The following is a 72,089-nucleotide window of genomic DNA, read 5'->3' as shown; positions in this document are numbered from 1 at the left end:
ATTATGATTCCAAATGATCTCAACTAGCTGAAAGGCTAATCCAGCTCTAAGATAATGAAATTGAATTCTATACCCCATTCCACTTCAGGCAGCCTGCTGATGTTAGCGTGCATACAATGGCTACAAAGCTGTCCTTTCTCTCAAAGAATTCAGCGTCTAGTCAGAGTGAGACACATGCACCGAAAAGGAGACTGTCTCCATAGAAGCAGGGCCATGTTCATCAGGAGGAATGTGAACTCTTCCATAGAATGGGACTGTGGAAAGAGCTGAGGGAGTGTAGTCCCTGCTGAACTGAAGGACAAGACACTGTAGTGATATTTTATTTATGTTTTAACAAATAAAGCTTGTCTGAAAATCAGAAGGCAAAACTAAGCCCCTAATGGCCAGACAGTGATGGCACACACCTTTAATCCCAGGATTTGGGAAACAGAGGCAGCCGGATCTCTGTGAGTTCAGGCTACCGTGGGCTATGTAAGATCAATGCAAAAACAGATCCAGGTAGTGGTGGCTCACACCTTTAATTAATCCCAGCACTATAGGGGAATGTAAGACTGGTGGAGACAGAGGCTTGGGGCTCAGTTTTCAGTCACCTAGCCTTGGTAGATGTAAGACTTCTCTAGCGATTGGCCATTTTACTTTTCTGATCTTCAGCTTGAACCCCAATTTTTGTCTCTGGGTTTTTATTCCTCACACTACAAGGCACAAAGGAGTAAAACATTCACAAACATGATGTTCAGTAGAAGGAGAAAATTGATGAGTGGAAGGGAAAGGGATGGGGAATGCCAAGCTGACCAAGATGTGGGGAATAAATGCTGCCAGAGTTCGCTTTTGCCTGAATCACACAAGGCTGCTGGGATGCCCCTCCTTACTATTCTCTTCCTTTGGCTAAGGACCACCAGTTATTCTTCCTAACAAACTGCACTGCAGGGCTTCGAGACTTCTGCTGGCTTCTGAAACCACTGCAGGTATCAAGGAAATGAAGAACATTCTGCTTGTGGGACTCCCCTTACTCACGGGGCAATTAATCAATCAACACCCATGATCTATGGACCCTGCTGTCTGTTGAGGGAGTGACTTATCCTGTGTCTAACTGCACTTATTTATCTTCTGTTTGATTTTAACTAGGACTTCCTTTGTTCCCTCCTATATCCCAGACCCTGTATTTTTAAGACTATTATCTTGATTAGCTTCAATTCTCCCTATGCTTTACTATAGCCTGAATTTAACACAACGTGGAAAGATAATAGCTCGCCATAGTATAAGAGCCTACGAGAAGAGCCAACACAACAGAGTCCAATTGAGCCGTATAAGTAGCAGCTGCCGTGGTATTTACTGCTCTTTCAAGAGCCTCAGCCTGTGCAAGCATGCCTGTCCTGGAAGCTACTTTCTCTTGGGCAAGGCAGTTGTATTTGTTCTGTCATTGGCCACATTTGTCTAGCAGCAAAGACAATTCTCTTCATTCCACCTCTGTCCAGCAAAAGCACACGCAGCATAAAGTTGAGTTCCTCGTGGAAGCAGAGTCTAAAAGAGCCATACTGAAAGAAGTTCATCAGGAAACTCACATTAGTCGTACCTTGAAGTCTGTGGGTTTTTCAGAGTAAAATTCAGATTACCTTATACATTTGTATTCTACCAACTTTATGATTCTTAATGTCTTCTAGCTGGGTGTCCATCTATACTGCCTCTCTGATACTTGGGAAATGGTTTCAGGAAGCCCCCTGTTCCAGCTACCTGGAACACTCAACACTCCTGACCTTACTCACACAAAGAAATGGCCATTTTATTATGCTCATGAATCATGTAGTATAGGAATTTAGATACAACAACAGAGAAGGTTTGTCTCTGTCATTCAGTGCCTGGGGTCTCTGTGCAGAAGACATACACAGGCAAGGGTGGTTGAATTATCTGTTTGAAAGTCTGGTTTTCCTATGTGTACTGGGAATCCAAACTAGGTCCCCATGCACGGTAGGCACTTTACCAATTAGCCACTTCCCCGTCTCCCACACTGTCTTTTGCGACCTAGATTCAGAGGCCATGTTGTATCATATTTTTGTTATTGGAATCTGTCCTATGACTGACTGTCTATATTTAAGTAAAATGTAAGCCCCCGCGCCAGCTCTGAATGGGAAAAATGCCAAAGAATTTGCAGCTGCTTTCTAAAGTTGCCACATCCCCTGTGGAATTTATGTTAAAATTTGCATAAGAATAAGCGAGGTGCTAGAGGGGTCTTCCTTTTGAATTTTCTGGCTCTGAAGTGTGTATCCATGGAGCTTACAAATTGGCACGGGAGCATCAACAGGGAGTGGGAAGACAAAATCAAAGCTTTCAGGAGGAATGTTGTGAAGCCAAAAGCACAAATGTCTTTGGAGTCCAACAAAGGCAGACTTCCTAGATACATGCCGTTTCCTCTACGTAACCTCGGGACTCCAAGACTGTACTCCACAAGACTCCAGTCCCTCGAGAAAAATCCTTGATCAGACTCGATTTATTGGGCACGGAGCTCTAATCCAGTGAACTCTGAATGCGTTCTGAGAGTCTCAGGGTGATCTGTGTTGCTAATTAGTTATCCAGAGCTCGCCTCCTCCTCACCTGGGAACTGTAACCGGCCTGAACCTGGGCAGGGAGACACAGGAAACAGGGGCTGTGCTTCCCACAGAGACCTATCAAGTTCAACAACTGAGCAGCATGGGAAGGGAAGGCATCTGACCTCAGCAAGGGAAGTGGGATTATAAAGGAAGTGTCCCCTCTTGACTGAGTAGAGAGTAATTCTCCACGTCTACCACCCATGCTTTATTCCTCACTGTACATCAGCAAGGGCCAAGGTGATTACAATTGTAACTCAGCCCTATGTTTCTATGGGAAGGGTTTGGTGGCAGGCCTGTGTGTTATGATGTACCATAGAATCCAAAATGAGGATGTTGGTCAAGCTGCGGACCATTCTTGTGTCTAGCTCAAGATGCTATGATTCTGAGTTCAGAAATGTTGACACTTTCATTGAAAAGTTGAAGGCTGAGTTCACATTTGCATCCCTGCATTTCCAACATGTCCACAACCCTGAACAAGGGAAAGACAAGGATTGGTACATGATGGCTGGTTAGTCCTCAGATTAGTAGTCAAATAATGGATAATTAGGTGAACGGCATGAAGCAGCAAGGATGAAGTAAGCATCATCTCATCTCATCTCACCTTTGTAGTGGGATCATTTATACAGAGAGGAACTAATACAGAGAAGTGAAGTAATCTACCTCAAATTCAAGTGTTTGGATATAACGGAGCCAGGATTTGAGTCTATATAGTAATGTGTTCAGCCTTACAATTTTTGAAATTTAATATTTAATGAAGTCTTTGAGAATTACTTACAATGTATATTGCTCATATTCATTCTTTTCTCCTCCTCTTAACTCCTCCTAGATCCTTGCTCTAATCCCCCACCCCTCCCAACTTCTTATCTTTGTTTTTTTCTCTTAACAATCCATTTAATCAAATGTATGATGTTTATGCACTCACAGGTACGGGTCCATTCAACAGAGCATGGTTGGCCACACCCTTAAGGAATACTGACTGTACATCACCGAGCGGTCACCAACTGTCAGTAGTTCCTTAGACTCCACCCTATTCCATGCTAAAATATTGACCGGCTTGATCTTGTTGTAGGCCTTATGTAGGCATCTAGGACTATGGTGGGTTCATGAGTACAATAGTTCTATATGTTATGAAGACACTGCTTCACACTGGTCTTCACAACCTCTGCCTCTTACAATCTTCTTACCACATCTTCTGAGACAAGGACCTACAATTTCATCTACTAGTTGATGCTGTCTCTCCTCATGAGCATACATGAAAGAATCAGAAACAGCAGGGCAGTCATTAGGGTAAGGGTAAGGCTAAGGAAAGGGGAAGAGGTACTACACACACATACACACAGAAGGAGAAGGATAATACATGGAACACACAGGGTCCGAGGAGCAGTGAAATTGTGCAGTCTAAATACATACCACTAGATGTTTGTCAAATCCTGTCAAGTGTTCAATACCAACAATAGACCCTTAGTTAAACTATGGAGTTTGAGTGATTATGATGTATTAATGTGAAGTCTTCAACCGTAAAATAAGATCTACCACACTAATGGAAGATGATAGTCAATACAAGAAGGAGGAGAAGAAGGAAATGGAGAATAACATATGTGGTATAGGGAAGGACCTCTAAGGGAGTTCTCTATATCTGTAGTTCAACTTCACCATTGCTGCGGGTCAATGGTTTTACCCTGTAAAGATTTGTTCTTATACTTGCTTAATAAAATGCTGATTGGCCAGTAGTCAGACAGGAAGTATAGATGGGGCAACCAGGCAGGAAGTAGAGGTGGGGCGACAAGAACAGGAGAATTAATTCTGGGAAGAGAAAAACTCAGTCTGCAGTTGTCATCCAGACACAGAGGAATCCAGATATAGAGTAAGCAAGATGTAACTGCCTCGCCGATAAAAGTACCAAGCCATGTGGCTAACACAGACAAGTATTGTGGGCTAATATAAGTTACAAGAGTTAATAAGAAGCCTAAGCTAATAGGCCAATCAGTTTATGATTAATGTAGAGCTCTGTGTGTTTATTTGGTACTAAATGGCTATGGGACCTGGTGGGACAGAAACATCGATCAACACCATGAAGACAAAGCCACTATAAAAGTGAAGTTTATTAATAAAGAAGGAATAGAGCAGGGTTAAAGCTTTTTAAAATTAGAATCATAGGGTATTTTTCTGTTTGGTTTTGAGGTTTATTTGTTTGTTCGGGTCTTTTTTCTTTTGGCTCACCATGGAAGCTCTTGGTACCTAACATGTAACAGGTGCAGAGGTAAGAAAGAACAGGGACTACTGTCAGGTCAGGGCTGTGCTCTGTGATGTGATAATTCCCAACTTTACTTCTCTGTCCTCCTTCTGTCCAAAAGGTTCAGGGAGGGTCAGCAGAACGACACATGGGGCAGAAGATATCTCAACCACAGACATTGAGAGAGAAACAAGAGCTACGAAATTAAACTGATGATCAGACAGACACATACCTTCACCTCAACTCACATGATCCCAATGGGAACAGTGAAGAGAAGAAGGTGCCATCACCATATACACTGCAACTTTCTCTTTGCAACACACACCCAACGTCATCTTTCCCCAACCTTCCAGCAAATACATGACAAATACACAACAAAAACAACTTGTCCCCATTTTGTACAAATCTACTGAGGGCTAAAGAGTATAAGTACTTGCTAAAAATCAATAGACTGCAAACAACAGAAAACCTGAACTCAATTATTCTAGCTACTAGCTCTCTGTGCCTTTACAAAGATTGCAACACTAGAGTAGAGACTCTTTGGGAATTCCTTCAATACCAGAGAATCAAACTGGCAGCCTTACTGGCTAGTCACAAAGGCTGTCTCTTTTCCCTTCAAAACCATGCCTTTGTTGCATTTCCTCTACTAAATTCAGAGTATTTTTATGTTGTCTCCAAAATATTTATATCAGCTTAACTGACAACTTCCTGAAGCACTTCAACTTATTATAATTACCATGCTCCTTCCTTGAAAAACATCTGCTCAAAAGTCCTAATTCCTTGAGGTTAGAAATTTCAACTTTTAAAAAATGAATCTCTTAAAATAAATTAAAATGTTTTGACTTACTAAAAAGTGATCACCTCTGTTTTCTGTACGCTGGTAAATATAAATGGACTCATGTGTGCATTTTCTCCACCTCGATGACTCCTGTCGTGGCTGTGGTCATGTGACTGGGCTCCAGTCAGAGGGTGTGGGCAAAAGCATTTGTGAGACTTCCAGCTTGGCCTGAGGGGACAGTCTTCTGTTTCCCTGTGCAAAGATGACAACGGACTACTACAAGGTGGAACGAACCTGGATCCCTAAATCCCAGCTTCTGACAAATCTGCCAAATGAGAGCCAAGGAATTAGATGGCCCAGACATGTAGTGCTCTTGTGCTAAGCCACTGAGGCTTACCTATTTCAGCAGCGTGCACTACAGTAACACCTTAATACTAAGGAAAGCCAGGCTATCAGTCAAACTACCTCCACATTCCACAGCAGCCCATGCTGTAAAGTAAACCTCTTTACTGCCATCCCATTCAGTGACAATACCAACAAAGCACAACACAATACAATGTACTCTTCCACCAGGGATATATGTGCATCTGTGTGATACAGAAATGGTAGATAATCATCCTAACATCTAACCATAACAGGAGATGGCAGGAGAAAGGGTCTGGATGACTTAGCTTCTCAAATGGAAACAGGCAATTTCCTCCAGGGACCATCGTAAAGGAATGGATAGTTAAGGTGATAAACAATTTTATTTGACTCTTTATATGTCTGATGCAGCCCTAGGACACAAAATTGCACACAAAAACTAAAACTGATAAGACCTACTTTTATTGTTTTCTACACTGCAGTGAAATCTGCATACATGTTTGAATTCTTCAATCGATGCCTAGGCCACTATCAGTCAGACACTCAGCCCCCTCTGCCCTTGGTTCAGATGAAACTAGTGAGACCATCCTAGGTTAGCAAAGCCATATGAAAGACCTACTATGATAAGGGTTCATTCTCTTGAAGCATGAGCCTGTCTACTCTGAAGACTTGGATAATTCACCAGCTAAAAAGTTGGAGGATAAACTAGCCAGACCCTTGCTCCAGAAGTAAGCTATGCAGCACCAAAATCCCTAACAACAAACAGCAGTATGAAAATACTCCTCTGATCAGGTCATTGCTACGATTGAGGGCATCCATCTATTCAGTTCCTGGGCTCCTGTGTCAAAAGAATTAATCAAATAACTTGGTGGCAAAAGCACCAATGGTGGCAGATGTGCCATCCAACTGACCAGGTTAAGAAAAATAAAGGCAGATGGTTTTAGATTAAAATCTGGATGGCAATGCTGTCATTAGAGAATTGACTTTCTGTCTCCAGGCCAACATTCTCCTACTCTATTTACTTCACTCTCTAAATTATCTGCCACCTGGTGGTCCAGGGAATAATTTCGCAGGTTAGTCATGGGCTGCTGAGAAAAACTCATTAATTTGGAGTCAGTGATTCATTTGAGAAAATGCTGTTGAATTCCTACTATGTGTGCAGCAACATTCTAGATACCTAGAAATACCTCAATAACCATGACAGCGAGCAAAGAAAGTGACCCTGGACTCTGTGAAACACTAACAAGCGAATAAATTAGGGTAAATGGAACAGGAGACCACAAAATCTTAAAGGGTTCAGAATGGTGTCTCTAAGGAAGTGACACTTGAGTAGAGACAGGAAAAATGTGGTACTAGTTTTCTGCCGCTGTGTAACAAGGCAGCACTTTGTAAAACTCAACCTTTCACTCCCTTAGAGCTTCTGTGAGTCCTCAGAAGTCTCATCTTTTCCAGTCAGTTCTTGCTACCTCTCTATGCTTTCAAGACTCCCTGGGCTTCAATCTCTTTCCATTTGTTATCATACATTGAGTCACCTGTTCAAATATTTACCTTCCTTTGCATCTAGGTCTGCATAGTCTGTAGGCACAGGGACTTTACAGGGTGAGTGTTCTAGACATTGGTACATTCCCAAGTGCTACTCATGCCTAGTGCACAATACGTTTGTGAGAAGCCATTAGTGAATTAACCCGGTCGCATCCTAACACAGAGAAAACACGAGAAGGGATATGTTTACAGCTAAACAGGATAATACTTGTTCCTCTTTTGCAGGAAGAATCTTGGAGTCCCTGCCAGGAAATCTCTGTGTTTATAAGATTTGCATACACATCGTTTACACAACTGGAATTATCTGACAGGGCATTAAATTTGGTCCATAGGATTCAAGCAATAATAAATCAATATACTTGGGGACTTTAGAGGGAATGTTCATTAGGTTCCTTGATGCTAGATGGGGGGGGAGAACAAAGGAGGGAGGCAAGGAAGGAGGGAGGGAACAAGGGAAGGAGCAAAGGAGCAACAGGGTACACACCATTGTCCCACAGCAATAAACTAGATGTATGCACTAGAGGTATCCCCTCAATGACCTACTTCCTTCAGTGAAGCCCAGCTTCCTAATGGTCCACTCAGCTATAAACTCACCAATGGGTTAATCCACTGAGGAGAGGAAACTGGCAGTACAATCAGCTCTACATTCCAGTACAACTTGGGCTCACAGCCTGCAACACATGAGCCTATAGGACATTACATACTCGATACGTAACAGGAGCAAAGGTTGGTGTACTGAGTGCTACGGAGGAGGGAAACGGAGGGGCAGAATGAGGTAGAAGGCATTAACAGATGTCCGTTTACCTAGAGTCTTGGGGGCCATGATAATGATCTTGGATTTCACTGTAGGTGCGGATGGAAGTCATTAACGTTGACTGTGTTCTGCATTCAGTGTAAGATGAGGGATGTTGATTTGAGATCAAGGAAGATGTCAGACACTGATGTGTTAGCATTACTTCTCTTTGTGAAATGGAGGCCTATGCTAAATAGTCTTTGCTCAGTTAGCATTCTATGCTTTTCTAAATCCTTTCAAGAAAGTATTCAGGTAAAAGAAAATATGAATGTAATCACTTTCCAGTCTTGGCTGACCTAATTAGGAGGGAATCTCATTTTCTGCTTTTTAAATGTATGTTCTATAGCTTGTGAATGAACCCTTGAGTCATCTTATAAATTCTATAAATAACAATGATACCATTAACAATACAAAGACATTTCTAGGAGTAAATTATAATTTGTCCTTTGGTCATGGGAGAGTCATAATTGGTGTTTCTAGAAACTTCTATCAATGCAGATTTTCAAAATAATACTGAGACAAGAGTTTCAAAATACTGGCTCATCAAGACAATGGACTTGGTTTGGTTTTGCTGTGGGCTTTCTTTCCCCTTTTTCTTAAGCTGAACTTGAAAGGCAGAGTTGTTTAAATTAAACTAGATAACTACCACTCTGCCCCAAACCACTGCAACTCAGAGGGATAACTGCTTCCTCGGTATCTTCAATTCACGCTCCAGTAAGATTTATTTGTGGCGTCCTGTTCAGCATCTCATTAGCAGAAAGAAAAAATAAACAATTAAAAAAAATGATAGCATGTAGGTCTAAAACTTCAAAGACCTATTCAGAGCTATTTGATGACTCATACTTGCTTGTTTGTTTGTTTGTTTGTTTGTTTGTTTGAGGAGTACCCACCTACTCATTAATATAACTTTCCCATCTTATGTGGTCTAGACTTTAGGCTATCATTAACATAAGGCAATATGATGTCCTCCTAGCTCAGCCTCGCTTTCTTGTTTCAATAGCTGGGCCTCAAACTGTAAGGATGATATTACATTATTTTCCTCTCAGAAAGTAAAAGAAATTTATTCAGTGAAGCAATCTAAAAATAACTTATTTGAGAACCAGCGGCTTCCATGGTTACAGAAATACCCTGTTGATTCTTTGCTTGAACAGACAACAGCAATTGGGGAATCATTTGGATAGAGAATAACACACATCCAAAATAGCATGAGGGACCCCAGAATGGGGCTGTGCGTACTTCTATTTATGAACTGCAGTCTTCTTCTACCTAGCCCTAGGAAAACCACATAGAGAAGAAAGGAGCAAAGTTCTAAAAGGCCTTGAACCTTTGCCCCTACTCAGTCTCTTGACTCTGAGCATCATGGAATAGTCTATTGCCCCAGTACAATACACCCCAACATTCTTTAGAGCTTTCATTTCAGAAGCTGTAATTCAAAATAATAATTGATTATATATTTTTTTTCTATTTCCTTAATTGAGTTAGATCTCACTATGAATCCTCAGCCAGTCTCTAATTCCTGATAATCACGCCTCTGCCTCTCCAAGCCTGAGATTAGAGGCCTCTACCACCACACCCAGCTCTATCCAGTGTAGTTTCTATTCAAAGTAATTAAGAGGCAGGCAGTGGTGGCACACACCTGGAATACCAGCACTCAGGGAGCACAGGCAAGCAGATCTCTGAGTTGGAGACCACCAGCCTGGTCTATAGAGCAAATTTCAGGATAGTCAGCATTACACAGAGAAACCCTATCTCAAAAAACCAAAGAAAACAGTAATCACAAGAAGCTAAGAGATGTTTTTCTTTAGTTAAAATTACAACATGTAATATTAAATGGGAGCTACTTGTGACCCCAAGGGTGAGTAGAAATAAGGCAGTATGTGTCAGTTTGTGTTTGCAGATAAAGTGGAAACATTTACACATTCTTGCATGCATTCAAGGTCTAAGATTCTAATGCACCATCCCAATCTTTTTCTAGGAGGAGGATTCCAAACATGGCCAGCTTTTCAAGGTAGAGTTTCATTGCAGAACTCTAAGATCTGTCAAATATTAAAAAAGTGTATGCCAGCCAGGCAGCGGTGGTGCACACCTTTAATCCCAGTCTTCGAGAAACAGAGGCAGGCGGATCTCTGTTGAGTTTAAGGCCAACCTGGTCTACAGAGTAAATTCCAGGACAGGCTTCAAAGCTACAGAGAAACCCTGTCTCAAAAAAAAAAAAAAAAAAAAACCCAACAAGTATATGCCAGCTGGACATGGTAGTGAACACCTTTAATCACAGCACTCGGGTAACAAGCATATGGATTTCTGTGAATTTGAAGCCAGTCTGGTCTACATAGTGAGTTCCAGAATAGCAAAGGCATTTAGTGTGTATGTGTGTGTGTGCGTGTATGTGTGTGTGTGTAAATATAATTTCATAACATATTATGTTATAAAATATAATATGATATAATATAAATCAGCAAGGGCATTCAGTGTATATTTAATAGTATGTTATATATTAGATAGATAGATGCTACATGTTAACTAAGAAAAACATCAAAGAATGCCAAATACATTACTTCAATACACTTGTGTGCTAGAAATCTATGAAAGAGGCCTAAGGATTAAGTTTTGTTAAAAATTGCTCGAGAATTATTTACTTCAATTACTGAGCTTAAATTTTGCACCAGAAGTAACCTTAGCACGCATTCTTCATCTCAGCATTATCTAACAAGTGGCCTCCATATGCCAAGGACTATTCTAGTCCAGGGGTACCACTATGAATTAGAGACAAGGCATTCATACTCATGGAATTCCTGTTCTAAGGGGAAAGACAGACAAATGAAGAGAACGTCACTGAGGAAACTATTATAACAAACCATTTGATAGCAAAAAAAAAAAAGCTACATAAGATAACGTAGGAAGGAAGGGCTTCTTTAAGTTTCTCAACTTAGACTTCAAGGAAGAAGAGCCAGCCATGAAAAACAAACAAACAAACAAACCAAACGAACAATAGCACCCCACACACAAACACCTAAAAAAAAATTGGTCATGAAGAGCAAGCAGGAAGCAAAAGGAAAACAAGAATAACAGTTACAAAGACCAGCAGATAAGAAAGTCCTAGACTTGCTAGAGAAAGAGGAAGTACACTGGTGTTCTCTGGGCAGGGGATGTGGGCAATTCTAGATGGGTGGAAAGGAAGCCAGGAGCCAGGAGAGGCCGTGGGAAGGAGTTAAGGTTTCATTGTAAGTGCTTTGGGAAACCATTAGAAGAATTCAATCAGGGAAGTAATAGGATCAGAAAAGCAAGCTTTTAAAAAATGATTCCAGCTGCTGATATGGACAAAAACCAGCAGTTCGCCAGGAGTCCACACACGGGGATCACTCTGGGAATCACAAGCAAGGGAGGATGTTGGCTCGGAGAGAGTGCTGTCAGAGAGATAAGGAATTAACAGTGGTGCCCCTTTAACCATTCATATGGAATAGATTGAAAAATGCTAAGAATACCCAAAGTAGTCAAACCCTTCAAGGCATGAATGTAAGAAAATAAGGTGTCAACTCACAAAGAATAATAAGTCAGTTTAATGTTCAAATTCATGATGGGCTGAGAACCCCTGGTTTCATCCTTCCATGTTATCTGACCTAACGACAATATGGAACAGATTCGTTGCACACACACTTGCGTTGTGGATTGTTGATGCTCTTTTGTATATTCTGTACCTTTGTCTAATTGCTGTATCCTGTAACTTCTATCCCTCCCTCTTTTCCGCCACAAAACAATCCCCATCATACATAATAGCAAGCTATCTCTACTCTCTGGAGAAGAATAATGAGCCTGTCAATCACTGCTCTCATAAATCCTGGCCTATGAAGGATACATCATGCAGAGTTATAGATGTCATCAGAAGCTTCTTTAATAGGGCAAGTATCTGAGACAAAACCGAGGAAAACTTACACTTGGCTCCCCAAAATCTTAGAGAATAACTCCATGCCAGAATAGCTTAAATAAAGCTATACATCAAGACATTAGTGAACTCTTATAAACAGTCTCTCCAAAGCTTAAATGTGAAGGATCTTTGGCTTTGAGCCATGATGGAATACAGGGACTAGATTCTCACTCATGCCTTAAACAGCAGTATTCAGATTGGAATAAGACTCAGAAAAAGACATCATCCCCCACAGGAAGGAAAACATATTGGGTGAGTGCCATGATGCTCTGGCAACTACTTGCGAAAAATTTCAAGGTCATGTGGAATGAACACATAGCTCATGGTCCCTGGGTTGAAAAAAACAGAAATGAAAATCTGAGAGGCCATGATGGCTGGAATTTGCTGAGGAGTTCTGAGATGAGGTGGCAGGAGAGGCCTATAAGAGTCAAATATTCCACTGACTAATGATGAATTTACCATGTGGGTTAGAAAACAAAAAACATCTTAATAAAAGAAATGCAATAAGTCATGGGGCTCACCCAGACTTATGATAGTGTGTGTTTCCAATAGTCAAAGTAGGGGACAGAGCACCCTCATAATACACAAGGTATCATACAGGATTTCCTGAAGTGTAGCACCTTAAAGCAACAGTTCTCGACCTGTGGGTCTTGTCCTCTTTGGGGGGGGGGGATCAAACAACCCTTTTATAGAGGTCACCTATCAGACATTTTGCATATCAGATATTTATATTATAATTCATAACAGTAGCAAAATTACAGTTATGAAGTAGCAACAAAATAATTTTATGGTTGGGGGTCATCACAACAAGAGGAACTAAATTAAATGGTCATAGCATTAGGAAGGTTGGGAACCCCTGCCTTGAAGGATGTAAATTAGAATCAGCCCTCGATCAAAGGCTGCTCTGGTCCCAGTATCAGACTTTAAGAACAAGCCATTGTGAAGTGAGAGAGTAGAGAGACAGCTCAGCAGTTAGCAGCCCTTGCCACTTTTCTGGATGACCAAGTTTGGTTCTCATAACACACATGGGGCAGATCACAACCACCTATAGCTCCAGTTCCAGGAGATTCAATGCCATTTTCTCATCTCCCTGGGTATTCATAGATATACAACACACACACACACACACACACACACACACACACACACACACACACAAATATAATTTTTAAAATAGTAAGTCATTGGCAAGATCAAAATGTTTCTAAATCTTTTCTACCCCTTGATCTCCATGTTCCTAAATCTTATGTCTCAAAAAAGTGTATAAATTTTTAAAGTAACACAAGAAATTAATCAAAAAAGTAAAATATATAATGCCTTCAATTGAAATGGGAAAAAAAGCAAGAAAATGGACTTTGTAACTGAGGGGGCAGTCACGGAAATAGACTCAGAAATGACACAGGAGCTAGAAGGCCATTAGCTACATTCTGAACACAGTGATTCTTTCCTTTACCATTTTAACGTACTAAGCTGAACTTTGTGAAAAGAAAAATAGAGTGATTCAGGCTCACAACACACTAGACTCGACTTCGAGTGGCTGAGAGACTGTTGAAGGACGCATTCGGGAGCTTAAAACAGAAGTGAGACATCTGAAAAGACAGAAGAGAAGGTCCCGGGGGGAAAAGGAAGCTCGTTTCAGTGATGTGGACGAATTTCCTTACACTGCACAAAATGTGTCTAGTCATAATTCTTAAATGACATGAAGGAAAAAAGAAAAAAGATTGTAAGAAATATATAAAAGGGCAAGAGAAAATAATGAAGTTTTTATAAATGTGTTGATCAATGAGTTCACTTAATTCCGTGTGTATGTCTGTCTGTCTGCTATGTGGATAGATAGATAGATAGATAGATAGATAGATAGATAGATAGATAGATAGATAATAGATAGATAGATAGATAGATAGATAGATAGATAGATAGATAGATAGAACAGATCCCTCCAAGCTTCATTATAATTAAACCCTTCAGAAAAACAATAAAACACTTTAAGCCGTAAAACTTTAATGTGAACATTAATTAATTTTGCATTTCTTACAACATAGGCTCTGATTGAACAGCTTCTCAATTAAACCTGATATTCTTCATCTCTAACAACTCTACAGGTAAACCAAATGCTTATAAGCTAAAGATACTTTTAAGATACAAACTCCCATAATTTGGGGACCAAACTCTTGCTTTTCATGATTAACTCAACATTGAATATCTCTTCAATTCATCTGGGAATGAGGCCAAGTGTGCTTTGTGATTGGGGATTTCCCACAGCTGTTCCTTTATATTTGTTGATTTTATTCTAATTTCATTCGGAAACTCTTATATATTTCCACATTATTCACATTGAGTGAGTATCCTAAATAGCTGTAACTGTCAACTTGACACAGTCTAGAGTCACTTAAGAAGGTATCACTTGAGGGGCTGTCCATCTTAGACTGGCCTATGAGCTTGTCTATAGAAGGTTGCCTTGGAATTGCAGACCCACCCCACGATGGGCAGCACCATTTCTAGGCAGGTAGTCCTGGACTGTATAAGAAAGCCAGCTAATCCTGGATCTGAGAGCAAGTCAACAGCAGCTTTTTCAAGGTTTCTACTGTATTTCCTTGGCTGTGAGTTCCCCAGTTAGATAATTCTGCATGAAATAACAAGCTATCCTGTCTTCTAGTTCCTGTTAGAGTTCATGTCCCTATTTCCCACGATGACTGACTGTGACCTGAAAGCCTAAGCCAAATAAACTCTTCTCCGGAGGTGCTGTTGAACACGGTGCCTAACACGGTAGCAGAGATGAAGCTAGCACTGTAGCTTTTCTCCAGACTCAAAACGTGGGACCCAGATAGTCAGATCTCTCTGTTTGACTAGGCACAATGATTGTGTCCAAGAAGGAGTGTGTGGGCCAAATTTGTACAATTGACATGTGTTTGAACTTAAGGTAGAGATTGTTCTTCCATCTGAATCTGGAAGCACAGAAGCTGGATCTGCTGTGATCAGCTTGCCTCCTTCGGGATTGAAAGGGAATAGGAATAGAATGTAGACAAAAGAATCAGGTTATTTTCAAGTTCTGGCTATGACAAACAAGGCTGCTATGAACGTAATTGAGCACACGTTCTTATGGCACGACTGAAGATCCTTTGGGTATATACCCAAAAGGGGTATTGCTGGGTCTCCAGGAAGGTTGTTTCCTAATTGTCTCAGAAATCGCCATACTGATATCCAAAAGGGCTGTACCAGCTTGCACTCCCACCAGCAATTCAGGAGTGTTCTCTACCCGATAACCTCTCCAACATAAGTTGTCATCAGTGATTTTAATTTTGGCCATTCTTACAGGTATAAGATAGACTCTCAGAGTTGTTTTGATTTGCATTACTCTGATGGCTAAGGATGTTCATAGCAGCATTGTTTGTCATAGCCAGAACCTGGAAACAATCTAAGTGCCCTTAGACCAAAGAATGAATAAGGAAAATGTGGTACATTTACACAATGGAGTACTACACAGCAGAAAAAAATGATATCTTGAAATCTGCAGGCAAATGGATGAAGCTAACAAATATCATATTGAGTGAGGTAACCCAGACCCAGAAAGACAATTATTATATGTACTCACTCATAAGTAGTTTTTAAACATAAAGCAAAGAAAACCAACCTACAAATCACAATCCCAGAGAACCTAGACAATAATAAGAACCCTAAGAGAAATATGCATGGATCTAATATACATGGGAAGTAAAATAAGGCAAGATTTCCTGAGTAAATAGGGAGCATGGAGACCATGGGAGAGGGTTGGAGGGGAGGGGACAGGCAAGGAGGGGAGCAGAGAAAAATGTAGAGCTCAATAAAATCAATTTAAAAAAAAAAGAATCAAGGTTAAGAAAACAGGAGACATAAAACTAGGTTTTGGCATCTCACATCAACCCCTAGGCTACACTCAGCTCAGTCCTATCTGTAGGCCATTTAGGAACATTCGGTGAGTAAATATTGCTTTTTAACCTTCTTTAAATTAAGAGAGTTCAGTATTTTATTTTTATTGTACATGAAGAACTGCAACAGACATAAAAATTGTGAAGTAAGTAAGTTTTGGTGGCATAGTGTGGGAATCAAATGAGAATTTATAACACAGCTCTGTTAAATGATCCTGAGTTTCAAATACGGTCTCAGATTCTTACGGGTATTTCTCTTCCCTACTTGCAATTGATATATTTTGGGATAGAGGAAAGTTTGGACTCTGCCTGTCTGGGCCAAGCTGGATTTTCACAGTCTCTTAAGATTCTGAGCCTCACCTAATGCTCAGTGACACACCTCAGAACATTCCCAAACACAGATGACCATAGAGAGCTGACAAATAAAGTGGGAAAGGAGCAGCCATGTACTGCGTCTTACAGCAAGACTAATCTTGACTTTGAAAGAAGAAAGTTATTTATGGGCTGAAAATTCTCTGGTCTGTATTTGGCTTCTTTTTTAATAAACCAAATTACATTGTAGTGAAATCAGAGTCCTAGATAATCCTAAGACAGAAGCTCTAGAATTAAACTTTATGATCCCCCTGCCCAAAACCAGGAAGCATCCAAGGAAGACATGGAGAGATTGCAAAAACTGGAGGGTGGGGACAGGCAGTCCTATAAAAGTCTTTCTTCTGGATTTGATATGTTCGATGTTTTCACAAACACACAGCAATTCAAGCTTCCTGAAGAAGTTGTGCACACACAAAACCTGACATGGAGGTAAAGGGGGGGGGGTAGCTGAGAAGGAGGGTGTGTATAGGACAGGGAGGAGATAAAAGAGGGTAACCGATGAACATGTTCACAATATACTCATACATGTATGAAATTGACAATAATTAAATAGAAAACATCACACGGTTGCCAAAAATAAAACCATGGGAAATATACAATGGAATAAGGGATCAAGTCACAGAATTGGATAGGCAATCTCACATTTAAATTATAAGTTTTAGTCAATCTGCTAAGAAAGAGTATTTCACTAAGGTTTAGTGAAGCCTAGTATTAACCATAAAAAACAACTGAGGGCTAGTAATAATCATAATGGAAAACAATTCAAAGCAAGAAATATTTTAAACTTTCCACAATATTTTGCTCTGGACGTCCACCAATGCCAGAAGGTACCTAGTTCATATGTAGCTTTCTTACTACTCTTGATCCATTAAAACCCTTCTTTATAAAGCACATGCCTCTATCCCTGAATTCTCTTATAGACACGTGTAAAGTCTTCCTTAAGAAAACTCCAAGGATGTGGGTCTATGGCTGACACAAAAGACAAAGATGAGACTTCTGATGAAGACAGCACTCCCCACCTGCTTCGTTTATAATCTCCGATACCATGGAGACGGGAGGGGCAGTCTTAAAGGAGAATAGAAAAAAATAACATAAAGCTGTGATTTGAAAATTTTTCCAAAGACTCTCTTTCTGAGTCCGGGTCACTGCTGAGTGTTGCAGAATCCATGTCCCAAAGAGTACCAGGCTATTCGGTGATAAAATAGGAGAAGTCATTGCTGGTTTCTTTTAAATAACTCAGGGCCACAGAGGGCACAAATTACCTGTGCTCTGTTTCTCAGTCATTGTAGTAATACAACTTCTTGTACATTGACTCAAATCAGTTGTCTTTACGAACACAATAGATTGTGAGTTCTGAGTCACCCAAGTCCATCCTGGAGCCTAGCAGTTTTCTGTGGCACTCCCTGCCGAAAAGAATTTATGTCTCTCTATTATTCCAAAAGTAAATAATTGTTCTCCCTGAGAAATTGAATCCATTGTGAAGATTTCAAAGAGTCATTGTTGTCTCTTATTCACCTTAGATTCTCCTCTGGGTTTCTGGAGTCAGGCTGTGGCCTGTCCCCATTTCTGTCAGATGCAAAGAAAGGAAAGGGAACAGGACTGGTACAATCAGCCTCTGATAACTCAAAGGGTAGACAGCCATGCCTTCTAGAACATAAAAATATTTTTCCCCTCAAAAGAGTAGTGAAGCCGTCATCGTTTCCCAAACTCAATCAGTAGTATGCCTTGGGAGATGAATTAGTGGAGCAACACCTATCTATAACCTTAAGCCTTTCTGGAACCATAAGGAATTACTAGAGAAGTTACATGCTCCTGGGTCAAAGAAACCCAGCCCCCATGGACATGCCAAGGGACCATCTTCCAGAAGAGAATCAAAAAAAAAAAAAAGAAAAAAGAAAAAGAAAGAAAGAAATTCAATCTTGCCTCATCTAGGATCAAATAGTCTAATAAGTATCTGCCACTGAGCTTCAAAGTACATCAACTTTTCAATGCTTGAGTCCTGTGGGCCAAAGTTAAATCCCCTGTCAGATAATCCCTGTTTCAAAAAATGATGTGGATACATTTCTTCTAAGTTCAGAGAGTAACTGGAAGTGGCTCCAAGATTTTTCATGTTAAGGAGGACCAAAGCTATCCTGTTTAGTCCTTGTGATGGTTGACGTAAATGGTTGACTTGACACAACCTACAGTCTCCTGGGAAGAGAGACTCAATGTGGGACTACCCACACAATACTAGCCTGTAGACATGTTTTCTCAGAATCATCCTAATTAATTGATAAGGGAAGACCAAGCCCACTCTAGGTGGCACCATTTCCTAGGTGGTGGATGCCCTAAATTGCATAAGAATAGAGAATTGGAAATGAACAGAAGGTAGCCAGAAGTGAACAAGAGCACCCATTCCTCTCTGGTCTTGACTGTGGACATGATGTGCCTAGCTAGTTGAAGTTCCTGCCGTCCTCCCTTTCCTGTTGTAATAGATTGTGACCCAAAACTTTCAGCTGAAGCAAAGTCCTTTCTCTCCCACACTGCTTTTTTCAGGGTGTTGGATCACATCAACAGAGGTGAAACTAAAACAGATCTAAAAATGCTCCCCGCTCCTTTACATTGTGTCTGCATGTGACAGTGTGGAGCTGAATTATGTCCCTAATCTACTTATTCATTTCACAAATAGATACTTAGAGTTTGCCAGGTATAAGTAGCATCTTGCTATGTACCAGTGACTACAACAGTCATCAGCTAATGTCCATGTGCCCATGGAGCAGACAGACTTACAGGAAGAGGCGGGTAAATATCTGAGCAGGTACTCAACGAGCAAGAACAAATGGAGTAAGACCAAAGCCTGGGGAGCATTGAAAGCCCAGAGTTATAGCTTTAACTCAGATTTATAAAAGTAGGCAAGACCTCCAAAAGAAAAACCTGGGCACACAGCAGAAAGGGGAAGTAGCTGAGCAGTAAGTATTGGCAGAGACGAGCTTTACCAGTGGGAGTTTTGGTGTTGGGGCAATGTGAAGAAGCACATGAGAGGGCCAACAGGGAGAGATAGCAAAATACACACGCACTCTTGTGGGAAGGGATATGAAGCTGAGGCTTACAGAGGACTTAAGAAATAAGAAGACTTAGATCACGAGTCTGTGGACCACATTAAGATAGTAACCTTTGTCCTCAAGAAAAACCACTTCTAAGTCCCACTTAAGAATAACCAGAGAGAGGATGGAGAGATGGCTCAGTGGGCAAAAACATTTACTGTGTAAACGTGAGGACTTACTCCCAGCATTCATGCAAAATTCCTGGAATGACTATAGGCATGCTTGTAACATAGCATTGGGGGCAAGAAATAGAAGGACAGAGATAGGGAGATTTCTGGGATTTAGTGGGTGCATGTCTGGTTGAAGGTTCAATGAGTATCCCGATACCAAACAAATAAGGGGAAAAAATGATAAAAACAGAATGCCAGATGTCCTTGGCCTCCACATGCACACAGGCACTGTGTACCTGTACATGTACACATGTATAGACACCACACATCTACACTCATGAACAACAATGAAGAAAAAGAAGTAGAGGAAGAAGAAGAAAACTTGGCAGCTGCAGCTTGCTTGTACATGCTCTCATGAGGATGCTTTTGTGAGTCACCTCTAATATGGCTGCAAGGTTCTAGGAAAATATCATCTACGATGCACCCTAATGTGTAGGGGAACGTGTTAGACGGGCCAGTCTCGAAGGGACACGTCTTGATTCAACCACTGATTTCTTAACTGTATAACTTAGTGAGTTAACTCCTTTCTCTGAACCCAGGTTTTCTCCTCGGGAAAACTGATACAATGAGATGACCCGTGCTAGGCTCACTCATTAATCCCCATGGGCTTTCCAGTGTGAAAAAGCAGACAGCAGAGGCGAAAATAGACAGGAACGTCTGTGTATATGCATTAAGGGAGATGATTAGAGAAGAACACGGGTTAATTGTCTAGCCCGGTCTACTAATTGTCTCATTCTTCTTCTGCTGTGGTTCCCTGCATCTCTTTCCATATTCTCTCAGAAAGCCTTCCTCAGTGTAAAAATGGCCAGGGTCTATACTGCTAGGGGGTTCGTTCCTGATGGTTTCAGTTAGACGTGTTTCTCCTCAGTGTAATGTGGGAGAAGAGGAGAAGGCGGGTTCGTTCTGGAAGACCTGATGTTGGAGTTTCTGTGATAGCTCTGTTGCCCATCGGGTCTGCAGGAATCAAGTCATAGGATCCCTAGATTCTTAGGTGAAAGTAGGCTACTCGCTGCTGGCAACCCTCAAAACAGAGCCTTCTTTATGCTAGGTGTGACGCAGTACAAGTCTACCACAGGCTGCCTCTTCCTTCTACTACCAGAAATAAAGTCTCCCATCATGGCCTACTATAACACAGGACCCCATATCATTCTTCACCTCCATGGCCGGCTCTTTTCCCAGCTAACATTTTTCATCACGGTTTTGTGAATGGAAGACACTGCCTTTGTTAAAGCCGCGCTCTCCATAGGTCTTACTCTATCCCCTCTCTCCAGGTTTGGAAAACAATGCATCTCCTAAAAAGTCTTTAATTGTAGCTCAATCCTAGTGGTCCAGACCCCCAGTCTTCACCTATCCTCTATTGTTCATTCCCTCATTTGTACATCCCAATGTACATCCCAAGGACATAGTTCTGTAAAATATAATTGCATTTTTCTTAATTCCCATATGGGACTGGAGAATAGTTCACAGAGGAGCAGCTTCGTGTCTTCCTATTAATACATAGAACAGTATTTGGAGCCTACTAGAAAATAGTAAGTACAGGCTCAATTGAAAGGATTTGTTGTGGCCATTTTTTTGTTTTGTTTTTAATCCTCACGGCTTTGTGCATCTCTTATTCAATTGTAAAATCCATTGTTTAAATTTACCCAGGCTTCTCTGATCCCGGGAACAGTCAGCTCCTCTAGACGTCTTTCCACTGCAAACCCTGGATGGCATTGACCAGGTAGCTAGGACTGAGTCAGCAAACACTACCCACATTCCAAACCTTTATCTTAGGGCTGCAGGAAGAGAGACATTCACAGTCCTATCCGGGCTTCCATGTGTGGATAAACAAGTCTTTCTAACCTCAGGGAAACAATGTTCCCTCACCTGCTGTCTGGATTGGCTACAGATAACCCTGTGAAAGAAACTGACTCTGGTCCCTGAAGTCCCCCACCCCAAACACTCCATCTGTGTGCAGTGAAGAATGATTGAAAGGAAACAGTCCTTTGTCAAGATGACAATTGATTCGCTCATAGAAATAAACGCAGCATTGGCCAAAAGCCTGCTCCAGTTGTTTTGAAAGGGATCTTTAACAATTCTTTTAATTAGGAGCCAGAATTTCTTAGGGTGACTGAGAGAAATTGGTGAGAAATGGTAGAAAGTTTCAACGTAGATTTCAGTCACTTCAAGAAGGACGCTCTAAGTATCATTTTGGGGGCTGGGGAGATGGTTCAGGAGGTAGAGTGCCTGCTGTGTAAACATAGGAACCCGAGTTTGCAGCCCCAACACCCATGTAAAACAGCTTGGTGTGGTCATATGTATCAGTAACATTCACACAGGGGATGGCGGGGACAGACAGACCCCCCCAGAGATGGCTGGCCATCCAGTCAAATCAGTAAGCGAACGCAGGATTCAGTGAGAGATCTCAAAAGACAAGGTAGGGAGTCATAGAGGAAAACACCCTGACCCTGACTTTCATCCACGTGGGCATTCAGCCCCTCATCCCAATTTATGTATGCGTGTGCACTGCACACACAGTATATGATACAGCATAATAAAATGCTTATCTTCGAAATTTGCTGTCACCATAGGATTAGGTAAGTCCCTCGAAATATGATGGCATTCAGGCTTAGGCCACCCACATGACAAGCCCATTGCCACCACTGCATACACTGATGGAACCAGGATCTGAAAAACTGGGGTACTCAAGAAAAGCACTAGAATCTCAACCATGAGCCCCAAGTGCAGAATCTGGAACTCACATGGCCAATCTCTGCGACTCATGATGGCTAATTTCAGCTGTCAGTCACCTTGACACACCAAGCAAGAACCCCAACTGAGGAACTGCTTCCATCAGATTGGCCTGCAGGACTGACTGTGGGCATTTTCTTAATTGCTGATCGATGCTGGTGGGCCCAGCCGACTGTGGATGATGCCATGTGGGCCCCAGTTACTCAAGGAAGGTAGCAGAGCATACTAGTGAGCTGGATTATTACTCTGTGATCCCTACTTCAGGTTCCAGCCAGAGGTTCCTGCCTTGAGTTCCCTCCCTGTCTTCCCTTGATGCACTCTAACCTATAAGCTGAAATAAACCATTTCCTTCCCAAGTTGTTTTTGGTCAATGTTCTATGATAATAACAGAAAGAAAACTACAACATTCTAAGACACACGGCCAGGGACATAGTCTCTTACAAGCAGAGACTGTACTTCTGCCATCCCTGCAGCTATCTCTTAGGAGGTAGTCTTGGGAACTAGACTTTCAAGCTACTGATATGGGCCCACCCCCTCCCACATGCTAGACACTGGAAGCATGAGGGAGCGGGTTATGGTGTGGGACATGAAAGGCCGAGGACACAAAGATACACAGAACAGAGCTGGCTTTGTTCCTATGCAAAGGCATTTTCTGTGTTTTGAAAATGGGCGGCCAAAATTCCATGCAAAGTGCATTTGTAAAAGAACAGACAACAACGACGACACACTCTACAGAGCATAGGCCAGGAGAGCAGAGGCCTCCCGGGCTCCCTTTGATCCGGCTAAATGGGACATATGACAGAGAACAGAGGAAAGCCACCCCACGCCCCACTGAGAGCAGGTTAGCAGGCTCTCATCTGAAAGGCCTTAGAAACCTCTGCTCCGGTCACAGTTATAAATAGCATTAGTACTGTCGTGCAGCATCAAGACAGGCTCAGACAACCTGTTTTCTCTTCAGTGTGCAACACTGTTCTCAAGTGAGATGAGGACTCCTGCCCAGCGAGTTAGTTCCATGCTTCTTCGAGATAGTTTACCTGCACTGAGGCAAATATGAAATAAATGGTAGGTGCTAATTTGAAATCCCAAAATGGGACACATGTGGCTTTTTAAAATCCTGGCATTATTCGGGGATCAGAAAATTCCACACTTCAGCTCTAGGGGCAGGTCAGTCAAATGTGGGTGCACTAAAAATTATTGCATGATGTACCATTGGGTTATGTGTAGTACGAATTCCATATGGAGGCCTTGGCCTTAGTCATAACATATATTATTTTATATGTGCAAATACTTCAATTTTTTTAAAATCTGAAATATGAAGCACTTCTCATCCCAAGCATTTCAAATAACAGACATGCGAACAGTATTGTTGCCCCTGACTGGGTTTCTTTAGACACATTTGCAAACAAGGTCTCTATTAAGAAAGAATACTCTCCTCATTCAAGCCTGTGAGAGAGAAGTGACAGAAGCAGAACTGCTCAGAGGGCCTTGAGTTGTGACAAGTCCCAGCAAAAGCCCCCATTGGTCTCATGCACACTCAAGCGCTTGAGCGGGCCCTTCAAAACTGTCAGAGGCTATGGGACACAGGTTGGGCCTTGACACAGCACCCTGAAGACATGTTTTCAGGACGCCCAAGAGGATTCAGACTGTGGTCAGAGCAGCTTCATTAACTCTGGACAATCACAAAGAGAGTGCCACACCGGACACCATCTTTCCGGGGACTTCTAGAAGCCACAAGGGAAAACCAAACATGGCTCCTGAAAATTGACTGGGTACAACCATCACAGAGCCTACCCCAGGCAGTAAACAACAGTGCTCAGAGAGATTGTTTGACCTATCCAAGGCCACAACAAGCAAACAGCATACTGGAACAGATGTGAAGTCTTCTGACTTCTAACCTGGTCCTTCTCAAAGGCCAGGGATCTTCCTGATCATCATTTTTTTCCTTTTTATTGTGTCAACAATCATTCCTCTATCTGGTTAATGCATGTCTTTTCCTATGGATCAGAGGAATGTGTTTACTCAAGAAAAAAATTTAAAAAGACAATATGAAAAGAAGAGTTCTTTCAAATTATCCTTACCTTTATTAAGGTTCTCACGTGTTTGTCGTGACATTCTTCACTTGAACAGAATGTTGCATGCACACACTTGAGTGTATGCACGAATGCACGCGCGTGCGCGCACACACACACACACACACACACACACTCTCCACAGATTCCTAAAAGGTGTTAATAAATGAACATTTTAGCTAAAGCCCTTCCAAATAAAATTTCCAGGGACAAAGGCAAAGTCCTGCCTTTTCTTTCAAGACCAAAGCCTCAAGAGGTTAAGCACTTTAAAGCCCGGGAGCCATCACTCCAAATTAGCCATTGCCTGGTCCAAAGCTGTGATCACATTTCTTTGTGGCTGTAAGATGACTTCAAAAGCAATTTGTAGAATCAAAAATGTCTTAAGTTAAAAGGATTTCCAGAGATCAAGTCTTCAGTTTTGAAAAGAAAAACAGAATCAATGCCAGAGAGGAAGAATTGCCTATCCAGGGGGCAAGACACCAGGGCCACAACAATTAGAACCAGGTTCCTAATGAATTAAGACTTATTGGTCCAGCAATCTTACTCCCAAAAACAGGTTCTAAATGCCCATCTATAAACAAAGACAAGAACTTACACAAGTATTCAAGAATCAGTCACAAAGCCTTGACATTTGGGATGATATGAGTATATTATTGATACCCTTTAGCATTATCTATAAACCCTTCCAATTCTTGTTTCTTATTACCAGAGATGCTTTAACTTATTTATTTGAAAATTGTTTCCAAAAAAAGGAAGAGAAAACTTGAAATCTATCCAAGCCCAAACAAATTGGTACTTCCTTATACAGTCTATGAGATACAGGTAACTTCCTTTTGCTTTGCTAGCTGGCCATGCCTTCACATTGCCCTCTAAGCATTTATCTTTACACCCGTATCTCTGTGTTGCTCTCAACTTTGGCAAAAAAAAAAGCTCCTTTTTGCAGTGGGTCATGGTTAACATAGAGACTTTCAACATGTTAAAGTGCCAGCTACAAGAAACTGTGTGCACAGCAGTAGATGAATCATCAGTAGCAACCCACCCCACCCTCAAAGGTGTGAGGACCATCACAGAAGAGGGGGTGGAGAAGAGAGCTGTGAAATTCTGACTTAGGGACATGGTCACAAGCACTATCTCATAGCTGCTGTGGCTCCCTGCACAAGACAGCCAGTCAAAATGCCAGCATGGGAGGAGGAACGACCTCCAGACCTCACGGTTGGAGGATAAGCTATGGGCGAGTGATGACTCCTGAAACAGGAAGAGTCGGTCTCCTTTGGGAATGTGGCTATCTCTAGGTTTCTCCACATCCCTGTGGACATCCTCACACCCATGTGTATAACTAGATTTGAGGTGTTATCAATAACCTAAAAAGTGGCATGAAGTAGGAGAGGACGGGAGGGGGAGCACTAGAGAAAGTTAGAGGAAGCACTCAGTAATGGTAGATGGATAGTGACTAAAACACATGGTGTAAATATATGAAAATTTCAAAGAACAAATGAAATATTTACTGTGTACAATACGTATTTATAATGTATAGAAATTTCAAAGACTACGTATAAACTTGATTTTATTCTGAGGTGAGCTTAGATTTTCAAATCTGTTTCCTGAATAAAAAGAGGAAGAGGGCTGCTCCGGGGGCATGATCACATGTGAAATCTCTCTCAGTCTTTGGCTAATGCAACTGCAATAACAGTGATGACATCATGATAATTGTGGTGGTGGTGGTGACAGAAAATGAACTTTACTCTTTAGTCCCCATACTCAGTGATTCAAGTGTAAACTATGACGGATGTGGCTCTCGGCATCTGTGGCTCTCCAGGTCCCCAAATTGTCTGTTGTTAATTGCATCTATAGCAAATTGAGGAAATAAAAACTCAATTTGGCACCCATAAAAATATGACAGACTGGCATCAGTACAGCCAGAAATCTGTCTTATCTGGTGATCTTCCCCATTAATTCCCTTAAAAGCAGCTGAACTCAAAGCTTAGCTCAAAGAGAGACACAAAGATCTTCAGATACGTTTAGGAATGGATGGTATAGGCAGCTGGGTAACGACAGCCAGGAAGTAAGCTGGCTAGAACTCCATCCCTAGCTTCAGCCAGCTCATGGCGAATATTTAGAAAACACATTATCTCCTCTTCCGGTGACTTAAGCACTGTGTGTATTTCTGGGTGATTTCCATACCTCAAATGTGCTACCCAAAGCTGTATCCAACACCCATGGATCGATGAATTTCATGAGGTCTCATGGACTATTCTGTTTGCCAGCTAATGTGACTTCTCATTATCTCAGGGAAGAAGAAGGAGACACTTCTTTGTTTTGTCTTATTTTTAATTGTAAAAGAAAGTCAATAGACATAGTCTTAGCAATGTTGTTACCACTGATGGTTTCAGAATACAGAGATCAGAAAAGAAGACTTAAGAACCAGTAGTTAACATGAGTCCTTGACCTCCCAGAAACACTTCAGATAAAGTAGGTTGACTATTCCAACCTAACAGCAAGCTTCTAGATAACTACCCTAAGCAGAAATGGCTTCTCTCACAATGCCAGAACCTCCATTTTTAGATATTCATGGGGTTCAACACAGATATTTCTGTGAGAAGGGAATCTCACAAACCACTGGTATTTTTCTTTGTAACAGAAATGAGAAATGCAAGGTCATGAAACAACTATGAGAAACAATTAAAAAGTTTCTAAAAGAGCTAGAAACAAACTAAATAATATACTGATATCAATTCCTAGGTATATAAATATCCAATGGAACTGGAATGTGCATTTCAGAGACTCCTGCACTCACACACGTACTATGGAGATGTTCACAATAGCCAAGACACAAAACATACCTAGTGCCCATCCATGGATGAATGGACTTTTAATGTCCTTACACATAATTATGGCATCATAATAGAGTGAAGTTTCATCTTTTGCAGTAGTATGGATAGAAGTGGAGGATACTGTTTTAAGTAAAATAAATTAGACATATAAAGGCGAGTACCACATGATATTATTTATACCTGGATGCCAAAGTTGACCTAGAAGAGGCACCAATACAAAAGTGAGCCCCGGGGCCTTGGAAGAGTGTGGAGGAGGAAAAGGTGGGGGAAGGAGAAGTAATGAAAACAACTATCTTATTGGGTGAGAAATAACCAGTAATGTTCTGGAACACAGCGGGATAAATATGATAGAAAGTTCAGGCAGTGGTGGCACACACCTTTAATTCCAGCACTCGGGAAGCACAGGCAGGAGGACCTCTGTGAGTTTGAGGCCAGCCTGATCTACAGAGTAAGGTCCAGGATAGCTGGTTCTACACAGAGAAACCATGTCTTGAATATATATATATATATATATGTGTGTGTGTGTGTGTGTGTGTGTGTGTGTGTGTGTGTGTGTATGTGTGTGTGTGTATTTGTGTGTGTGTATATGTATGATATATATATACATATACATACAATTTAGTTTTTCCATCTATATTCAGTTTAACTTTCCATCACATATGTGATAGAAAAGCTAAATCAAATATTTCAAAATAGCTTTTAGGATTTTCAATGCTCCCTGACAAAGAAATAATAAATGTCTGAGGGAATAGTTCTGTCAATCATTCAACTCTGACCATCACCCACTGTTTACCTGTATTGAAATGCCACTCTCCAATATACCATAAACATGTGTAATTCCTATGTGCCAATTAAAGCACACTGATAATCAGATGCTTATGGGGAAAGAAGGAATGACTAGCACTCATTTGCACTAGAGTTCAAGGTTGAGTATCACCTGCATTAATTAGAGATCTTTGCTTGCAATAAGTAAGAATTATTGATGACTTTAAGGAGAAACCAAAATTTGTTTTGAAAATCTGAGATAATTCATAGAATTGATTGAAAAGCCAAATAACAATGAGTTGAGGAGCATTAACTAAGGGTTGTTCCAAGATTCCAAACCCTAGTAGATAGAATCTGATTGGTCAGTATTGATATATTGTCTTCCCCTGTACACTGTCTACACTGGCCCTGGATCAGGGGTAGGAATGTAAGAAAGACAAGACAGGAAAAAGAGAGACAGAAACAACGTGATCTGCTCTCTTGTTAAGAATCAACAGACATAAAATGCACGGATTTTTCTTACTACAGAAACCATGTATTTTGTTACATAAAGCACAATTCGAGAACTTAATATGAGTCAGGAGATATGGGACTCATCTCCCTTTGCGGAAGGAAGAAGGAAATGAGATTCAGTCAACACATCCTGCAAGCCAAGCATCCCTGAAATAAACAATGCATTTAGACCTCTAGGAAAGGAATCGGATGTCCAACTGAGCGACTTATAAATGTCTTCACCTCTTCCTACAATTACTGTGTGACCTGTTTAGACAATGACATCAATGCTCTTAACTGCACTGCTTCTTGCTAGATGATATGCCACTAATCAAATCAGACATTAAATTCGTGAAAAAATGCATGACTTACAAATCAAGGCAAAGAAAAAAAGTTCCAAGAATTCTTGAAAAAAGATTTATTGTTTATTATAGATTATAGCTTAATACATTGTAGCTTAAGTGCTACAAATAGATCTTATAATTTGAGAGGTCCTTTTATTTTATATTGTTGTGAAAGATATTATGTGAGGTAACACAGGAAAGGAGAAGGGAGTGGCTAAGAGAAGTCATAGCGCCTGTAGCTCTCCTCTGCTGACTGGCTACCATGTACAGAAGACACGCGAAAAGACAGGAGATCAATGTACTCTACAACTATGAGAATTTTCACAGACACTTCTAGAATATACCAGATCATTAATACAACCCCTAAAACAAAGAAATGGAGTACATTGCAATTACCAATTCCAGGACAAGGAATAACTATCGCTTTGTGTCGAGGTCCTTGAAAATAACCAGGACATAATCACGCAATGTGGTCCACGACTGTAGGGAATTTTAATGCTTGGAGTTAATCATGAATTCACTCGTTAGGGCAAGACAGTGAAGACATCAGTAGCTAGAAGAAAATCTGATCTTGATCCTGTTCCTTCATAGAGTTTATAGAGCACTGTGAGGATGACGGTAAAAGTGTCATCCTGAGACACTCACAGAAAAGAATTGGGGAAGGAGTCATCAGAAAACTGTAATTGATGTCAAAGACAGATAGTTATTAAGGACAGCACATTTGAGACTCTTGCTACAATTCTGCATTGATACTGGTTTTCTTGTCTAGGAGAGAAGCGTAGACAAAGATTTGTTCATGTTCATGAAATTTTTTAAATGCCAAGAAGGGCACTGTGACTTAAATCTTGTTAAAACAGTATTCTGGAGATAAAAGGAAGAGGATAGGATGTAGGACCCTGTCAGACCAAAAGGAAGCTCTCAAATTTTACGTGTCTGTTACCTACCTAATGCACCCAGCAGTATTGCTCCGCCATCACAGCATGGGTAAATGAGTACTGGGACAGTTTTCTTTCACCATGTAGAGAAACAGAATTGTGAGAGGCAATTTGTCTGGGGTCCAGCGGCAGCTAACTGGGGGAGTTGTGATCTGAATCCAGTTCTGCTCTCCTCCAAGCCCGGTGCTCTGAAGCATGGCAAACATACTGCAATGGGTTTCATTTATCATATATGACCTGGAAGAAAATCCAAGGACAGCTGTTGTTGGAACTCAGGACATTGTGGAGTAAGTAGAGTCAGAGAGATAGCCTTCCCCAGGGAAGAGCACATCAATTGGTTGTTTAATACTAAATGGTGAATCCTGAAAATATACATACAAATAAACATATGAACTGATCAGGTTGTATTGAAACATTTAGGAATGTGTGTGTGATATACATATATATGTATGATATATATATGTGTGTGTGTTTGTATATATATATGATATATACATGTGTGTGTGATATATACATATGTATATATTGTTGATATATATACATATATCTATTGCTGTGGGAGCACATTATGCTCCTTCAGTCAACAGCCTTTAAGATACCAGCCCACTTGGGCATGGTCTTTTATAGTTTTAAAAGCAGCAGGAATTGTGTGCCCACTCTCTTACTTCTGGCTCCTGTTCTGGCTACTGAACTCTGTTCCTGTTTGTGCTCAGAGGACTGTTGTTTAGGATGGTGATCTCTAAGTTTTCCCCTTAAATAAATAACCCTTTTATTATCCTAATTCTGAACTGCTGTGGGATTGTTTTACAGAATCAATGTATCAACAATTAAAGAAAAAAGGCAATAAAACATGCAGTGATCCCTGTCTGGAATTACTCTGAGTGCTGGCCTCTCCCCCACTGAATCTGGGGTAGGGAATTTCAGATGTGCCTGATAGTCAGTTGACTACATAAAGAGTACTGTCAGATATTGAAAACCCATGCACCAACAGCCAAGCAACTAGCCGTGTCCTAGGTACAGGAAGAGGATTTCCCACCTGATCTTGTACCCCAGCCATGGTGACCAGTTGGTTCCATGAATTTGTGGGAAACAGACTGGCTTCCAAGATCTAGTTTCCACAAACATGTTATCACCAGGGGAAAACCTGGTGTGAGATTAGACATGATGTGCTCGGGGAACAGGAACGTGTAATCCAGCACTCGTGGATGGTTTACTTACTTTCAAGCAGCCATCAGCCTTGTGGAGTTGTGTGAGTTAATAAAGGCCTATTAACAACAACCACAGTAACAAAAACAGAAGTCCTACCTTTTTCAGTTGCCCAACCACAACTGTCCTAAACTCCTAAGCAGAAATGCAATTGACAAGAAGAGTGAGGATCTTTTCCTAAGGTCATGAGGTCATTTAACAGATGGATGCTTCCTTGAGTTGCAGGTACTCTGGTATACCAATGCAGCAGACTTTTTGGTATCAACAAACCTACTTTCCTCCCTTTCAAACAGAAGTCTAAATACTTTGTGACCTAGAATCGCCCAGGCAGTGGCCCGGACCTTGGTGTACTGCACTCTCATCTGATCCAGACGAGGAGGCCACTGGCATGGCTTGCAAATGTACAGAGTCACAGTCTCTTTAATTATGTTGCTGATCTGCAAGAACGGCCCTCGGAGTGGGAGCCGCACAACCGATTGGCCCCTTCTGTGTGGTGTCTGTGGCCCAGTCACAGAGAGCTTCTAAATTTAAGCTTGAACTGTCTTTTAATTGGGTGGTTAAGTATTGCCTCCCGCCCACACTTGCTACTAGCTTAGCCTCAGGCTACTAATTACCAGCAAGACAGGTCAGTTGTTGAGTGTGCACCAGCTCCATCATTTCTGACATCCCACACAACGACAGGCCTGCCCTTTCCCTCTCTGCAAATCTGGGTTAGCCAGGGCTTGGCTTCATTTCCATGAATACAGAATCCTCGGCACTGTCATCAGTGACTTAAATTATTTACCTAGATGTCCTGCAGGTAAAATGTGTCTGTCCATTCAACACACATTTATTCAGGCTCCTTCTGCACTCACCCTTATCTTAGGTTCTGGTATAAAGAGGAGAGTTAATGTGTAAGTTCTTGTTCCCATGGAAGCTACTACTGCCCAGTGTCCCAATAAAGCAACAAATGAAACAGAAATAAATACAAAATGTACTCAGAACCCCAGGAAAGAAGGAAAACAGGAGAATCCATTTCAGGTGTAGAAGAGAGGACAAGCAAGGGGTTTGTGAAGACGAAGCAGAACAGGCCTGTAGCTCAGCACTGGCGAGGCCCTGAGTTTGATCCCCAGCGTGGATGGGGGTGCCCATTATAATCAGCTGAGACCTAAATTGGGAGAAGGTGACTTGGGGCTCGTAGGTTGTAGAGAAAAGTAGGAATGTCCACATAACGATAGCAGACAAGTCCACAGTGGGAAGGTTACCGGAGTCAGGGTTGAACAAGAGAACATGAGGAATAAGGGAAAGGAAGATGAAGGGGAAGAGGAGAAAAGGAAACTTGGATTTTGTTTAAGCCATGACAGGTTAGTTCATATGTTGATCCATCAGTCAATAGCGGTTGTGTGTCAGGCACCACCCTAAGACCCAAGAATATGCCAATATGGGTAAACAACAAACTCTGCCTTGCTTGAGCTTATATTTTAGATGGAGAACTTATCACACATGGGTCTGATCTTTCCACCTGTCTTGTGGGATATTTTGATAGCACTCTGACACTCTGAGACTGTCAATAAAGTTTGGCTTTAAATCAGAGGGCAGAGCTAGCTACTAGCTGACTAAAATTAGCCACAGAGGTTTTGAAGGACTGAGGACATATAGAGAGACAAAGGAAGTAGTAGGGAGGGGCTTAGAAAGATTCTCAGCCCTTTTGGATCAAGGAAGGAGAGGGAGGGGTGTTCCCTGGATGCCTCTCTGCAGCTTCTATGATCATTCAGGTTCTTACCCCGATATCTGTCTCCCAAACTTTTATTGATAAAGGATAATTAGACAAATGCTGTGAAAATATCACTCTGGTTTTTCATGGAGGATAAAAAAGGAGAGGCCCAGAAGCAGTTGTATAGTAGCTGCAAGGAGAGGTGGAGAAAAATGGAGACCACTGGGCTTGGCAGTGGAGAGCAACTCTGCTGGTTTCTCCTCAGAAAGGTATGTGTGCTGTTGTTTCCATTTGGTTTTTATTTACCTTTCCTTCTTGCTAGAGTGGTAATGGCTGTGCATGGCTCTGCATTTCTTCTCCCCAGTGGGCCAAAGAAATCCTGGCTGAAGCTGAGCTGCGGCTGGCGGCCCAGAAATGAATGGTGCAGTGCCTTAGAGACTCCTTGTATATCCAGGTTGCATGTGGGCACAGCATCAGGCTGAAAGAAAGCTATCTCCTCAGACCTCAGTAATACACCCTTCCCCTTCCTAACATGCCTCTCCATGGTCTTCCTTCTTTGTGCACTCCTTCACACACTACCTATGTACATACACACACATGCACCACGGGCACACATACACATTAGTTTTCAAGGCCAAACTAATACAAATTGTATCTCAGGGAAATAAACTCAGGATCATTGCAGCAAAGCCCAGCTTTTCTTTCTCTGAGTGTGATCCCAGGCTCACCTGTTGAAGTGTCCCAAGGAGTAGATAATGCCCACATTTCTTTAAAGCCCCACTCTGGACTTTCAGAGCAAGGCCTAAAAATTCTCATTTAAATGATCACCTAAAGTTGTGTCAGGCATTTATGTTTTTGTTTCTTTTCTTTCCTCTTCAAAAGAAAGGACTCAAAAGTATATCATTCAACTTAAGTGCCTGCTCATTTCCCTATGAATGGGGGTCAGTGTCAACCAAGGATCACAGCATAATCTCTAAAGTCCTTTTGTTCATGGGACCCAGGAGAGGCAGGATGTCTTTTTGGTGGAGAAGCACTGGAAAGAGACAGACATGAGTCAAATGCAGTTACTAATCAAGTAACCCTGACAAGTTAACCTCTCTGCCTCTTACTGGCTCTCATCTTGAGAATGGAGACAATACCACTTCCTGATTCTTGCGAGATCGATTGCCTTGATGATAAAGATAGTAGTTATTCTATGATTTTTCTCTCGTCTCATCCTGTTAGTACCTGGAGACTGGAGAAACAGAAAATGGAAGAATATTCTAGACTGAGAGATCGTGTCTACTTTCCTCTCCAAAAGCGACTTTTTATTCCACATAACTCCCACCCGAGAAACAATTCTTTAGCTGAGGATGCATGGAATGTGAGCCAGTGTCTTATATAAGTGAAGACATAGTTATCACCACAAGCAACAGAAGCAGGGCTCCCACTATCTTCCTCCTATACTCACCCTAGGCCGCCAGAACCAGGCTGTCAGAAAAAAACGCTTCCTTGATGTGCCTCTAGAGAGCTTTGTGGCCCAAATTTAACTCCTTCCACTATGGGAGAGGGCAAGAAGAAGGGGAGAGAACTGGAACCTCTTAAGATACAATTTACAGTATATTTTGCAATATAGATATATAAATAATAAATATTAAATATGCCTGCATTTATTCATTTGTTTTCCATATGGCAGAAGGGAAACCTAAGACTTAGGGGAAGCAAAATACATTCTTCAGGATTAGCTGTCAACATAAGCCAAAATCCAGGCCTGTCCTGTGTCTCACTTAATAACGTAACCTCTTCCTGTAATACATCATCTTTCCTTAGGATGTCATCCTCCCAGAATCATATATAGATGTCAGTCTGGAAGCCAAGGATGGAAAACAAAATATAGAGAGAGACAAAATGGAAAGGAGAGAGACAGAAATGAAGAAAGGATTCCAAACAGACCTCCTTCTATCCACATGAGGGGAAATGACACCCCTACCCCATACAGTAAGGCTGTCAGAGTGAACACCTGTTAATAATGCAGGCCACCACTACCAGGACAACATTACAAGGCACGGCTGGGCTTCTAATTGAGGTTACCCTGGAGGTTCTGAGGCTGACTACGATGGCTGCCTTCTTGGCCAAGTTCCTCCATTCCAATTGCTCTCACCACCTTGTTCTAGCAAGGGATCAGAACAATAGACTATAATCCTTATAAACTCAATGCTGCCCCATCCACATGGTTTTATTCAGAGTCAAATCTTTGGCACTGTCTAACCAGAGCATTTCCCAGGAATCTTCCAAAGCTCAGAACACAAGATTCTCTCGTTGCAGGTGTCTTTCCATAAAGACAAAACCCAGATGGGCGTGGTTCTACTTTCTTCAGTATGGAAGATCGTGGGAGACACGAAGCTGGTGTCTAACAGAAATCTGGAGGCCCATGGGGGAAACAAATATAAATGCCACCATAGCTTCATATCCAGGGCTACAGACATTTCACTGATTTGGTGAGATATCAGTGTCCTCAGACTAAAGGCACTTGGGTCTCTGTCACTGGAATTCCACAAACATTGGGGGCGATGATCACACAACCCACAGAATAGGTTCTATAACAAGTAACTCTCGAAGGGCATAGGAAAGGATGTATATTCTTGAAAACTCTGCTCCATAAAAAGAGTGTGGTTTTCAGCCACAGAAGAGATCCCAGATTGCTTAGGGATCCACAGGATGAAGATGTAGGAGGCCTGAAAACCAAAAAGCTACAAAGCATTTGTTTCTATGAGAAATGAAGAAAACCTGATTATATGGAGAGCTGCTCAGTGTTGTACATCGCCAGAATATTAATTATTAAGCTCGTATAAAGATATACCTAGTGCAAAGAAAATCTCAGAAGATGTTTGGAGGAATTGACGGTGTGACTGTGAACACTGAGAAAATATAAAAGTTTCAGAATCCAAACCAACTTAGAAAAATAAGAACAAATTTTGAAGTCTTAACACACCTAGTTTCCAGAAGCATATAAAGTTACAAATAATTTTTCAACCTCAGCCCTACTGACATTTGGGGATGAGTGATTCTTTATCTTATGAAAACTGGCCTGAGCATCGTATAAAAAGTAAGTCTCAAGGGTCATAAGATGAAAGCAAAGAATAGATAGAAGATCTGGATAGATACTACTTTATCGAGGAGGTTATGGGAATTCCAAATAAGCACTTGAAAGGGTGTCACCAATTATCGGAGAAACAGAAAATAAAACTACGATGACATTCCAGTGGCTAAAATTAGGATTGGTTCACAGACTGGGGAACTTAGAAGTGTATTGTCTCCGTGTAAGGTACAGAAGTCCAGGTGGGTCCCTTTCATGGGCAGTGAGACGAGTGTGATCTGTACCACTCCTGCTTTCTGGAAGTTGACAGGAAAATCTTTCTTTGGTGGTATTGACTTGTAGATGCAAAGTCTCCATGTCTAACTTTATCTTCACATGACATCCTTCCGTGTGCATGTCTGTGTCTTGATCACCCTTTAGTAGCATTAATGCAGACATCACTAAGCAGATGAATAGTGCCTGGTGATAGGGGATGCTTTGGGAGAACAGAAATAGCTTTTGTAGAGGGGAGCCAGGAACCTTTAGGGGCTAACTGGCCTGTTCTCTATCAACTGTAATGGTAAGTTCATGGGTTTATACATAGGTCAAAAGTAATCAATGTGTAGAGATTACATTTTAATTATATCTCTCCAAAACTGCTTTTTAAATAACTTGTACATAATTCCACTCATAAAGGCTTAGAATCCTTTCTAATGACCTTGCTTTAACTTGATTATGTCTGTAAATACCCTACTTCCAAGTGATCGCATTCTGAGACCACATGAGCCAGAGTTCTATTTTCAGAGAATATAATACCTACTACATAGATGAGGCATTCTATTCCCGAGAATTTATCCAATACAAATTTAAAAACTTAATCCACACATTTATAGATGCTTTATCCAGTATAGCCACAAGCTAGAATCTAATCAAATATCCATCGAGATCAGCAAATTGTGGTATATCTATACAATAGAAGAGCACTTGGCAATAAGAATGGATTAACTTACTGATCCTAAGATGATAAAGATGTCAAAATAAATTGTACTGAATAATAAAAAGCCAGACAAAGAGGAATAAATGTTTCCCAACACTAGTTCTATACAACTCAAGAAAATGTAAAAACAATTTATTGTGACAGAAAAACAGATGAATAGATGCCTGGTGATGGGGGAGCTTGGAGCACAGGGGGAAATTGTTATAACGAAAAACAAGGAAGCTTTGGGGACTGGCTGGCTTGTTCGCTAAATTGATTATAGTGACATCAGTCTGTGATTTTACACATATGTCACACCTTATCACTGAGTATGGTTTATATTTCAATCTTTCCAAAGCTGTTTTTAAATGACTTGAACCTAAAGTGGGGTGCCTGGTAATAAAACAGCTAGGGGCTGTCTTGCTGATTTGGATGATTTGATAAGGTCAGGCCAGCTTAAAGAAAGAATGCTACCCCACTACATTTAAAGGCATGAAAGTCATGTTTCTGTGCCAGTTGCCGCCTGGAAACACATCACGAAATCATAGAGAACTGTGATGCCATGGATGAGATCCTCCTATCTGGAGGAGGTATGCCGCTTCCGAGTGGAGAAATAACATTGGACAACAGTATCTACTCCTTAGAACTGAGTAAGAGAGGGAAATGTGGTCCAAAAAAATGAAGTTTCCAGGCTTAAATGTTCTGCCAACGCCACATCAGCTGTGTTCAATGCGATATACTGGGCTCAGATAGTGCCTTGAGGTCTGGGTGCATTGATGAATGAGATGTGCTCCTGAACTACAAGGATCTTCTAATGTTATTGTGGAAGGATAGAGGCTAGATGCTCTCACACTGCCAGAATGCTATTTGATCGGGGTTCTGTGTGTAGAGGTTCCAAGTGCCTGGAAACAAAGAAAAAAGTGGGTGGGGTTGTCACTTCCAACCACTTCTGTCTGGAGCTTAAAAAAATAAAAACCTATCATAAATACATCAATTGTCAGGTATGCTGATTGTATACTTGAAATCCCAACACTTAGGAAGTGATAGCAAAAGGATCCGGAATTAAATGGCATCCTCAGCTACAGAGTGAGTTGGAGGCCAACCTGAACTACATGAGACCCAGTGTCACAATAATAACAACAAGGAAAAGTATGTAAATTGACTGACTGTGCAGATCAACATCTCATATTTGATTTTAATATGTACCGTAGGGCATGAAGTAGAAATAGTTCTCTTCCTTGGTGCTAGGATGAGTGGTTAAGTTCCTACAAATTCTAGAATTCTTATTTGTTATATCTTAACTATAGTTAAGTATAAATAGAGTTTGGTTTGTTAGAGTCTATGATACAAGGGAACAAAGAATATAAAGAGTCTGTAGTTTGGATAAGATTAATTTAAACTTGACATTTGAATCAATCCAGTCAAGGTACTTGTAGTAATACTGGCAGTGTCATTTATAGTCTAGACCTGGGATGTGGGAGTTCCCTCTGTATGCTATGAATATGTTTTTTATTACCATTGGTTATTAAAGAAGCTATTTTGGCCAATGGCTTAGTAGAGTAAAGGCATGCAGGAAATCCAAACAGAGACATAGAGAGGAAGTAGGAGGAGTCAGAGAGATGTCATATAGCTGCTGAAGTAAACAAATGCCCCAGAACTTTTACTGATCGGTCACAGCCTCGTGGTGATACACGGATTAACAGGAATAAGTTAATTTAAGATGTGAGAGCTAGTTAATGAGAAACCTGAACTAATAGGCCAGGCGGTGTTATACTTACTATAGTTTCTGTGTAATTACTCGGGTCTTGGGCAGCTGAGAACAAATGAGCAGTCTCCAGCTACAGACCTGTAACCTGTTTTCTGTGTATATCTCCATGGTTGGAACAATTCAACCTTTTCCTGCATTGACAAAGTTCATTTGTCAGTAAGATGACAAGAATAAGAACCTCCCCTACTGAACAATAAAAAAATCAATTCAGGAAACAGTTATATTTGATAGATCTATGTCTGGACCAAGAGCTCTTGAGGTGGTAAGATATGGTCCCTGGCTTCACAATGATGTTTCAGTTTAATGAGAAAGATGCTTAACCACTGAAAATGGGGATGAAGGTTATGTTGAACATGGCACACACCAGAAGGACACTATTAGAAGGCAACAACTACAAATGGGGCCTTCACAGGGGAATTGGAAAACTGAAGGAGAAAATGAAAGATCACTTTTAATTTTACAAACAATGGGAGTCCAGTCTGCTAGCAAACTGAGTTCTAGTGAGGGAAAAATGAAAGATGTGTAAGATGAGGAAATAAAAGGCAGATCAGAGCAAATGGCTTCCCAAACCACACAAGAAGTGTGTGAATTACTCTGAAGAATTACAAATACAGCACTGCTACTAGAAAAAAGTACATGTAAGTGAAGATATCTTTATTTGTGGTGTTCAGTTTAAATGTTGCTTGCATCATCAGATACACAGGGATGTTTGGGGCTGTTGTCCCCAGGCTCTCCATTCAACTAACTCTAGGACACAAACACACATAACCTGTCAATGATGGGTTATAAGCTTGAGGGTGAAGCTTCATGCTAGCTCACCTTCTACAAGAAGCTCAGCAGTTAGAAACTTAACCACCACCTCTGTGACAGTAACTGTTGTCCATCCCTCTACTTTTATTCATTATTAGCTCATAAAGTTCAGGAAGTTCCAAAGAAGTCCAAGAAGAAGGCCACTTCTTTTTGAAGGAAAACAAATGTGTCCAGAATGTTATTATGTTTTGAGGAAATCATGCCCTACTGAATATTTATTCTCTCTCTCTCTCTCTCTCTCTCTCTCTCTCTCTCTCTCTCTCTCTCTCTCTGTCACATACACACGCACACATCATGATCATCATCAAGGTTCAAATTCCTTAAGGAGCTACAAGGAAGTACAACCTCAGAAGTTCCTCCACGAGAAGTAGTGCCAATTAATATTATATTTATTTTATACATTTATATGTATCTATGTATGTATGTACTGATAAAAAATATTATTGTTAACTTATCCATGAATTCCCCTGCCACATGAGCATATGCCTTGAAGCCTTAGAGAGCTGTTACATGATTTTCTTTATATTGTCACTAATGTACTACAAAATGCTTAAACATTCGGTCTAAAAATCAAAACGAGCCATTTGTAGAGGTGCCAGTTATGTAAATTAGAATTCCATGGTAGAAAAGGGGGTCTTTTGATGAATAATGGGGGTGAAATGTTATACCATTTTTAAGAGATTGATTTTGCTTTTATTTATGTGTATGTGTGTATGAGCACGTGGTAAGTGCCTGTGGAAGCCAGACTAGGCATCACATTCCCTGGAGTTTGATATGAGTGTTGGGAAAAAACGCCAGTCCTCTAAAAGGGCAGTTGAGTACTCTTTACCACTAAACCATCTCTCTATTCAACATTCACCATCTCTAATCTTCCCATAGGGCAGAAATTGAGATCACAGCAGCTGAGGCCCTCAAAAGAATTGTATACATTATGGCAAAAAGAAGAAAAGAGGGTGTGCACCCAAGAAGCTTTACAAATAATGTTACTAGGAGATGGTCAGCCCATTACACTAAAATCGTATCTCTGGTCTCTAATCTAGAATGACAACAAGATGTAGGATATGCCTAGTTAATCTTAGACATGCAAGTTCTTCATCTTTAAGAGCCACAGATGGCACTCTGGTCATTTCATAATCCATAAAAATCTTCTATGAATTTACTGAAACTGACTTATTGATTTTAAAATTATTAGAATAATTAAGAAACAATATTCTATAGTGTTAGGGTAAAATAATTGAAATTTTTGAAAACTCATTTATCTAAACCAGTGTTAGCACATATTGCTATAAATAAAATTAACAAATGATAAATCACAAAGCATAAAAACGAATTGAAATATTCAAACAAAGCACCATAGTCTAGATCTATGGCCCATATCTAGAGGGACATGATTATAAGGAGAGTGTCTCCAAATACTTGAGATCTCACAGAAAACATCTGGCGTGGTGTGGGGGCGGGTATAGGCTTACAGAATGACACCCATGGAAAGGAGATGTAAGACAAACTCCCTGCCCAAGGAGCCTAGTTGGATCAGTGTATCTCAGTAACTGATCAAATGAATGAGTATTGTTCCTATTTACTGATTTCTCTGTCTCGGAAATTTTAATAAAACATGTTAGAATTAGAAATCTATCAAGTACAAAACTAGCTTAAGGAGTCTACTCACTGCACTGTTTTTCTTGCATTAATCACACATTCTCAAAATTAACTGATAAAGAGGAATGAAAATACAACAATTCAGGAATATTTAGCCAAATGCAATACTGACATTGTTGCTGCAGAATAAATTTTGGACAATGAAACAGTAAGCCAAGATGCCTTGCCATGTTCCAGCTGTCAAAATAACATCTACTGGAAGCTCCCAGGGAGCTTCAGCAATCAAATTAGAGAGATAAGCAAAATTTTGTTCATCATCAAAAAGGTAACAAATCCTGCACCAAATGCTATGGAACAAAACACAAACAGTATATAAGAAATGAGTGCTATTCTTGAGGATTTTTCTAAAAACTCTAACAAAATTTTGAATATAAATTACAAAAAACTAATGTAACAAAAAAGGCTACATACTTCAACAACAATTAATTTACTCTGTATTCATTGAGTATCTACTATGTGATAAGCATGATGCTCATACTGAGGGTAGAAGAGAATTACTTATTATGTTATGCCTCTATCTTGAAGAGTTTCACATGAAGATTTGGTGGCTGGAGACACGGCTTGGCAGAGCATTTGCTGTTCTTCCAGAAGACCCAGGTTCATCTCCCAGCACATACATGATGGCTCGCAACCTCCTGTAACTCCAGTTCCAGGGGATCCAGTACCCCTTTATGGCTCCCATGGGCACCAGGCACATAAATGGTAAACATATATACATGCAGGAGCTCACACATATTCACAAATAAAAATAATTTTTTTACAAGTAGATTTTCCAGATCATTTTGGCCATTGAACCCTGTCTTCCAAACTTGTGTTCATTAAATCTCCTTAGGAAATGTTCATTTTAAATCATGCTTGATCCAAATTTTTCAATAAGGAAATTTATCATTGCTGTTTGGGAAATCTTTATGAACACAAGAATTTTAATCAAAGCATAGGATGATGGATAAGCCTGGGACTGAAAGATGGATCCAAGACAGGAGACCTTTTGAGTAAGATGCAGATGAGCGGTAAACATGGAAGAAGGGACATTTAAGTGGCTCATTTGGACAGAGGCTATTAGATACCACACTGGGAAGTTAAATCTGATAGATGAGTTGAGATTAAAGCTAGTGGACTAAAAGAACACAACTTGAAGACTTTGTTCTTTATTAGTAAAGTGATATGACCACTGGGTGTAATGTGACAGCATGCTCCAAATCATAGAACTCGGAAGGTGGAGCCAAGGGGATCTGTTTGAGACCAGCATGGGCTCATGAGACCAATAGAAAACCAAAGAGCAAAATGGCAGAAGCACAAACACAGCAATTGAAAAGAAATCCACAAAAGGAACGCCACATTTTTAAGAAACAGCTTCACCCTTGAATATAGCTGGCAAACAGAACCTAAACTCTGTTTCAATCAGAGAAACAAGCAATAGGATAGGATAACATGAGACAAAACAAAATTACTTAGAAAAATATTCTAAAACAATCTTCTCCTAATTTAATGAGTTTTAAACATGATTATGTACATGAAATATCATATCCAACCTAAAACACATAGTGAACAAAATTGTAACTCTTACTTTGGGTACTATTTTTAATGTTAGTTGTAGCTTCATGTTTTAGCCCATTCAAACTGACTCAACAATATTATACACTGAATGACTTCCAACAACTAAAATACCTTTCTTGCAATTGCATAGACTAGAAATCCAAGACGGAAGCACCAAGGAATTTCACTGGGTAAGGCTTGGTCCCTCGATCACAGACACCTTCTTCGTGGCAGCGAGGTAAAGAAACTCTCCAAGGTCTGCTTCATGAGCTCACTATTCCCATTCTTAAGGGATTTGTCTTCATGACACAATAAATTACCAAATGTCCCACCTCCTGGCACCATCACTCTGGGTGTTAGAATCTCAACAGATAGGTTTGGACAGGTCAGAAAACATTCACACTCTAGCATGGCAAGACATCCCAGTTCAATGCCACTATTGCACTGACCATCCAAGATGCAGCACAAAACAACTTAAGGTTGTTTTTCAAGGAAACAATGACCCCATCCAGAACTTTGCAACATTCAAGGTCAAGTAGACACGGTCTGTTTCAAATGTGAGAGAGTTTGGGGAAGAAAGAGAGAGAGGAACATGAACTTTAACTTGAGTGATTGGAAAAGATTTTATTGTCTGGAAATTATACAGCAGAGAGGATGTATTATTGTTCCTGTTTCCGCCAGCAGACACTTGTGGAAGCAAGTCTAAAAATATGAGAGAGAAGATGAATGGGGGATTTAAATAACAATCCAACCCAGCTGTACAATCACTAATAAGAAAAGGGCATGCCCAAGTCACACGACTGGCCACGGGAACATGGGAATAAGAAGCTGCTTTGAGATTCCCCAGATTGGAAAGTTCTCAGTTTGGACCCTTCTCTTTTCTCACTCTTTAAGGTTCAGCCAACTCATGTCATAGGCGTTTGACTAGCCTTAATGTCCTCCTCAGGCCCTGCCATGGTGAGGGCTGAATCCTTTCCCATAGTGTCTGTTTTACCACTAGATAACTCCCTAATTTGACATAAATGCAACACCTTTATTGTAATTTTTCACTTTAAAAAGTCCAGTTAGCATTTTGTTGAATAGATGTCATTTCGTCTCAGGGTCAAATCATCCTTATCCTCAAGAGGGCATTTTCTTTTAAGTAGAATTAAGGGTCATGAAGTAGAATTGGGGGTTCATTAATGGATGACTTTTCTTCCTTTGTTGAGAATGTGTGAGGCAGGTTCTCCTCCTAGATTGAAGATTGTAAGTTGTACTTTCTGGATACCACTGTAGATCTGAAACCAGATTGGAATTACCCAGTTTAATGGGCATTTCCCATTATTTAACTTGTAAAATTCTTTCTAATGCCAAAAGTTCTGTTAGCCCTCAACTTCTAGAGACTCTTCAAGGAACAAGCATGCAAATATGTATTACTTTCTGAGCTCAGTGAGTAGTAAGATAATTGGAAAAGATTAGGGTGAGGGGTGGGGATACCCTATCTCCCACTGCACATTTGTAAGGCTCTGTTGTAGACACTCAGACCGCATAGACGTGGATTTAAATTCATTTTCTGAAACCTCTGGGTTTCTTTATCCTCACCAGTGAATCACGGAAATTTTTACATCCCCCCCCCCTTCTTGAGAGCCTCCTGGCTCCTTGTCATTGTCACCAGCTGGATTATAGTCCACTAATGGCAGTGGATTCCAAAGAGACAGAAGGCTGTTTTCGATCCATTCATTATTTTAATGACAATGAATCGCCCCATAAGCCTTGTTAAAAAGTCATTTAATCTAGAAAACATAGATGCACTGAGACACTTATGCAGGAACAAGGTATTATCAGCATCCATCAAAACAAAAATTATGGAGTGGAAGGAGACCCAAAGAGGCAGTCCTGGAGGCATTTGACGGCTGCAGGATGAGCTGGAGTTATACATTTGACTACTTAACATTAGGTACCTCATTGTCAACCCTTAATTTACCAGAAATAGAAAACCTTGCATATTTTTTCTCAAACTTTAGATGCAAGTGGTTACAAAAACCTTATGGCAAAGTATATAGACACAAAGAAAAAGAAGTAAAGGACAAGAGACTATGCAGGGCTCTAGACATCATTTGAGAATAGTCTCCTCAGCTTAGCCATAAGCATGCTGAGACCGAATGGAGAAGCAGAGCAGGGCTTTCTTTAACATTGTGAATGGCCTCAAGACCATCTTAAGTACAATTTACCAATGCTTGGGTTTATCATGTGTTGTCTGCCTGATCCTATTAAACTGGCTGAATGCCACCCTTCAGTTCCCCCAACTGAAGAACAGAGCTGACAACATCGCCCAACTCACGATGCTGTCATAGGGATTAAATGAGATGCACACATGAAATGGTAGTCACCTACCAAACACTTGGAAGGAATCAGGGATCACTATTTTAAAGTGTGGTTGAAATTTCAGTTCAATTCCTTGGAGAAAAGCATCAGTCTCGTGGCTGCTCTCCTCTGGTCCTGTTTCTCACATGGCTTCTCTCTTTCCCTTTCAAGAGGTGTCTTATAAATGTAGATATGAAGTCAGAAGACCTAGACTTCTGCATTCCTCTTTCCTCTATACTGATGACCTTGGACATGCCATTTACCACTCTAGCTTTCAGTGTCCTGGTCCATAGAATGGGGAGAGAGATCAGTGGTGTCTGGAGTCCTAGCCACCTGCTATTGTGATGATTCTCAGACACAGAGCACTGAGCCATTGCCCAGAACTTCAATGTGAATTTCGAGTCACTTCAAAAAGCCTCTGACAATATTCAGTCCCACTGATAGATCTCTCAAGGTCTCGATGTACAGCTCTGAGCTCAGCTCTACATCCAGGGTTCCTCTGGGGATTACTTTCTGAACCTCGTGCAACTCCCCATGGTTTGAGAAAGACGACGCCTGCTGAAGGACCCACCTAGCTCAACTCTCACTGTTAGCAAGCTGTAATGAATCAGACAATGCCTGCTGATCTTCCCAAGTGCCTCTAACTACTAAGGAATCCCAGTTATGGGTACGTAGGAGATAATGCTGATCAAAGGATCACAGCTGTCCTCTGAAGTACTTTTACTTTCACACCATGTTTCTAACATAAAAATGTCACTGGAGAAACAGAAAATTCTGGTCACAATATTCAGAGAATTTGTGTTCATGAGGCAGTATCTATAGTACTCATTAGATTCTCTCTCTCTCTCTCTCTCTCTCTCTCTCTCTCTCTCTCTCTCTCTCTCTCCAGGGTTTCTCTGTGTGGCACTGGCTGTCCTAGCACTTGTTCTATAGAAGAGGCTAGCCTAGAACTCATAGAGATCCACCTCTCTCTGCCTCCTGAGTGCTAGGATGAAAGGCATGTGCCATCACCACCTGGCTAGATTTTCGAATCTTTGCTTTGAGACAATGTCTAAGTTTGTAATCCAGGTTGACTTCAGATTTACAGTGTTTTGGCATCAGTCCCCAAGAGTTGTGATACAGGCATACATGACTGAGGCCAGCTCTATGTTTTCAAATGTATAGGAAGATGGTTACATGTCTTGTATTCTTCTGAGTGCTTCATCATGTTTAGTTCAGTACAACCTTACCAAGATTCTGGGAATGAGGTCCCTTAACATGGATACTTTAACTTAACATGGATATAGGAGTAGCCCACCAAAGTCAAGTCTGTAATTTTGCTGGCCAAGATTTGATCTTCAAGCTTATTTATAATATGTGTGTATGTGTTTTCTTTTTAAGCAGGATTTGCTTATTCTACATAGACATTAATTAAGCCTCCTTCATGTCTGTGTAGCAGATGCATGAGATCATTAAGAACTATTGAAAATCCTCAATGAGGATATTGATGTTTCTTATGGTTCTTTCCTGACATGGCTATTACTGAAAATTTAGACTTATGCATGTTAAAATAAATTGACCTGGCATGTGAAGCTGTGTGCAAGCCCAGTGATCTTTCATTGCTCAATTTTCAATCTTCAGATGCAATTTTGCAATTGGGAAGATGAGAAACATTTGCTGTTCTTACCAGCAACTTGAGACCATGCAGAGGTCAGGATTCTTTAATTTTTCCAAAATGTCTCTTTTTAAAATAAACCATATTTTAAGGTAAAGCAATTTAGTTACACATATTCATCTGAGATTGATCACAAACAATTGACTCCTATGTTTGTGGAGGCTAGACAGTCACATGCCCTGCCCTTTGCAAAATGAAGTTCCAGGAAAGTGAGTGGTGATAGGATTTTGTTTTGTTTTGTCTTTCTTTTTTTGTGTGTGTGAGACTGAAGGTTTGAAAAGTAGGAAAGCTGGTGGAGAGTTCTAGCTCAAATCTGAAAGCCTAAGAAACAGGGGTACTAGAGGTCCTAGCTCAACCCTGAGGCAAAGGAGCAAATTAATCCTTTATCCATTACTGCCTTCTTCTAGTCTGGATCTCAGTGAATTTGCTGAAGCTTATCTATTCTGGGAATGGCAATCAGCTTCACTCCAGTCAATGAAAGAAATGCTCTTCTTATCTAGAAACCATGCTTAGCCAAATATCTGGCCAGCCCATGATCTAGTTAGCACACAAAATTAGTTGTCATGATTTTCAGAACGACACTGTATAGACATCAACTTGAAGTAAAATAATTATAATAATAGAATTCTTTGCTCTCAAATTTATCATTAAAAATAGACTATCTTTGAGATCATAAAAAGTTCCACATACTCATGCTTATTCTTCATACCTGTGAAACTCTTTAGGCAAGAAATCATATTAGGCAAACTTATATTGCCCACATATCCCAGACTAGTTTTAGAAACTATGGGGGGCAGTGAAACCAACTTGGGAAAAAAAATAAGAAATCCCCAAACACTTGAAAGGATGTATGAGGTCAGTTACTAACACTAAAATGTAACTGCTAGGGAAAGCATTTGCTCAATAGAGGCCCCACTGTGTGCAAATTCAGCATTTAACGGCTAAGTCATCAACTGGAATTGAATGCTCTCTCCCTGAGGTTTTCACACAAATCTTTAGCTCAGCCCAAATTAAAAGCAACTGTGGCCAACATCTTAATTTTCCCCCCTTGCTAAATTACTATGGAGATGAATTTTATCAACTTAATCCACCCAGCTTAAACTAATTCTTCATTAAAGCATAACTTTCTCCCACGGGGAAACATCTAAATCCAGCAGATACACGCGTGAACACTTCCAGTTTGTTTTAATTATTTTTCTTAAATGAGAAGCTGAGCACATTTTGCCAAGGATTAAATAACCTCAGGTCTCGCAAATTCCGTATTCTGAGACTAAATTGATGGTTTCATACAGCATTTTTTTTTCCAATTGGAGGAAAACAGCTTCAAGTCACCATAGAAAAAGTACTGAAATAACCCAAAACTATAACAAAGGACTTAATTAAGACCATACCTCTTGATGTTTCTACTCCATTTGATACTGATATCTACACATGACATTTCTCCCTCGGTCTCTAACAGGCTTCCAAATAAGCAAATTAATTATAAAAGTTAAAACACTTAAGAGAGTAAGATAAACCAAAGACTTTGAGAAAATATTTGCAGAGGTGTTTCTCATATACATTCAAAATACAAAGAACGCTGAAGGTTAAATGATAGGATAAACTGCCAAATTTAGAAATGAGCTGATGACCTAAGTAGGCACTGCACCAATGAAGATCTAGTATCCAGTGAGCCCAGAGCAAATGAACACAGGAGAAGACACTGTGGTCATCGGGGGAAATTCAGCTAAACAACAGGATGAGGTTACTACACATTTTCTAGAATGGGTCAAAACCAGAACACTGACAGTAAATACACAATAAACTACAAAGAGGAGGCTAGAGAGATGTCTCAATGGATAAAGCATTTGTCATGCAAATATGAACACCAGAGTTTGGATTCCCTAGCACCCACAAAAAAAGTAGGGGCAGTTGTAGAGAACCACCTGTAATCCCAGTCTGGGAAGTAGAGATAGGACCCTCAGGGCTAGCTGGTTTCAGAAGTCAAATCTGTGAGTAGTGAGAGACCTACTTTCTGTACACTGGAAGTGTGGAGGGAACAAGGGAAACAGGCAACATCAACCCCTTGTCTCCATACACATATGTTATACACATGTATGTGTAAAATTGCACACATATGCCCACATTAATACAAACATGCATACACCATACAGATGACACACACAGACACGTGTACACATAAATGCAGCCACACACCTACACACATACACACCACATGCACATATACAGTGAGACCACAAAGAGCAATTGGAGTTCTTGTTTGGTGATAGTAGAAAGACAAAATTATCTAGACACTTTGAAAGGGACTTTAGCAGTTTCTCACAAAACCAAGCATAATTTTTATCATACAAACTAGTAATTACACACCTTGACGCATGTAAAGAGAGTTTTTGAAAAATATATAATTTCACTCAAAAGCTTGTACATAGATTTTTATGGCACTTTTATTTATTTTTTAAAATGACTTCTTGTATTTTTTAAGAATATCACTACATCATTTCCCGCTTCTATCTCCTCCCTCCAAACTCTCCCATATGTCCCTCCTTCTCTCTCAAATTCATGGTATGATACTTTCATTTATAATCATTCAAGCTTGGAAGTTACTGAGGTAGGTTTGATGATAGGAGAGACCATGGTACATCCAGAAAATGAAACATTATTCAGCACTACAAAGAAATGAGTTACAGAGTCAGGAAACAACATGCCAGAGCCCCTAAATATGTGTTACTCATTGGGAGAACTTGATCTGAAAGTGCTGAGTGCTGTGTGATTTTAATAGTGTGACATATTGAAAAAGATGAAAAGATTAGCGGTTGCCACTGCCTGAAAGGAGGGGTGAGTAGGCGGAGCATGGGGAATGTTTAGTGAAGAAGTGGAAACATTTGTCATGACACCTTTCTCTAAGCCCTTGCAACTTCCAACACCATGTGTGAAGCCTGTTGGAAACTACGGACTTTCGGTGTCTATGAGGCGTCACTGTAGGTCAATGGCTTGTGGCTCATTCTTTGCTCTAGTCTGGGATGCTGATAATGGAAGACAGCACACATGAGAAACTGTAGGAAATGCTTTATGAACTCCTTATAATATTGCTATGAACCTTCAGACGGTTCTAAAATAATGCCTATCAGAAAAAAAGTTGAAATACATTCCAAACCTCAGAACCAACTCATGCAATATATCACACCTATTCTATTGTTACCTAACATATAGATAACAATGTCTAACATCTAGATGCTCCTCAGCTGCTGGAATAACTGGGACTATAGACATGACCCACAGCTCCTGGTTTCCGGATCTATTGATTAGTCCTTTATGTAGCCCAGGCTTCTTCAAACTCAGTATGTAGCCCAGGTTGCTTCAGACTTAACACGTGGCCCATTCTGGCCTCAGATTCTCAATGACCCTCCTGCCTCAGACTTTCAAAAGCTGGGATTACAGATATATGCCCATATTTATCACTGTTTATGATTTTTTAAAAAAAATTATAAAACTCTACTGCCTTGTTAGAAGTATGAACTAAAACAATCCTGAACTATGTTATTACAGATTTACAAGCATTGTACCCGAGAGTGTCTATTATTGCAATGACTGTAACATCCAAAATTCTTTACTACCCAAATGCCCAAGAATGGGAAAGGAGCTAAATAAGATATACTCAATGAAAACTAAAATCTAATACGAAGAGAACATAACAACATATTCAAGGTATAGTCTATGCTACAAACTACAAAATCCTGCAAGTAATTGAGCCTGACATTTGTCAAAGTCCACAGGCACTAAATGAAGCAATGTGATAGAGTTTGCTATGCATACATGCATAGAAGTCCTCTTCTTACAATGGAATTGTGTCCTGACCAGCCCATTCTAAACTGAAATATTGTGAACTTGAGATGCATTCAACAACCCCAACCTAAGGAACCTTATCACTTAGTAACATAAAACAGCAGAAGATTCATTGTGTACTCTCAAGATTACATGGCTGACCTCCGCTGCTTAGCAGTGAGGAAAGGGTGGTGTTGTATATTATTACCAGCTCAGAAAGAAAAAAAATCTTATGTCAAAATACAAAGTATGTTTTCTACTCAGTATGTATCAGTTTTGCATCACCATAGTCAAAAGCTATTAATCTGGGCTCTTCTCAAGCAGAGATGTGCAGATGTGCAGATTAATTGAAAAAAAAAGGTTTATAGGGATAACCCCAAGTTCATCTGAACATTTAACTCTAGAAATAGGTGTGAAACTGGAAACAGTCTACCAACGTAGACTTTGGTTTTGCTTTCACTGTTAGTGACTTTCTGCTATTCCAATCAAAAGTTTAAGGCCACTCTCCTCTGCAGTTCTACTTGCTTTGCTGGACAGAGGTGGCTTAAAATCTATTATGCTGAATATAGTCCTGTGTCTAGAATGAGGTGACCCCAGTTCTGAGTTATAATTCTAAATCAGCATCCGTAATACAGAAAAACTAGGTTGGGAGGAAAGCACTGTTATTAAAATACTAAAAAAAATTTTTAATAACTACCATGAGCACACTGACCTCTAATAAAGCATCTGTCTCATCATTGAATTATTCTCACTTTTACATGTGTGATCAAGTGTGAAAATTTGCTTTTAATTTACTTTACAAGACCTTCTCCATATCCTTTTCCCCAAACTACACAGTGCATTATTAAAGTAATAAAATAAATCAGATTCCACCAAAGTCAGCATTGTAGGCATACCTAAAGAGCCAATTCAAAAAGAAGAGAGGTGGAAAATGGCAATAAGAGAAATCACGTCTTCGTGCCATTGAGACCCAACATATGCACCCAATCAAAAAAGCAATCCTTCCCTTCAAAGCTCAGAAACCAGGGTTGGGCTGCACTTCCCATTAAATTTCTGAACTGCCACATCAGGCATGTTATAATGCATACACTCCATCACAATTTTTTACAGTGTACAGTATTTCAACATGATTTGATGGGCACATGCTTTGAGGTTTCAGCTCCCGCTATTAGAATTCTTATAGACAGATGACACAAGGGTAAGGGGCAATTTCTTGGAACCATGCAGTTCAATTATTGTTCAGTCAGTGATCTAGATTAAATGACATGGGTAGAATTAGAACAAGTTTTAGATATGCCCTGGAGTCCATCATCGGCTCACCTTTTAAATTCATATATGAGAGCATGCTCAATGTCATTTATGCAAAATCACTTTGCATCAAGTCAGGGAAGACACTCACAGACCTGCATACATCCACCGGCATGAGCTTTAAAGGATATGATTAAATAATGTCCTAGTCATTTGACAGTCTTTCAAGCTCGTATGGAGGAGGGGATAAATTTGATATGCTTTGACACAACCAAATTCAGAGGATTCTGTTTCCTATCCAAAACAGTTGTCCTCAACCAATTACTTTTTCCCTCAAGGGGCATGGATAACGTCTGGAGATAGGAAACTGCTAGTGACACCCAATGAGCACAAGCCAGAGATGCTAAGAAGCATTCTACAAAGCATCAAACAGTCATCTTCACAAAGAACTACCAGAATCAAACTGCCAAGAAGGCCAAGGTTCTTGCAGAACCTTAGTTTGCTATTAGTCATGTCTATGACTTTTTCTTCTAATACACAAAATTATTCACCTCCTACTTACAAGACATCCTACCCTAATATGAACTCCACACACTTTAGCCCACAAAACACCTACCACTAAGGTCACCAGCCACCTACTTTTCACTTCGTTTGACCACTTTTGTGAAAACTGCTGCCCTTCTGTGTCCAGAACCCTATGTTCTCATGGCTTCTCTGTTCTTTTTGCCTCTGTCACTTGCATTTCTATTACCCTTTCAAAACCACTCCATGATGGAGACCCACCCTCTTCCCCCTGCACCCAACACACACACACACACACACACACACACACACACACACTCACACACACACATACCCACACTCTATTTTTCTTAAGACAACTGTGTTAGTTTTCTCTTGCTGTTGTTAAATTATCACAGACTTGATGGTAGAGAATGACGCAGATTACACCTTAAAGATGTGGAGTTATATAAAAGTTTCAAGATGAGTCTCACTGGACTAAATTCAAGATTTCAGTGGATTATGCTCCTATAAGACTAACAGAAAAAAAATGTGTCTGTTCCTTTGTCAGCTTTTAAAGCAGTGGTTCTCAACCTGTGGACGACAACCCCCATGCCAATTGTATATCATATCTCCTGCATATCAGATATTCACATTACAATTCACAACAGTAGCAAAAGTACAGTTATGAAGTAGCAATGAAATGATTTTATGGCTGGGGGGTCACCACAACAAAAGGAACTGTATTAAAGGGTTGCAGTATTAGGAAGATTGAGAACCACTCTTTGACAGTGTCCTCTCCCTGGTGGGGGAGGTGCCTCTGTCTATGTGTTGCTCTTATTGGTTAATGAATAAAGAAACTTCCTTGGCCTGTTGATAGGGCAGAACTTAGGTAGGTGGGGAAAACTGGACTGAATGCTGGGAGAAGGCAGGCAGAGAGAGAGATGCCTGGACCACCAGAGATAGACATGCCGAAACTTTGCTGATAAGCCACTGCATTATGGCAATACACAGATTAATGGAGATGGGTTAAATTAAAATGTAAGAGATAGTCGATAAGAAGTTAGCGCTAATAGGCCAAGCAGTTATTTAATTCATACAGTTTCTGTGTGATTATTTCAGGTCTAAGCTATCCGGGCAGCCGGGAACCAACAAACAGCCCTCCATGCAACAAATCCCCCTCCTTGGCTAGAGGCATCCTTCAATCTTCAAAAGTCAGCAGTGATGGCCAAGTATTTCCCATGCTGATGTTGACTACCCATGTAAGAACCTTCATGAGTCTATTGGTGCCCACTAAAATAATCCAGGATAATCTGTCCAAAGAAAAACTTGAAACAAATTAAATTTTAACAGCTTTAAATAAGAACAAAGAGTAATTCACAAATCAAGCAGCCTCTCACAACAGGAAACTCAGACTCTGGAACTGCCACTGGGCTGGATAAAATTCATAGACAGAGAAAGAAAGTGACCTACAGAAAACATAGCTAAGATGCAGCTATATAACCCAACTGGTATATCTTGTCATTGGTTTATTTGAATGTGAGTTGACTGGTCTGATTTTCTGCCACTGTGACTGGCTGAGACTCAACTACATGTTATTACAAAAAATTCTAAATTATACATATATACGTATATCTGTGTATACACTATGTGTGTGTGTGTGTGTGTGTGTGTGTGTGTGTGTGTTGAGGCTACTGTACTGTAGAATGACTTAAGTATGTTAGTATGGATACATGTTTTGTTGGATTAAATTCTAGTTCATAATTAGCAAGTTAGTGGCCTTGCATCTATTCTCTACCTTGACTCTCCATTCCATACACAGTATTCTAGGATTTTGGAAATTAGGATAGTTATATTTGAGAGGCTATTATTCTGTCAAAGTAACTAACCTTTCATTAATATATCTGTGTACACAGATCACTTCTATATTTGTGACTCATGCTATTTACTCATCCACACATATGTACATACATACATACATGTGTGCATACACATGGAAGCATACATACACACACACAGCCATCCTGACACAAAATACCACAAACCCCCAAATCTCGAAAGGGTTGTGACTTAAATGATAATAAAAGGGCTGGTGCCTAGAAGTACTTGGATAGTTGCTAGGTGATAGTGTTGCCAGGTAGCGAAGTCATATGTTTAGACATTGTTTTCAGTATTGTCTTCCCACCTCTCCAGGCTGAGTCAATCAACGATGCCCAGTGATATAATCAATCACATCAACTTAATAACTTCCCATAAAAATCTAAAAGGATGAGATTCAGAAATCTTTCTGATAACTAAATACATGGAGATACCTGAAGAATAGCATACACAGGGAAGACATAGAGATACCACACATCCTACATACCTTGTCTTTGTATCTTCTCATCTATTTGCTCATCTATATCCCTTGTATGATCCTCTGTAAGTCAGTAAAACCAAGTGCTTCCTAGGGCTTTGTTCAATACTCTGGTAAATTAATGAAACCTGAGGAGAGGGTGGGACACCATTTCACAGTCTGTCAGTCAGGAATCTAGGCTGATGATTTGCATTTGTTGTCAGGGTTAATTTTGTGGGACCGAGCCCCTAACCTGTAGGATATGACATTGACTCTACAGACTCTTGAATCAGAATACAAGTTGATGTCCTCTGCAGAACTACTTTATCTAGGAGAAAACCACACACATCTGGTCACTGAAGTTGTGTTGAGTGGAAACATTCTCAAGAAATGCTGAGACTGGACAGCCTAGAGACCTGGGATAGAACCAAACATGTCTGGCAAAAAAGAAAAAATGTCAATGAAATGACTCCTAAAGATATTCTGCTATACTCACAGAGAAGTAGTTAACCCACCCGTCATCAGAGAGGCCTCACCTAGCAACTGACGAAAACAGATGGAGAGACCCACCACCACACATTAGGTGGACCTCCCTGGGAATCTTGTGGAAGAAGGGAAGGAAGGATTATGAGAGCCAAAGGGGTCAAGGACTTTAAAAAAAAAAAAAAAACAGAGTCAACTAACCTGGGCTCATTGGGGCTCACAGAAAGTGAACTGTCAACCAAGAGAACTAGCAGGGGACCGACCTAGGCGCTCTGTATATTTGTTACAGTTGTGTAGTCTGGTTCTCTTGTCGGAGTGACTCTTAACGGTAGGAACAGGAGTTGTCTCTGATTCTGTTACCTGCTTTTGGGACCCTTTCCTCCTACTGGGTTTCCACACCCAGCCTTTATAAGAGAGGAGGTACCTAGTCTTACTGCAACCTGATATGCCATAGCTAGCAGATATGCATGTGGGGGGGCTTGTCCTTGTTTGAAGAGAAAGGAGAAGAAATGGATGGTGTGGGTGGGGGGAAGAAAGGAGAATGGCAGAGAAGGAAACTGATTGGGTTGGGAAATTAATTAATAATAAAAAACAGAAAGAAATGCTGATAGTAAGTTTGCTTCCTCTATTCTATAGTTCTCTTCTAAGTTCTAGAACCACAAAAGTTCAAGAGGAAACTGTTCTCAAATCTTCCTACAGGAGGTCTTTTGCCTGTGCTAGTTCACTGAATGACATCACCAACCATTCAGTAATATAAGCTAGCATGGACATCGTCATGCTTAACAGTGTGGTTCCTAATCAGCATTTCAAATCTTTTTACTTTCTTTTATTTTTTTTCTTGTTTTTATTTTTGAGACAGTGTCTTATCACGTAGCCCAAGTTGGCCTGAAACTGACTTTAAAGCCCAAGATGAAATCAAATTTGTGACATACCATACCCAGTCATTTTAAGTTTTTTCCTATTGTTATTTTTATTTTTGAAATCATTATTTAATTACTTCTCTTTTTCTTTCAAACCTGCCCAAATTCAAATTCATGGCCTCTTTTCTCATTAGCTGTTGCTCCGTTCCCAGCACTTTTTATTTTCTAATTATCTTCTCTTAGTGGAAAACCAAGTCCTATTACTTCCTAAGTGTCTCATGAATTTAGTCATTTCTTACCACCCACCCCCATGTCATTACTCTAACTCCAAGAGCTTCCCCTTGTCTGAACAGCTAGGGGCATCTCTTAACTACTTCAACTGTATCCACTCTGATCCTCCCAACCTCTATTCTTAACACCTTCCTGTTCAAATTCTTTAACAGTTTCCTATACTTCTACATACAAAAAAAAAATAAATAAATTAGACATTTGACTTTGGGTGATAAGACGTCCCAAAACCTAGTGTGACCCCCTAACCTCACAGCAAGCTTTCTCCTATTGTTCTTACCCCAGCTAGAGAAACTCTCAGTGAATGCCTTTGTCACCTCACGTGGCCACGACACAAACTGTTTTCTGCCTACAAGGTTTTTTTCTTTTCTCTTTTCCATATTTTATTAAACTTGTATTCATTCTGAGCTCACAACCCAACCACCATCTCCTCAGGGCACCTTAACACTGCTCCGGCCACGGGCACCCTTTGCCTGTTTTTGTTTGTTTTCCTAACACTTCTCGTAGCTGTGATTTAAAATTGTGTAGTGAGGTTATTTGATCAATAGTCCTGGCAGCCATTTGATCACATGACCTCTGGAGAAGATACAGTGCAGATCCTCAACTTTGAATTGCCACTGCTTAGCCTGTTACAATGTTGGTGCTTACTCCATAGATGAATAAGGGCCATGCCTCAAGGGGTAGAACTTCTTCTGCTGAATGTAATCAAAGCAATGATCAGCCTGCAGTTTGTGCATTCAATAAAGGTTGACTGAGTGTATCTTCACTTCAACTACTACTAAGCCATTTTATCTCATTTTGCTTTGTTTTCTATTTGGAATCTCTGGGTGTCATAATACAATCAAACAATTGTATTTTGAAGTCAAAAAGGAAGGAAAATGTTCTTCTGGTAGACCCTGATTTCTCTTTTAGATTATATTTTCTTTCCCTGAGACCAGCTTATACTACTCTTTCAGAATGTAGCTTAACTTTGTCCTCAGCCTCATTGGCAGAAATTCTCAAAGCCACCAATGGCAGTTGAAGATATGTATTGAAAACTATGGCAAGCTTCAATATGACATTGACTTTCATGAAGTTTTCTCGATGCTTAAAGAGTTCAGTCACATGTCAGAGCTGTTCATGTTAAATGATCTATTAGGGGCTATGATCTCTAGAAAGGTCATCTGTCATGAAGTGGGACAGATGTGTCACCTCCATTTAATGTGATATAAAGCCAAATTACAAATTAACTAGAGAGAAACTGGCGTATGCCACTGGCATATGATCAAAAGTTGAGCATCTCTGTTCATACTTGTGATTATGCAAATAAACTCCCCACTATAACCACAGCACACCCATGTATTGATTAAACATTAATGCCATTTAAATGCTAATACTTCTGTTAGTAGATTCAAATTATCTTTTTAAATTTTTATTAATGCCTACATGTGTATGTCTGTGTGTCCATGGGCATGTGAGTGCAGTGCCACCAGAGGCCAAAAGAGGACATTGGTCCCTGGATCTGGCCTTAAAAGTGGTTGTGTGCCCCCTGATATGGGTGCTAGAAACCCAACTCAGGTCCTCTGTGAGAGTACATACTCTCAACCACTGAGCCATCTTTCCAGCTCCTCAAATAATCGTGTAATCACTATGACGAAGATGAATGGAAACTTCTAGTAGTTAAGTAAAGTGTTAAACAGAATCATCTGCCAGACAAGAAAGATTTTAACCCTAAATAAGTCCATGGCTCAATCTGGGAAATCCCCACACTGGCTGAAGACACCACTCATACCAAGACCAAACTTGGAAGAAAAATCACACCGTCAACTACATTGAAATAAGTTTAATGAAATGTCCCAGGAGCAGAGGAATATAACCCCTGAGAGTAGGGCACAAACAGCTGTCACTGGACGAATCAACAATGGGAATGACAAGAGTTACATGGAAAACAATTCAATCAATGTATATACGCTAAAAGCAAACCTATACTATATTTGACATATACTGACATCAAAAAAGATCAATGAGATACACTGCCAATCTTTGTCTGAAGATATTTAAAAGTAAAGGTGAACACACATGCTTCAGGCAGATGTTTTATAAATTTTTTGCTCAAGCTATATATGCTTTTTGTTGTTATACATCAAATAATCATAACCAATAAGCTAGGAAAATTGCTAAGGTGAGTTTGAATTTTAAACTGCATCCCTTATAAGAATTATAATTCTTCTAATTACAATTGTTTGGGGATTTACTTGATTATTTGTGGGATGTTTTTCTGTTTTGTTTGAAGTAGAGTTGAAGTTAATTAAGAAGAAGTTGTAACATAGATTTAAGCACAGGCAATGAGAGAGAGATGAGTGTTTAGGAAAATAATAGTCTGCACCCAAGTGTGAACATGGACTTCTCAAGACATAGTTGTTTGAGAGTTGAAGAAATTTATATGTATTTATGTATTTATATATATAGTGTTATATATGTGGGCAGCAGAGGCAGGTGGATCTCTGAGTTATAGACCTGCCTGTTCTACAGAGTGAGTTCCAGGTCTAAACTGAAAAATCTTGTCTCAGAGAGAGAGAGAGAGAGAGAGAGAGAGAGAGAGAGAAAGAAAGAGAGAGAGAGAGTCTCAGAAATAAACACATATACAATTTTGGGAACTCCTGAAGACATAGTATTGAAAGGATTTCAAGAGGACATTTTCTTTTTCTTTTATTTTAAGTACTTTTTAATTTATCTTTGAAATTTTCATATGGATATTCAATTTTGTTATCATATCCACTATCCTTGTGAAACTATGTCCTTCAACATGTCTTCCTCCCAACTTCATGGCCTCTTAAAAATCCTCCAATTATTAGTACTAACCATATACATATGGGTATGTGGCTATTCTTCTGACATGGGCAACCCACTGGAGGCTACACTACCAAAGAAAATTGACTGTCCCTCTCCCAGCAGCCATCAACTGCTGTAAGTTCTCAGTTAGGGATAAGCCCCTCCCCAATCCTTGTCAGAATTTTAACTGGTTGACCTCCAAATCTTCAACATGTTCTATCATGAGAGCTACCACAGCCAGTAGTAGATTTATTTTTATGAAATTAATCAGACTAAGAGCCTGAAGAGACTCTAATCTTTTTCCCTTGGAGACAAGCATTTGAAAACAAAAAGTGGTTATTTCTCTATTTGTGGTTAGAGCAGGCAAGGACTTCAGTCTACACATTTAGTTTTGTGTGCTTTTAATCCATCATCATACCTCCCACAGCCCTGAAAGGTTTTAGAAATGATAAGCTTTACAGTCTTAGGCTCAAGTGTAATGATTGCATCTTTACATTCAAAACAAAAGACCCAAGGAGCACACATCATCAAAAAGAATGGATGAATTTGTAGCCATGTAACTTATTTGTTATATATCACAAAGAATTGCATAAGCATGATGGAAAAAAATAAGCTGAAGATGAGGAGGAAGCATTGTATTAGACATAGCTGAATGGAGGTTTGCTCTGAGAATATATGAGTCATGCCATTGCAACAGAAAACACAAAAGAAATTAAATTGTCAAAAATATTACACAGCTCATGGATCAAGAAACCAAAATGGACAACAGATAAGTAGAGAAGGGGAAACCATATGTGTAAATAATGCGAATGACACAGCATCAAATGGGCAAGGCAAGTTACAGTGTCAATCACAAGTCCCAGGGATGATATAGAGCTCCAGGAACTATCAAACTGTTGGTAAGAGTTTAAATTGATGCAATGACTTTAAACAACTAATAATATCTAGGAAAACTGAATATGCTCACTGTCCAAAATCTATCAGTTTTCTCCTTGGTCAACAGTTTTCACCAAAGGGAAGGTTATCAGTTTACCTATCTAAGATTTCCTAACAGTGACCAAACACAAAACATTGTTGGCTCATAGCTGGTGAAAATTGAAAGATATTGCTGGCATATGGTGGGATGATGTTAGAAGAGATGACAGATAAGCCACTGGTGTGGGACAATTCTGTTTTCAGTCAATCATGTTTTACATAAACACTGATTGGCCCAGTAGCCAGACAGGAAATAGAGGCAGGACAATGAGAACAGGAACATTCTGGGAAGAAGGAAACTCTCTTCCCAGTCCTACCCAGATCACTGAAGAAGCAGGATGTGATCTGCCCCACTGAAAAAGGTACTGAGCCATGTGGCTAACATAGATAAGAATAATGGGTTAATATATACTACAAGAGCTAATATGAAGCCTGAGCTAATGGACCAATCAGTTTATAAGTTATGTGTGATTTTATTTGGGAGCCAAATGGCTGTGGGAACTGGGCAGGACATAAACCCCAACAAGCCTGGCCCTCATGTTACAAGCCATGGTGCACAGGGGTCTGTACCCACCAAAGAATTATCTGGCTCAAAAGGGCAAAGTTGTTGAGGATGGGAAACTACATATGGTGGATTGAATGGTAGGTCATAAATTGTTTACATACCTGGACCCAGTACATATTTAACTGCATCAAGGGAAAGGGTCTTGATAGAAGTAATTATTTTAAAGATTTTGAAATGGTATCATCCTGAAATATCTATGGTTTCTCTAAACACAATGGCAACATCCTAATAAGAAGAGAAAAACATGAAAAGAAAAAAGATCATATGAGGGAAAAGATAGAGACTGAGAGTAAAGTAACCATGGGTCACTGATTACTGTGCACCAACCACCATCAGAAGCAAGAGAAGACGGGAAATTAAATTCCCATTGCCTTTGGAGGAAATGGTGGGTATCTCTACTTCATGTTTCTGCCTTCCACAATTTTGAAAGAAGAAAAGACCTAGTGTTTTAAATCACCTCATTTGTGGTAATTCGTCTCCACAATTCTAGGAATCTAGTAAATTTTCTGTCATCGTTTGGACCAAACTATGTGTCCAAGAGTCTCCTGTGAAAGACTTTGGCCACAAAGAAACACTAATGGGAAGGAAAATGACTTCGGGGAAATGAGACCTGGTGGAAGTTCCCTTAGATATTGGAAGTGACCCTTGAAGGAAATTTGGAACTTCACTTCCACCTCACATCTCTCTTTTCTTCTTGGCATGTAATGTATAGCGGCCTTTTTCCATCTACTGCTCCTGCCATGATACCTTGTCTTGTCAGATTTCCAAAGCTATGTCCCCATCCCACCTCCCATTTTGTTCTAGAACTTCTTAAACTAGTGAGGTAGAATAAAACTTTTTCCTGATGAACTAATTACCTCAGATATTCTGAAATAATGATGTAGCTGTGTAGCACAATTAATAAAAACCCAAAGACAGAAATTGGAGTTTAATCTTAAGATTAGAAAAGCAAAGCAGTCAGCCACTGGCTTTTACCTCAACCTCAGTCCAAAAATGACAATCCTGCCTCCAGCAATCTCAGAACGAGACTGAGACTGAGGGCTGTCCCTTCCTGTCTTATATTCCTCTCCAGTGCTGGGAATAAAGGCGTGCCCCACTACCACCGATTTCTACGAAAAACTAGGTGGCTACTGGAATTAAAGGTGTGTGTCACCACTGCCTGGTCTGTAAGCCTGATCAGTGTGGCTGTTTTACTCTCTGAACTTCAGGCAAGCTTTGCTTATTAAGATACAAATGAAATATCATTACACAGATGACTTAAACACTCTCCTAGACATAAACTCTAAACACTTGTACATGCAAAGGTAAAATTATAGAGCTTTTTATTATTAAAGTAGTATTTACTATGAAAAAAATAAATTGAACCTCCTCAGATTTTTATAAAGTGGAACCCCAATGAGAAGATGCCAATCAAAGCACACATGGTTCATCTAAGCATATGAACAGCTTCTAGTGATCTCATATGCTCCTTGGTGACTTTAGTTAGTAACACTATGTATGTTGTATACATGAAATGTGCCATGAGAGTGAATCTTCGTTGTTCTTACCACAAAACAAGGTGCGTGATGAAAGTGGTGATATGTTAGTTTGTATAAATCATTCACAGCAAATATATTTATCAAGCTTCCAAAATTATACCTTCATTGTATTCTATGCACATGCATGTATGTAAATATGTATACTTGTATGTGTGTGTTTGCATACCTTTTATTTATAAAATATTGGTATTTCATAGAAGCAAATGTTTTCTATTTTGGAATTTCCATTTCTAGATAAGCACTACTAAAGGCCCAAAAACAATTAAAAAAACTAGAAATATCCTCAGGTATATTACTTAATATTCTAAAGCACCAAAAATGAGTAAGTAGGAGGAGGTTCTTACATAAGCTCATATAAACATAAATTTTAGGGAAATATAGCCACTCAGAAGACTAACTGAAGCATTTTGTCCTTCTCATAAAGTTTATAAATCTGTAAAACAATCTTGTATAATGCTTATGTGTCTATCGATCTCTGAATCTATAGAAAAGCAGGTGGGGGTGACAGGGACAAGAAGCTGTTATCTACATTTAAACTATGTAATTTCTATGGTTAAAATAATGGAAAGTTGACATGATATTAGTATGTGAAAAAGCTAGTGAGCGTATGGCACATTGTAAAATTCTCTGTTTCTGTCTGTTTTAAATCATTTGGAACTTTTTAAATTAGCTAATGTTTGGTGGCATGCCACATAAATGAAAATGTTTTACAGATCCCAGGGGAACAATAAAGAAACAGAAAAGGGACAAGCAAATGGGTTATAGGTGAAGTATTTGATGCCATACAGAGACTGAACACCAGAAGCAGGATCAGAACATGAGAGCTTCCTTTAAGAATTGCTCCAGGGTTTTCTCACCCTTTCCCTTTCTTTCTGTCTATTTCCTCTAGTTCTTTATATTTTGCCTCAGTTCACTTCTCCTTAGTTGCTTTTCCTTTTTAACTGCAACTCAAGCTTGGATCCATATCAGCTATACAAGAGGAGGAATCAGGATGAAGAGGCTTGTCAATGCAATCGTTCAGCCATAGTCAATCTCAATCTATGCATCTGAGATTTGGATCACATTAATGCCATGCTTAGATCTACTAGATCTGAAGCTGTGATAGTTGTTGTGAGTCCTCAGCACAGAGCAAAGATGTCCCTCCAGTGCTCAATGTCCTGGCTCTGAAAAATCTTCCCAAAAGTCTGGACCAGGTGAGTAATGGGGATGAATGCTGGAAACGAGAAACTCCTTACAAACATGGACCAAGTCAAAGGCCACTGAGTGGTTATGAACTTAATATCCAACAAAGTTACTAAAGTTTTTCAGTGCGGGGAAAATGACAATCTCTGCTTTGGGTATGGAGGAAAGACTGGCAGAGTAGAGAAGATGCCTTGGAAAGAAGAAATATCCAGATTGTCTAACAGTCTAAAATACCTAAGCAATTGCTCTTTTCTTTGTTTCCTATTGTCTTCCATGGCAAAGACTGCATTTTAGTAATTGAAGGATTGGCTTGGAATAATCAGAAGATAGCACTGCAACATCTGTTCATTTGGCCATAATGATGGCTATAAAAGGAACCTCTCACTCATTTCTTTTCATATGAGGCAATGCAGTTCCAATTGTTAGAGGAAAACAGTGCTGTGCTTTGGGAAAACAAAAGCCAGAACACTATATTTCTATTTTTGCTACTTATTACCTTCTTTTGTCAACTGTTTATGATTTGCTCTAAGACTTTAAATTAAGATTGCTTCTGTCAGGAAACTGGTTCAGTCCCATATCTACTCCCTAACTATTGACACAGAGTCTGTGGGCTTCCACAAGCCAGGTTAGCTGACTCTGGGTTTTCCTGTCATAATCTTGACACCACCATTGACTCATATAATCCCTCTTCCCTCTCTTCATCTGGACTCCGAAACTTGGTTCGGTGTTTGGCTGTGGATCTCTGCATCTGCTTCCATCAGTTACTGGATGAAGGATCTGTGGTGACTATAAGGGTAGACCCCAATCTGATTGCAAGGAAAGGTCAGTTTAAGTACCTTCTCCACTATTGCTATGAGTCTTTCCTGGGGTTATCCTTGTGGGTTCCTGGGAGTTTCCTTGTGAGCTGGCTCTTTGGACCCTCTTACTTATGGTGGGATGCCTTGCCCAGGGTTCATGCAAGGGGGAGGAGCTTGGTCCTGCCTCACTGGATATGCCATGCTTTGTTTATTCCCATGGGAGTCCTTACCCCTTCTGAATGGAGGCAGAGGAAGAGTGGATGGGGGAGGGGGTAGAAGGGAATTGGGGAAAGAAAACAGGCAGAGAGGAAGAAAGGGAAACTGTGGTTAGTATGCAAAATAATTAAGTGAACTAATGAACAAATGAACAAACAAGTAAATAAAAGAAAGTTTCCATAACTTTTTTTCTTATGAACTTTCATGCTAAGCACAAGCCTTGTAGACAGGTGCTGCAGTTGAACTTTGTTTTGGTTCCTTCTCTGCTGCTGTGAGAAATGCATGAACACAGGCAGCTTACAGAGGGAAGTTTATTTGGGTTTATGGCTCCAGAGAAGAGTCTATAAGGGTGAGAGAGACATGGCAGCAGGCAGCCATAGCAGAAAGCTGAGAGAACACATCTTCATCCACATGTAAGAAGTGGAGAAGAAACCAGAAGTGGGGGAGTACTATAAAGTCTCAAAGCCTGCTTCCAGGGATTACTTCCTCTAGCAAGGCTATGCCTCATAACCATAAAGGATCCATAGCTTCTCCCAAACAGCACCACCAGGGTTCAAATACTTGAGCTATGAGGAACATTTCTTATTCAGATCATCACAGAATTTTCATGGAATCAAATTACTCCCCCCAAAATAAGTTTGCCAGAGCAAACAACGAAACATTAATGCAATTATTTATTTGTCACTTTTTTTTTGACTATACCAGAAACTCCATGACAGAAGGGACAGGGGCTACCTTGCCCAACAGTATATTCGTAGTGTCAATTTAGCGTTTGGACCACAGTAGAAGCTTGTCGTGAACTGAAGTGGCTTCTTTTAAATTTCATGTGCAGAACCCTAAGGAGACAGTGCCATTTATGTGGTAATTATTATTTTAAGATTGGGCTCTAGCTCCATATGACTGATGCTTTTGTAAAATGAGAGATACAGCATATCTCAGGCATAAACAGAGAAGAGGCCATGCCAAGAAGGGACCACCACCTACACAGAAGGAAGAGAGGTCTCACCAGGCACTGACACTAATATCTCTTTTATCTTGGATGTCTTCCTTCTAGACTTTGTGAAGGTAATGTTTTCTATTTGAGTCACACCCTCTGTGGCCTTCTGCAGTGGCAGGCTGCATTGACTAACTGAAAGCTCAAAAATTCTTAGGAAATAAATGACATTATAGCAACAGTTATGACTATACACATGGACAGGTTAACAGAAGTATATGAATGCATAAAGTGTAAAACCACATAAAGTCAGATTTAGTTGTTCCTTAATATATAAAAAATAATCCTGTGGTTTAGAACAAAGACATTTGATTACCTTTCGCTAGATGCAGAAAAACAAATTCCATTCTTGATTGTGCTGTGTTTTAAGAATTCATTTTCATTAAAAAAACATACTTGATCTTCCTTATCCATTTTAGCAAGTCCTGTGATTATTAAGTAACAGTTTGAAAATTCATATAATCCCACAAGTGGCAGTCTTTTTTATTTAATAATACCCTGATTTGCCAAGACATTTATTGACTTGCCATAGAATTCAAGAGAAAATGATTAATGTTACTGGATGATATAAGCCACTCCTCCATGCATTTTAATATGGATGCACATGAAACTGTATACGTGTGTGTATTCCATTTGATTCCACTAAACTTTGTCTTTTATCTTCTCTAGTACCCTTAGTCAATTGCTTCATAACACTTATCATTCTTAGAAATTATAAATTTGTGATTTACATTACAACTTTCCCACTACTCAGGAAGCTTCATAAGGAAAAAGATTGCTCAATTTTATCCTACCTTACTGTTACCTTATCCTAACACCATGACTACCACATAACAGACACTGAGTGAATGAATCATTTTCATTGAAAAATTAAAAATTTGCCCACTTTCTCAAATTTCTGAGGCAAATAATAACTTCCCTTTTATGTCTAAAATCAACCCAATAACACCAGATCCCTCTAAGAGACCATTGGGAATTTTTTGCCCATTGCAATCAACACAGAAGCATTTTTTCTCTTGCCAGAGTTGAGTGAACACATCAAGAGAAATAAATGCTTCCAATGACTTCCAAACATTATTCTGACTGATTGCCAAAAAGAAAGAAAAGAAAAATGAAATGATAAAATTGTCCTTGCCAAGTGGACCAGTCATTCTCTCTGAATCAACACTCAAAATGGTTGACTTAGCACCCAGAAACTAGTCTACAAATGTCCAGGAAAGAAGAATACTTAGATGCTGAATGTGAGCATGTTTGTTTTTGCTGCTCACTGACACCCAGTGATGTGCAGCGCTGACAGCTGAGAATGAAATATCACAAAAATCTAATCACCAATACCTATAATGAGCTTCCCTTAGCTGAGACCTCTGAAATTATATCTGAGTAAAGATCTTTCCAACATGCACGGGTGGCTTAGGTCATTATCCAATCATTTATATTCTAGAAAGGCCTCTGGACAATAAGCTGGGAGTGTTTCATACTCTTTAAAATCAAGACTGTCAGAAAACACACTGTGGAAACAGAAAAGTTCATGATCTAAATTTCTATGTTGGTTTAAAGTTTAATAACTCTTTCTACATTCTCATCTTCTGCTCATTTACTCTGGGTGTATAGGGAAGTGCATTAGACTCGGTAGACCTTCTGATCAGCAAAGAATAAATTGAGGAGGTGCATTAAGCCTTTTAGACCATTAGGATACCATTTAGTGCCTGAGAGAAGGTCATTTGCTTACAACAAGGAGCCAAGGTCCCTCTCAAAGATGGGCCATTTAATCCCAGCTCGTACACATGCTCCTGCCCAACATGCATTCACTAATTTAATTTCCTCTATAGGTTTTCCTTTATTTGTCCTATTTTATTTTTCCCATTTTATACTCACGTTGTCTAATTTAGACTTAATTAAAAATTTCAATTAGAACAACTAAAACCGAGAGAGAGAGAAAGAGAAAGAGAGAGAGAGAGAGAGAGAGAAAGAGAGAGAGAGAGGCGGGGGGGGGGAGTTTTGGAGGCTTCCAGGGAACATTTCATTCATGGGAATGACTTAATATGCAAAATATCTCATTGTGCAAACTAGAACCAAAGGTTCAGAGGTTCAAGATGTGTGTGTGTGTGGGGGTGTTGTTGTTGTTGTTGTTGTTGTTACTTGTTATTTCTTTTCCCAATGTCTGGCTTCTGTTGACCAAAGATAACTAAAGGCTCCAGATTTTGGAATCTAATATTACCCAGCTTCCAAAATGAAGTACAATGAAGTATCTGGTATACTTGACCAAGGTGATTGATTCATGAGTGACCCATAATTCAGGACAGGACTAGCAAAGCCCCAAACACAAAGGGATTTGTTCTGTAACTATGAGGAGAGTGTCTCTATCTTCTCTAAGTTTTGTAATTTCACAAGACATTTTTAAACTTTTGAAACCCAAAAGCAGCAAAGAAAAGGGCAGAGCCTGAAACGCAAGAGACAGATTCATGAGGGTGTAAGCACTTGATACGGGGATGCCAGAAACATGCATTGCTCTATTTTCTAGGTATATAGGGAAAGAAAGGAAAGTTCTTCCATACTTCCTAAATTTAAAATCTATTTTACAAAATAAGATATGAAGACTGAGAGAAAACCTGTCATTCAAAATTGTACAGAATGGAAATGATTCCATTAGACCCAACACTTGGTCTCCCTGGCACTGGAACCCATGTCCCGAACCACTTGCAATGTGGTAGTTTATGGACCATTCCCTTCTCAGGAATGTATTTTTCAGCATTCTCCCAAGAAACAGAACCAAGGAGAAACAGGGAATTGGAGAGATGATGGAAAGACAGAGACAGGGAGACAGAGACATATTTGCCCTAAGGAATTAACTTCCATGATTATGAAAGCCTAGGTGACCCACAGTCGGATGATGGGGAGATGTAGCAAGAGCAGGCGAGGTCAAAGATAGTCTCCCAGCGGGATCCCTTCCCTCTCTGGAGAAGTCAGTTTTGGTTTCACAAGCTTTTGAATGCGTGGGTGAGTCCCACCCCACTTAATAGACCAAGTACACTTATTTAAATGTCAGCCTCATAAAATCCCTTTCATGGAATAATTCCGAATGGCCAAATCTATGGGTACTGTGATCCAACTAAATTGACACATGATACTAACCACTCTCAGGACATAGGCAGGTTCTTTTAGCCTTTTTGCATGGGGTGTGACAGATTTAGGAATCTAAGAAAGACCAGAAACAGGCATCTCCGAAATATCAGCTACTGGCCACCTTGTACTAAAAAGTCATTCTCAGAACTGATTCATCAATGTCCCCACATGGCCTACAAATCCATCAATGGATGGTATGCCCACAGCTGCTGCAGCCCAGGCATTTCCCACAGGGTGGGTCCCACACAGGCTCTCCTCGGTGCAAGCAACTGCCATTGGTCATCAGAAGCACAAACACACACACACACACACACACACACACACACACACACACACACACGTGCGCACGCAGAAAAGCAGCCCAGGAAGATGAGACAGGTAAGCTGGGAATCTCTGACCCCTAGTTGCCTATCCTGAAGGAAGGCAGCAACCTCAAAATGAAAACAAGCACCTCATGAAGTTGGTCTTCTACAGAGTACTTCATTAGACAATGCCCTTCCTTCTCCATTGCTTTCTCAGTTAGCATCATTATTTATTTCCTGGTTTGTAAGTCACGTGTCTCAAGGAACACCTGGGCTTCTCCCGTAACCCTTTAGCTGAGAACTTGAATTTGATGCTTGCTTTGTGATTTTAGGATGAAAATAAAACATACTTTTTATTCTGGCCTTCAAGCTTTCAAACATTGTTCATAAACTGTTTTTATTTTAAAGTGCTAAAATTGCTTGTACCATATCTGGGCGTGCACACTTAGGGTAATCTATAGGCGTCTTCTCCCATAAGACCCAATTATCTGAATAGGAGGCACCATTGACTTCCTGGACAATGGTTTCCCCCTGGTTCGTCAAATCCACCTACTGATATAAGTCACTGAGTTCAGTTGTCTCCAATATAGAAAGCAGCCCAGATTAGCAATATGCCACAACCCCCAGGGCCATCGTAGGTTTTGTTTGCATAGTTAAGTCATCCATATCTCTGTAGGACATTTGGTGGTGTTTAGTGGGGCTGAAGGCATGATCTCTACAGAACCTGGGGACATCTAAACTTCAAGGAAGTTATTCAGAATGTGTAGTCAACAGCCCCAAGGCAAGTTTCCTAACCTGGGACTCAAAGTCAACAATAAATCCATTTATTTGCAGATTAGCCCACATCCTTCCTTCCACAGATCCATAAGGGAATCAATTTGTGGATTTCTTCCCACAGCTAGAAGGATTAAGAAAAAATCTCTCCGCATCCGGAGCTTCCCTCTACATAAATAAATTTAGGTTTCTGGCAAGATCATTGTGATAGGATCCATATGACTCTCTGGAGTTATGATGTTGGTGCCTACAAAACAAGGTAAGATCTATATTACCTCCAGATCCATATCAAATATTCATAGGGCACAGGGAAGCAATTGACTTTCTCCAGCTCTACACTTCTCAGGGTACTACAGGTCACAGTCATTCTCATCTGGATACCTCATTAAGTCACTCACTTGTTTTATGTCTTCAGTGATATCACAGTCTCCTGAGGGTTAATAACAAATAGGTCAAGAACAAAGGCTGACAATACTTACTTTTCCAAGTTTCATATCCTGCCTTATAATTTTCTACTATTTCAAAACTAGGCTCTCAGACTGGGCGGGAAGTTTAGTTGGTAGAGTGCTTGCCTAGCATACACAAAGCCTTAGCTCAATCCTTAACTCTATGTAAAGCTGGACAAGGTAGCATATACCTATAATTACAGCACTCAGAAGGCAGAAACAGAATAATCAAGAATTCAAGGTCATACTCAGATATACAGATCTCAAGACCAACTTGGGAAACATGGGACCCCCTCTCAAAAGAAAAAAAAAACTCACTTAATCTCCAAACCTTCTTCCCTCATTTATCTGCAGGTATTCTTTTGCTGAGGACTTTCCCCTTATTTCTTCTATGGATATTCACTTGTATATCACGTGGAGGGAACTCTAACAATCCCCTTTTAAATGATTCTCTCTTGTCATGTGCTTTCAGGGGATGCTCACTTCCTGTTTTCTAGCATTTATCTTAAGTACTGCTTTCCTGTTTGGTGCACTTCTTGAATATGGATTGATCATGTTCTTCAAAGGAGAATAGCATTCATTTCTTCATCAATGTAGACCCTTAGACCCAGTAGATCACCCAATGCTTTTGTATGTTTGCCTTAACAATGCCTGATGTGGGCGTAAATGAAAATTTATCTCTTAATGATTTATAATGATATTACCTCTAACATATTCTCGATTTCTACCCCAACATTAAAACCCATTTATAGATTGTTTTTTTCTCTATAAGAGGAAGTTTCTTTGCTCATAATGTAACCCATCAATTCTCAAGAAAACTGAAAGCATGTCCTTCTAGGTCATACTACCTTCCCAAACCCAACTATGGGACAATCAATACTCTCAGGACAATAGCAACACTCTGCCTGATACCCACCTTGGGGAAACTTCTCCATGTGTCTATAAAGGTACCAAGCCCTGTTGGTCAAAGCTCTGGGGGTACCAAGTGATAGTATGGTAGATATATAAAACATTTTAGATACATCACCCATCCTTAGAGAAGAAATTTTCATACAGGATGGACCAAAAACATGCCAATATCATCCATAATGATAATTCTGACAATGGTAATAACAACAATGATATAACAATTATTTCTTAGGTACTACTTCATACTAGCCCAGGAAGTTAGTATTCTTATTTTGTAAATAAGGAGAAAGAATTCAAAAATTGCTCAAGTTCACTCTAAAAACATGAGTTTTTAGTTTTTAATCTCATTACACTGATGTAAATGGAAATGCAGATATGGGGCCACAGACATCAGAGTCACCTGGTGTTTATTAAAAACATAGTTTCCAAATAATACCCCACAGAGACCGGAATTGGAGTCTCTCAGAGTGGGGCCCATTAAACTGCCCTTGAATTCACCTTAAAATTTAGTTAGCATCACATTAAACTACAGTCTCAAATATGCTTCCTCAGCCCAGTGAGTTCATCTCTCCCTGTTTAGCATATCCTTTAGTCTTAAAGGAATCATTTCCCCTCATTGAACTGTTACCGAATCCACCTGCATCCCCAAGCTGTCTGAAAAAACAGAGAAAAGAAAAACAAACCAAGAGGTTTCCACATACAGGCTTTCGGCATGGAGGACATCACAAGAGACAAAGAAGGGTTCACAAAACTAAGAGGTCAGTCTACCAAGAAGACAAGGAAACTCCGTGTGTGGATGTTACAATCGGTAGAGCTGCAAACAGGAAAAGTGAAATAAAAGCTCCCACAACTTAGAAAGATGGCTCAGTGGTTAGGAGCAATTGCTGTTCTTCAACAGGGCCTGGGTTCAGTTCCAGAACCTAGACGCTGACTCACATCTGCTGTGGGACAATAGTCTTTTATCCTGCCACTTGTATTTTAATAAAATGCTAATTGGCCAGTAGTCAGGCAAGAAATAGAAGCAGGGCAAGGAGAACAGAAAAATTCTGGGAAGAAGTAAGAGTCAGTCTGCAGCTGTCACCGAGACACAGAGGAAGCAAGATGAAAACACCCCACTGAAAAAGGTACCAAGCCATGTGGCTAACACAGACAAGAATTATGGGCTAATATAAGTTATAAGAATTAATAAGAAGCCTGAGCTAACAGGCCAACCAGTTTAAGATTAATGGTAGACCTTTGTATGTTTCTTTGAGACTAAACGGCTACGGGACCTAGTGGGACAGAAACTTCGGGCAACATACATCCATATAT

The sequence above is a fragment of the Myodes glareolus genome, chromosome 9 (assembly GCF_982192425.1).
Source record: "Myodes glareolus chromosome 9, mMyoGla1.1, whole genome shotgun sequence".
Taxonomy (NCBI): domain Eukaryota; kingdom Metazoa; phylum Chordata; class Mammalia; order Rodentia; family Cricetidae; genus Myodes; species Myodes glareolus.
This window is presented reverse-complemented; position numbering follows the sequence as displayed.